The following is a 72089-nucleotide window of genomic DNA, read 5'->3' on the forward strand; positions in this document are numbered from 1 at the left end:
GCAGGAGAGGTTGGTCTTGAATTATTTTGTTGGTTTTGTGGGTTACTATTATTACTGTAATTTCCATAATTATTCCTATTATAGCTATTATAACCATTGTTACCGTATCTTTGATTATTATTGTCATAATTGTTACGATTATTGTAATTATTGGGATTATTGTTGCTATAATTGTTATTAGAGCTGTTCTGATTATTATCTTGAGGAGGATAACCTTGATAATATGGCGGATTATATGGTACTGGAGGTGGATATGCTCCAGGAGGTGGGTATTGATATGGCATAGGAGGTATATATGGAATTGGAGGGAAATAACCCGGTGGAGGATAATATGGATAGTAGTTTCCGGGTGATCGGCTTCGCGAACGATAGGGTGAATTGCCACGCTCAGGATAGTTGCGTTTATCGCGTGGTGGTGTCGTATCCCGCACCGGAGATCTACTGTATGAATTTGAAGGTCTGTTATTGTCTTCGCGAGTAAATCTGAACGGTATGGTATTTCGACGTTCTTCGTCTTGAAAGCTAACCGTTCGAGTTCTACGCGGTAAATCAAGATTTGCTGATTCTGACTGCGCGTAGGCTAAATAGTTGGAATTACGGTGAGAGCTACCTTTCAAGTCTTCTTCGAGCCGTAGTGCGATTTTATATGCCTCGTCGAGAGTATCAGGATTTTGTACACTTACTCCGTATATTAGATCGTCTGGTAGTCCGCGTTTGAATGACTCGAGTGCTAATCCGTCTAGCATTTTCTTCATCGCATTTACTTCGGCTACATTATTAAAGCTTTCGTTTAATGCCGTTATTGCATTAGCGCGAATTTTCTTTATTCGAGTATAGTAACTCAGGATTGATTCATTTTGTTTAAGCCGAATGGCTTGGATATCCGCGCAATATTGTGGGTAAGTCTTCTTAGTGGCGAAATATTCTTTAAGCGCGTCTCTAAGAGTATTCATTGTATTAATTGTCTTATCCGCAATCGCGTCTCTAGCCGTGTCCTTGAGCTTAGATTTTACTCCGTTAAAATAAGTGTTCCTGAGATTATCTGGTACGATTGTAAGACCGTTTTCTACATCTAGTAAAAATGCTTGTAAAGGCATGTTTTTACCGTCAAAACTCGGGACTTGCATTAACGCCTGGTGCAATGTCATACTTTCCCCAAGGGACGTGATCATTTGATCCGTAATATTCGCATGTCGGGTAATATTATGGAGTTGTTGATCTAAGTCATTATTATTAGCCGGTGGGTTCAACCCGCCATTGCCTCGTGGTCCCAAATTTTCGCCGTTCTCTTCGTGGTCCGACATTTTAATTGATTATAGGAGAAAGTTATAGAAGTAATATAGAGGTAGTAAGAGTGTGAATTTTGGGTAAATAGTATGAAGTTAGCAAGAAAACTATATTTGCGGTAGTCAGACGCAAGTAAAAATTGCGTTGGTTAGAACAAAATTTATTCACTGATTAATTGTTGTGAAACTTAAATAGCTTGTATTGAGTTTATAATTTTGTTTTGTAAAATGAGTAGTGTTTAAGATTTATTAATTACTCGAATGAGATGTTGTGTCTGTCTGTGTTTGTTGATCTTTAGTTTTAGGATTCTTATCGACACTACTGGTGGATGAATTATCTGTTTCCTGAATGTTTACAGTATTTGTTAAATTTTTCTTTTTTACAGGATACGGACCCAGTGATCCTTTATCCAGTATCGCTATTAACTTTCGTATCTGAAATTTTCTCCCGGCGCGTTTACCGCGTTTCATTGAGTGTTTAAAATGTGAGTAAGAATAAAAGTGAAATAGGTTTATTTTATGGAACTACAGTTATTTTTCTCCTCCGAATCTGGATGATTTATTTCCTGATTTTGTAAAGTGTTCGTTGGATTTTGTAAAGATAACGGTATTGTTACGGGAGTGTATGATAACTCTCCCCTATGGTATATTGCAACTAATTTTCGCAACTGATACTTTCTTCCAGCACGCTTTCTGCGTCTCATTAAATATTTCCAAGTTGTACGTGCAAGTCACCCTTCTCAATTGCTCCAATGATCAATTAAAGAGTAGGCGTACTACAATAACTGATCTTACGAAACACTACAAGCTCTTATGGTTTTTTGAAAATGAGTGAATGAGTGAATAATGAATGAATCGCCTGGAATCCGACAAAAAGTCTGCGGTCTCCCAATTGATTCGATGAAAGATTGAATAGAATCCGTCAAAAAGTCTGCGGTCTTCTAAACAACCGTGATTAAGGAGATGAATAATGAGTGAATAATAACTGATCCAAAGCACCAAAAATAACTTGCGATTTCGGGCGCAAGAAGGTGGCAAGTTGTTTGCACCTAAAACTCAGTAGTACTATAGAATGAAGAATCACTTTAGAAAATCACAATTTATTTTTACTGAAATTGATTCTAATTTTAATAATTCAATTTATCGATAATAAATTGATTTTTTTGTCTAATACTTGCGTTCGAGGATCTAGACTTGAAAATTTATAATTGAATTTTAAAAATCGATTGGGTGTATCCACTGGTGTAAGTGTATAATTGATAAAATCTTGCGATCTATTAGCGTGTAAATATTTTTGTATAAAAGGGCACGATGGCGCGTCTTCTATGATTGCAACCAATCTTTCAATGTGAAATTTAATTTTTGTTTGTTTAGTACGTTTTAGTGTGAATGAGTTAGGCATAAACGTGTAGTGTAAAAAAATTGTAGGCAACAATAAATTGTAGGAGCCTTTGAAATTGTGAAACTAAAAGTGTAAAACTTCCTCGGATAAGAATTTATTTTAGATTATGCTAAGAGTTAGAGAAGACTTTCGAAAATAAAAATTGCAAATAGTATTAAGAAAGGAAAGTTAAGATTTCAATTACAGGGAATTTAGAGAAAGCTTTGGAATTTTATTCCCGGATTTTATTTTAGTAAGAGAAAAATAAAGATAAGTATAGAAAAAGGTCTCAGAGGTTTAGGTCTTTAGTTGTTTTTAGAAGGTTTTGAATTGATTTTTGCGCGTTGAGTATTCCCAATTTTCTCAAAATGGAAAGAATTTAGCAAAATGATTTTTAGAATTTGAAACAATAGTTATGATTTCGAGAAAAATAGTTTAAATGGTCGAGTTAAGAAAATTAAATCAGTTCTATTTTAAGATGTAAAAAAAAGAATTTTCGCTTTATGAGTTTTTATAATTTGTAGAAGAATTTATTTTGAAGAATAGAAAGTATTTTTGATTTGATTTAAAATTTTCAGGATATAGAATTTCAAATTTAAGAATTTATCGAATGCATAAAATTTGTAAAATTTGTAATTAAGATTTTTTTGAAGATTGAATACTTAAAAGTTACAAGTTGAAATTAAACTCGAAAATTTCAACAAGGCAGGACGTTTATTTTTGTTAAAATTACAAGAATCGAATAATATTATAAATTTTAGTGAAAAGAACAATTCACCAGCGTATCCCACCGCTGTCACCAAATTTTTCGACTGTCACGATCGGAGAGAGTGAAGGCGACGGGCGAAGGGTTATTATTAATTAATTATTTAGTAAAATTACCCACAATATTTATTCTATTACTCAACCAAGGAGCCTAATAGGACCGTCACGTGGCTAGTGTGAGAATGTTTAATATTTGGCAAGTTTTGATTACTAAATAAGTCTATTTCGTACCGAGCGGAAGTACGATAGACAATCCCGATCGTTGACCTGCGTGGCTTTAGGGTAGGTCAGGGATTTTAAAGCGAGAGGGAAGCAGGTAGGTGAATATGGGCCCTCGAGAAGTCCCTGTTCCTTTACGTCTGTCTCTTTCTGTACCCGTTAACTTAGGAATGCTAGAGTAAGAGGTATAAATAAGAGAAAGATGATTTTTTTTTAAAAAAAGAAAAAAAATCTGTATATTCTTATTAAATTATAATGTTGTTTACATGTGTGTACTAAAATTAACAATTATGATTAACTTACCACTCAGCTTGAGGTGGTTTACAATCTCGCTGATCACACTCTCTCACAATTCACCACTTTGAATTTATGATCGCGGAATTGTTTTTGTTTAATTCGCTGCGACCCTGCCCGTGGCTTAGGGATTTTACTCAGCGGAATTCGATGCACTTTTCGGACTCGGAGCTACTGGGGTGCCAAGCGGATACACTCCCCTATCTGTCGAGTACGAGTATAAGTATTTAATTTTATTTAGGATTTCGATCTAGGAGTCTGGTTTCCTAGGCTATAGACCGTCACGAGACCGATGATCCTGATGAGTCGAATCGACCGCGGTTTTCGCAAGATTAAAATCTAGGTATTTGGCCAAGGAGCCCGATTGCCTAGGCAGTGGACCGTCACGTGGACAACGATTAAGATTTTATCTCTGATTCGCGGTAGTAATCGGACTTGGGCCGATAGAACTAATCGGAGATTTCAACTTATAGAATTTCGGAGCGAGTGACTCGAGATCCGACAGAGGTTCGTTCAGATTAGCGATTGACTGCCTTCGTTAGATTTTCGGCAGTTTATATACTCTAATTTTGATGGGAAAGTCATAGGGTTTCTTATGCAACCAACCGGTCCATCTCATCATTTCGGACAACAACATGATGAGTAAGTACATGGATCCGGTTTAGGTACCTTTCTAAAAATTAGAAAAGTCCATATATGGAAATTGAATCATATTATTTTTGAGTAAACAACAGCGGATGAGTAAATGCTCTATTGGAAGTACATAGATCCGGGTGACTTTCGAAATGTCATAGGTGACTCGGAATATGGAAATGAAATGGTCATAGAATCTTTGTATATATTGGAATTTTAATTAGAAGTCCGGTGCACACGTGCAGGTGTCCCGCTGAGTCACAGCTAACTTGTTTTTTTGGTACTACGCCCGTACACACACACATACACATTCTCTTATAACTGTATTGTAAATAGATATACGCAGGTAAGCGTGGATGCAAGATGAGTATACAGCTAAAATACGTAGTTGGGTTTGAGTATAGACTCTGTCCCTTTTGATGAAGAGAGAGAGAGAGGGAGACAGATATATTATCATATCTGTCGATCTTCGTCTATCTTTACTCATCGTGCACGCACTTACATAGGTTCCTGCGAAAAGTGAAAGGATCCCGATGAGAAGAGCTGGGGTGCAGTTTGGTAAACCCTTCTTGGAAGAAAATGAAAAATATATATATATATACATATGTATGGTTAAATCGCGATACGTATATATCGATTGTTACATGATCAACTAATTCTGACGTTTAATGTGGCAATTGACGCGTTTTATTAAGTTCTAGAGTTACCTAATTTTGGGAATTGATCAGATAAGTAACTTCAAATATAATTGAAAAAAATTTTCAAAGGACTACGTCCGTGCATGTGATCCTGCGACTCGTGCTGAAATTGTTGCCCTCACCACATAAAGACTAGATATCTTAGTAATCTAACTATGCAATTTACTATAGTTCACCATATGTCTGATTGACGCGATTAATGGCAACCTGTGAAGAGAAGTCTGTAGCTGTTTAGTGACACGGTGAATCCACGAAAGTACACCAAATAATCGACTTCAACAACATTACAATTTTTCGAAAAATTAATTTATTATTATTTTATTGTATTTTAAGCAATTTCTCATTATTTATTCATAATTTGACAATGCCAGTTTTAATTGGTTTCAACGTTATATGAAAATACAGTACATTGTATAAAAAAAATACAAAAACAAACACGAGGTGCAGCACTTTACACATGATGAATTGAAGTAACCATGTTTAGTGTATAGCTTGTAACAGGGTAAAATAGATTCCCATGATTATTCATTAATATCTAAATTTGAATTTGTCCACGGTCGATAACGGGTCCTAAATACTACCCGGTCTAGTAAATTAAGTGATTTGACATGTCACCGGATGTCGCTAATCAGTGAGACCTAAACATCTGTCCTTCTCCTTGGCTAATTAATTAGTGAAGATGAGTTTTCCGGGAGTGAATCGAAGAAACCCGAATCGTAGAAGATATAAGTGTGTGCGGAACCAAAAATCGAGAGAGTGAGTTGGATGGCTGAAGGTGATGGACGCATAAATTAAGATAAGGTAATTATTGTAGTCTACGTCCGCTTCAGGTGAAACGAGGCGATAAAATTTTAATACTAACTTTGTTTATCAGGCCGTCCTTGACTGATACCTCTAATCAATTATAATTACTAATTTGTACAGATCATTGACTGATTATAACACTGGGATAATTTAATTGAAACGAGACGAGACGAGACCAACAAAGTTAAGAAGAGCAGACCACCAGCTAAATCCAGCCGACCATCGGCTTATAGAGAAGAAAGGCAGAACATCAGCTAGCAGCTCATCGGTTGATTGCCAAATATGGTATCGAGGTAAATTACAATTAATTAAGGCCCCGGATAAAATAATTAATTAGCCGAACTAATTGTAAATTGTTGCTTATAAATTAAATTGGCCTCGCGTATCAATTGGAAGTCTCAGACTCGTCAGCCGTTACAACCACGTGTAGTTTCTCGTGTAATGTTCTAGCAAGTTTGATCGCGTCTCACTTTCAGACCCGCCTTTTTGTCTGTCACTCTAAATTTATTCTATTCGAGGTCTCGCAGCCGGAATAAAATAAATTTCCGCGTAAATAGTCCAGTAAATAATTTGCATTAAAATGAATATTAAATTATAAAATTATTTCCGGCCTGTCGGCCGCTTTAGACAAATTTTCCGTGTCATAAAATATTAAATTCAGGCCCGCGTGACGCCAACTCACTGGCCAAATATTCTAGTCAATTTCTAACGTAATTCTAGTCGCTCTGTGGTAATAAATTTATTTTGAAATAATTATATTTAAAATTTCTCAATAAATAAAGCAGAGTTTCGAAGACACTAGAAAAATTACGATAAAATTATTGTTAAGTGAATTAAGTAACGGATTATTTTGTCAGTAGTAAATTGAGTATAAAAAGATTTCGGAGAAAATGTTAATGAAAATTATCAGTAAAAGTTGAGTAAAATTGAATCTATGAATTTCGGATGCACATGTTTATGAGATTTATCAGTGAGGAAAATTAATTAATAAATAATTCAATAAATTAACAAAAATTGATTAATTAATGAAAAGAAGGAAATTAAATAAGATAAGTGAATTTTAATTACTGTGGAAAGTTTTACTATTATTGAAATTTGTATACTGCGAAAATCAACTTCTAGTATTAAGTAAAAGAAAGTGATGTCATTGTTAATACGGAATATAATAGAGTAAAGTAGAGTCATGTAATTTTAAGTGAAGTTAACTGTGTTTGTGATAAGTCCGGTGGACATATAAGTTTAAAATAAGTGTAGATCCAGGGAATGGTTTTACAATGAATTGTTGGTTAACGTCCAGGGGACAAAATAATAAGGTCTAACGTCCAGTTGACAATTTTTTAACGTCTGTGTGTGTAACGTCCGGAAAGACGCTTATTCTAGAAAGTGTGTGTGTGTGTGGTAACGTCCGGGAGACGATAGAAAACGTTCAGGGAACGTATTAGTTTGTCATAAGTAACGCCCAGAGGACGTATTCAGTTTGTCATTAGGAAATTAGTTTGTCATAAGAATATTATATTTGTTATAAGAGTATTAGTTTGTCATAAGTAATTAAGGTAAACAAAATAAAAGCAAGGTGCTTATTAAATAAAATTAAATCTAAATTATATCAACAATTATTTCAGCCTATTTTATTATCCCTCTCCTCTCTTACAAAATATTACAAGCGACCCTGAGTAATTAATTAAATTAATTTATCTAAAATAAAATTTCACAACATCCGGTTCTGAAAAGCCAAGTCCATCTTCCAGTGGCGCACTATTATTCGACTTGTAACGGGGTAAATTCGTATTTACCGCGTTCAAGTAAATTCAAATAAAATCTTTTATGCGCACTGTCGGTCATGTGACATTACCACTTCGGGTATTCCGGGTAGGTAGCGACTAGTCGTCCGGAAATGGAAATTTCACTTGCTCGACCGTCGACCCCACCTAGAGTTAAGTAGGAGAGAAAAGGACAACTATAGTCAAGAGTGAGCGAGCAATTAAAAACGGGAACCGGAACGAGAATCGGGCATTAACCATCGGGACGTCCGAATAGAGAGGTGGAGAGACAAAGTGACGAGACAACCGACGCCATAACAGACGCCGTTAATTTAATTAACAGGTAATTAATTAATTATTAGCTTGAGTTTATTGTAGAACTAAGCGATGAAAATCTCGATTATAGATAACAAATACCAGGCAGTTAGCCGGTATTTTTTATAAACATTACTGACTGCGTCTGATTGTAACAGGTTGAAGGAGAGTAAGGAGAGAGAGAGAGAGAGGAGAGTCAAAACAGAGAGAGAGAGACGGAACCAAAAATTTGACCAAACATTTACAAGGACAAAAATTAATCGGAAAAACCCGGACAGAGACGCGACGAAAAAGATCTGGAAAGTTTAACTGGAGAGGTATTTATAAAATTTACTCCAGGCGGGAAGCCGGAAAATTTTATTAAATACTAGTATACGTTTAATATCGTCGCGTCTAAAGTAATTTCTCGCGAATTAAATTAATTTCATAAAGAAAACTAATAAATTAAATTCGGGCATAATTATAAAATTTTAGTAATTAATTAACTCCAGGCAGGTAGCCGGAGCCATTGCGTTAATAAAATATTTCCAGGCAGGTAGCCGGAATTTTCTAGAAGTTTCCAGGTGGGTCGAGTGACGCGCGCACCGGAACTGTCGAATCTAGTCATAGACGCTAGTCAATCATTAATTACTTATAAGTAAAATTTAATAAAAATAATAAAATGAATGAAATCAATTAAAATTGTCTCGGGAAAATAAGAGAGGTCCGTGGTCGAAGTCGTCGTAAAATCAAATCGAAAAATTAATCAATTAAAGAAATTATAATTAATTAAAAAGAAGGCGTAAATAAAATAAGAATAATTATCGTGGTGATAGTAGTACCTGAAGAAACGTGTTATTAAATTACTTAGTGAAGGTTGTGATATTAAAATAAGTGATAAGAAATCGAAAAGAAATAATACTCAATAAAATAGGAAAGGAAAATCAATTAATAAATTAATTAAAAATTATATAATTCTCTAAATTAATTAAATTATCAATTGCGGAAAATTAATTTAAGAAGTGTATGTAAAATAAGTCCAGGGGACCGAGTGAGTGAAATAAATAAGAAGTTAAGGAAAAATATTAGTAATTAAGTATCGTGAAGGTTAAGCGATTTTTAATCATTGTGTGTGTGAGTATGTGGAAATGCCAAAGGTAGTTGGCTAATTAAGTAATTAAGTATCGCGAAGGTAAAGCGATTTTTAACCAGAGTGGGAGTGTGTGGAAACGCCAAAGGTAGTTGGCTGATTATTAGATAAAATTATTGCGGGTAAATAATTAAAATGTTATAAGGTCAATTAATGTTATAAAGGTTATAAGGTTTAATGTTATAAAGGTTATAAGGTTTAATGATGTTATAAAGGTTATAAGGTAAATTAATGTTATAAAGGTTATAAGGTTTAATGTCAGAAGGTTTATAAGGTTTAATGTAATAAGGTTTATATAAGAAGTTAAAAGAGCTATAAAAGGTATAAAATATAAGGTTTATAAAAGGTCATGAGTGAAGTTAAATTATAAAGGTAAAATAGGTCATTGGAAAATAAAGGTTTAACTTGTGAATTGAAATAGTAAATTATTTATAAGTTATCCTTCCTCATCCTCCTCTTACAATTAAATAAAATTACACCGACCCTGATGATCTAAGATCCGGTTCTGGGAGGCCGTTATCACTTCCAGTGGCGCCCTTAAAAAGGTAATTTAAGGATGACCAGAGTAACAGCATAGCCCTGTTATATTTGGCGCCCAACTTTTGAAAAACCCCGTAATTAATTGTAAGAGAGGTTGAGGAGTTAATTTATAAATTAAAGTCGTGAAAAAAATAAATTCAAAGGAACGTGGCGGGGAAAAAGAAAATTAAAAATAGTGTGGCGTGGCATCGATTAAAACTCTTGAAATTTTTTTTTGGAAAGTGGAAAATTGAGTTTAAAAATAAAATTTGAAGACTTTGAATTTTGTGATGAATAATCTGGTAGAAAAAGTAATTGATAAGATTCGGTAGAAAAATATTGAAATTAAAATTTACAAAATACTGAAAATATTGAGAATGAAATAACTGTGATAAATAATTTTAATAATCTAGAGTAATAATAATTAAAATATTACTTGAAATAATTAGTTAACCGATTTCGATAATTAATTTATAAATTAAATAAGTCATAAAATTTACTTATAATTTTCAGTATAAAATAATTAAAACAAAATCACAAGAAAAATTTATAAGTAAAATAATTATCGACTTAAAATATTACCGGGCGTGTCACGATTCTATATTTAGAATAATCCTCAAACTCGAAAATAGAAAGATTAAAATTACTTGGACATAAAACCGTAAATAAACGATTAAGTTTCTGTCTAAAATAAAACTTAAAATAAATCCGCCAGTAATTTGTTTTGTGATAAATTAATATTAAATAAATAATTATACAAGTGAAATTATAAATGGTGATTATGTTCAACCAAGAAGAAGATTCAGAAATGGCTGGAGGACACAGGTTGTCAGTAGGTAGGGGAGTCAACCGCTCGACAATCACGTCAAATCCTGGTGCATCAGTAAGATTAACAACAGTTACAACAGTCACTACATGTACCAGAACAACGCCAACAGTTACAACTACAACTAGTACAGTTACAAATTCACTGACATTGGATCCACCACCGCCATATCCAATACTTACAAACACTCTGCTAGGAAATCACGGGACGATCGGAGCCGCAGATGAATGGAATTTTCCACCCAGAACGCAGGTGGGTGATCTCCATAGGCAGGCGACAGTAGTTGATAATCAAATGGATTTTGCTGGAAGTCTCAATCATCTTCAGGACAATATCCCTTCAGATATGAAACGCATATTTAATCGTATGGACAACAGTACACAGCAAATACGTCGAATGTCAAATAATCAACGTAATATAAATGAAGAAAATGCTGTGACGATTAATCAACTGTCCCAAATGATGAGAGAGCTTATAGACCAACAACGGGAAATTAACAACAGACGGAATTCACGTGATAATTCATGGCGATCAAATTCACCAGTGGATTGGAGAGTAGCTGAATTCCAGCTTAGTGGTGCAAACATTTCCCCGATGGGTCAACGTTTAGCGAGGGGGGAGTGCCTAGCTGCTCATAGACCTCAGAGCTTGGGTCCCCAACAACACCAGCATCAGCCACAAGCTCAACAAAATAATCATCGTGATCCATCAGTGGCAGATCGTATCAATTATCTGCAAGATCAATTACGTCAACTACAAATGGAACAACAAGGCCAGATTCCAGTGCCAAATAACGACCAGGGAGGTCGAGCAGGGAGTCAACCCCAGGTAGATGGTCATCTCCACGACCTACCGGGAAGACCCGCTCAGAATCCAGTCTTCCAACAAAACCAAGGCAGGAATTTCGACGACAGAAGATAGAAGGATATTTTGCAGAGTCTGAAAATGGGAAATTTACATTTTCCTCAGGAGAACATGACCGTAAATGATTTTCTGTATGTTGCTGAAGCCAGAGCACACCGTGAAGGATGGTCCGAGTGGGATTTGCTCAAGGCGATGAGTTATATACTCCAAGGAGCTGCAGCACGGTGGTTTGACGCAAACTATCTTCGCTGGGAAAATTACATGCAATTTAAGACGGAATTTAGAAAAGCTTTCGGCAGCTCAGCCACAGACCATCAGATTATTATGGAAATCAGTAAGATGCGGATGAAACCTGGGGATAACGTCACTGAATTCGTATTAAAAATCCAGCAGAAGTATCAGTCAATGCAGATACCTCCACCAGTATCGGAACAAGTCGCCTCTATCCGTAATCATCTAACAGATGAGTTACGTACTCTGGTATTCGCCAGATCAGTCTATACGTATGAAGACCTATTAAATGCATTACATGAAGCTACTAGGTGCATAGAGGAGGCTCAACAACCGACTGCTGTCGTGAATAAAACTGTAAAATTCCAAGATAAAACCAGATTTAATTTGATACAATCTCCGTCCGATGAAGCAGTTTATGAAGAAGATGAATTGGAACCGTCCAGATGTAATCTGATGGTTGCACCACCACCAACAACCTACAATAACAGATATGGCGTGCAAATGAGGAATAATACTAATTATTATCGACCTCAAAATTACCAATGTAACAACAGACCAAAACAACAAGTTAGACCTCGTCTGATTCAGGAGCCAGGAAGGTTATCCGGCTTCAATCAGAATCCAGTAGTTGCTCCAAAATACAACAGAACGTGTTTCAACTGCGGAGTTCCAGGTCACGTTTTCGAGGTATGTCAAAACCCCAGACAGGAAGTCTGTAATATTTGTTTTGAAGTTGGTCATACCCGCAATAATTGTAACTTAGCTGTATATAATAATGACAATAGACCAACTGCTTCAACTTCACCTGACAATCCACCTCAAGTACGTCAGAAGAACAATAATGTACCTGAAGACAATCGAAAAAACGATTAATACCTGGACCGAACTCCCCGTCGGCTCAGGAAAATTCTGGAGTAACTAAGGGGTTAAATAAATCAAAACCAGACAATAAAAATAACCGGCAAGGGGTTGTGCAGGTAGTTTCACCGCACTATTCTCAACCAGGTAGTGTATCTCAACTCGATAGCCGGAATGAGATGTCGCAGGTAGGTTCGCCGTGATATTCCATTCCAGGTAGTGACTTACAATTGGCTACTATGTCCGTGAACACGATATACGTAGAAGATATAATCTCATTAACTCAAGCAGATCTGTCAAGTAATTCTACAGAAATTATTAATCAATTAATTCAATTTTTAGAAGATCCAAATTGTATCATTGAAGATAGCAAGCAAGCAGACGAAAATATTAATCTTAATTCAATTACATCTACAGAAGAACCAGATGATGATGAACCTGAAACCCTATGGGAAGATGAATTTCAAGCTGGATTGGAACCGGTTGATCTCGACATCAATGTATCGTCACCGCATCCTCTGGAACTAGGTAGTTTTTTTAACCAGTCTCCAGACTCGCAGGTAGCAGGTACATTCACAGCATCTACATCTCGAGAAGCTTTCATTCCCAGAATTCTTCAAAACAAATCATTGTCAGCTGCTCAAAAATATCGTCTAGCTGAAAGAAAAATTTTTATTCCTGGCTCAGGTCCGAAGCCACCAGAATATACAGCAAGAATACCAGTATCACTTTGGATTTTTGGTATAAAGCTCAATGGTATCCTGGACACTGGCAGTGAGAGATCCTACATCAATGCAAAGGTATACGAAGACATCAAGGAGTACGCGTCAGGTGAATTAAGACCTGATGATATACAAAAGCGAGGTGTTTTACTGGCTAATCATACTTTGTGTAAAAGCCTTGGCGGTGCTCCGTTCATTATACAGATAGGATCGATTGCTGCTAAACAATACTTAAGTGTACTTGAAGATCTTGGACATTCTGTGGTCCTAGGAATGGACTTTGCAATACAATTTGGAGTCATCATAAACAGCAAAGAGAAGACTTGGCAGTTCAGTGGTCATCATGAAATACATCAATTTGAACTTATATCGTGTAAAGAAAATTCGTCGAGGTGCTTATCAATGACAGCTGATGAAGAAACAGACTTCAAAAATTTCATTAAAACTGAAATGGAAAAATTTGAAGCGATGCCGAATCAAGGACTAACTAACATCATCGAACATGAAATTGTCTTGAAACCTGATGCGAGATCAGTCAGGATTAAACCATATAGACGCAGTCCTGTGATCAACGAGGAATTAAACCGGCAAATCGACGAGTTACTTGAGAAGAAATTTATAAGACCAAGTTACAGTGTTTGGTCGTGTTCACCGGTCATGGTAGCTAAACCCAACAACACCTGGAGATTTTGTGTAGACTATCGGCCTATTAATCGAGTGACAATACCACCAGCTCACCCGTTACCTAATATGTTACGCATATTGAGCGCATTACACGGTGCAGTTCATATAAGTACTATGGATTTAAAAGAAGCTTTCCATCAAATCCGCATGGCAATCGCGTCGATTCCTCTCACCGCTTTTTCTGTGGAAGGACGAGGGATATTCGAGTGGTTACGGATGCCGTATGGACTAGTAGGTGCTCCAAGTACTTTTCAAAAAGCTATGGATGAATTGAAAGAAAGATTTCATAAAATTCTAGTTGATCGAGGATTACCGACGAGATGGGCCGAGCAAGTCTTTGCATATTTAGATGACTGGATAGTCATCAGTGAAACATTAGAAGAACACAAAAGAATCTTAAGTTTGGTGTTTGAAGTTTTTAGGGATGCTGGGTTACTCATAAACCCCGAGAAAAGTAAATTTTGTCGACCTGAAGTCAAATTCCTTGGATTTGTGGTAAATAAAGATGGTCTGCATACTGATCCAGAGAAAATAGCCCCAATAATTAATTATCCACGGCCAACAACCAGAAAACAACTGCGCAGCTTCCTAGGACTAGTCAATTGGTATCATCGACATCTTCGAAATGTAGCAAAGGCTCAGGGTCCTTTAAATGAATTGACTGGAGTCAACACCGAGTGGAAGTGGGGAGATTTAGAAGAAGAATCGTTCCAAAGTTTAAAACGAGCCCTTATCGACGCTCATCCGTTATCAGTACCCAAGGCTGGACTCCCGTATTATTTATATACTGATGCCTGTGATACAGGACTGGGAGCAATTTTAGTTCAACGAGATCCAGAAACTCAAAAAAAATTTCTGATTATATGTCTCAGTCGTCAACTCAAGGGTGCCGAGACTCGGTATACTACTACCGAAAAAGAGTGTCTGGCTGTCGTATGGGCGGTTCGCAAGCTTCGCTGTTGTCTTGAAGGTACCCCGTTCACTGTTGTCACAGACCATGCTGCGTTAAAATGGTTGCATTCATTAAGAGATCCAAATGGCAGGTTAGCTCGTTGGGCCATGGAGCTATTGTCACATCAAATCACTATTGAACATCGTAAAGGAACAGAAAATGAAGGTCCCGATGCATTATCACGTATTTACGAAGATTTTGTTCCGGAAGATTGGCTGGGAATCAAAGAACAACTTGGTTCGGATAATTGCCTGCATTTACAAGTATCAAACTGGTATGCAGTAAAATTTAACAATGTGCGTCGCAATCCAGGAAGGTATCCGGATTGGCGCATTGTTGAAGATAGACTTGAATATTATCGTCCAGACCCGCTGAAATCTATTGTTGGAGATGATAACGCATGGAAGACAGTTTTACGAGATCCTGAAATTCAACAAGTACTCCAAAAACATCATGAAGACCCAGATGCTGCACATCTAGGGAAGGAAAAAATGTACGAGCGAATAAAAGTACAATTTTATTGACCTGGTATGTACCAAGACGTAGAAAGTTACGTGGAAGCTTGTGAAATCTGTAAGCAAGCCAAATACAAGCAGTCGTGATCAAAAGCTCCGTTTCAAACCAGACAACTCATAAGACCTTGGGCTATCGTGGCAGCAGACGTAACTGGACCTTTTACTCGATCCAGAAAAGGTCATCAATATATTCTAGTCATACAAGATTTATATACTAGGTTCATTGAACTCTATCCGTTACGTCGACACACTGGAGCTGCTGTCTTGGAAGCTTTCAAACGTACATTTTCTTTGAGATCTTACCCGCTGTTCCTGGTAACAGACAATGGCTGGGAGTTTGTTAACGAAACCATACAAGATTATCTGAAATCTGTGGGAGTAAAATTTACACCATTGGTTGTCGCACATCCACAAGCCAATCCAGTGGAAAAGATAAATCGTACATTAAAACCGATGATCAGAGCTTACATCAACAAAGACCAGACCAGATGGGATGACCATCTAGGTGAATTTCAACTAGCCTACAACAGCTCATACCATGCATCATTAAAACTGTCTCCATATTTTCTGGTACATGGACAGGAACCCAGGTTGTCCGATAAACTGACAGAACTAGAGATGGAGGATTTTCTTCCTGAGAACGAAGAATGGAAACAACGCGTCCAACGACTAGACGAACTTAGACATAAGGTCGAGAGTATCATGAGGGCTGAAAATGAGAGACAGTCTAGCTATAATAAAAATTCAGAACTTAAAATACCGGAAGTAAAATTAGGCGATAAAGTTTTCTATCCGAATCGTAAATTAAGTAGTAAAAATCAAAAATATAGCGCGAGCTTAGGCATGGAATATCTCGGGCCGGTTACAATTAGTAAAATTATAAGTCCGCTCGTAGTAGAACTTAAAAATGATTAAAAATTATAAAGGTAAAATAGGTCATTGGAAAATAAAGGTTTAACTTGTGAATTGAAATAGTAAATTATTTATAAGTTATCCTTCCTCATCCTCCTCTTAGAATTAAATAAAATTACACCGACCCTGATGATCTAAGATCCGGTTCTGGGAGGCCGTTATCACTTCCAGTGGCGCCCTTAAAAAGGTAATTTAAGGATAACCAGAGTAACAGCATAGCCCTGTTATAGACTATAATACTGGGTGCGACTAGATTTGGCGAGGTTAATCCCTCTGTCATAAGCTGTTCAAGATACATTTTGACAAAAAATTTTCAGTTGCTCAATGAGTTTTTACTATGTTTAATAGATGGAACTCAGTCGAAAATCTTAAGACACGTTGCAATATTTCATTATAACACGCACTTTTCGCAGCGCAAGTGGAAAACGAGGAAATCTACTTTGACTTTACTCAATTTCTCAGCACCTGTCGTTAAACTGCCGTTAAGGGTTCACAACGTAGAGTCGATAATACACGCAAGTTAGGCCTGCATTCAATAAAATTATTTTTAAGCTACATCGCTTATGGTTTCTTGCAACAAAGTTTAAATCACATTCAATACTCACTAACACCATTTTTTTTTTCCAACAAAGTTTCTATCATTCTCAAACCAAGATTATTAGTTTCAAGAGAGACAATTTCTGTGAGCAGAGAAATTTATTTATCGTTGTAATTACAAATTTCTTTATTTATGTAATTGATCAATAATTAAATATATTTTTATCATTTTTTACAAATGTTTTGACTACAAATACATTTTCACACATGTATACGAATGATCAGGTAACATCGATTAATGACTGCTTGTATGTGATGAGATAAGTTATCCATTTTTCGTACGAGGTATTGAGTGAGGTGTAAACGAACACTGAAAAAATTGAAAATGTTATTGCATATAGTCAATGTACTTATATATATCGATATATTTGGGTACTTCATTTGAAACGAACAATTTTTTTAACTGACACAGGAAAATTTTGTTATTCATCTTAAGACAAAAATTCCCTGCAAATTTCAGCTCTTAATTTTAATTTTAAGTACTTTCTCTCGATTATCAAAGTGCTCCCATTTAAAAAGCAGGTAAATCGGATAACTTTTCTTTTAAATTACTATAACAGCTTGGTTTTGAGCTATCGTTTTGAAATCAGTTCTTATGTGTAGAGTATTTGTTGATTTTTAAAGTTGTTTAAAACGATTTTGGTCTAACTCGATCCATGTTGATTGTATCAGTGATTTGTCTTGAAAATGTAAGCTTTTTTTTTAGTGTCGTAACGTTTACAAAAAAACAATTCTGTTTCATGATTTCGAAATAAAAAAAAAAATCTAAAAACGGTTGAGCCTGCGGGCCAGCTGCTGAGAGGTCAAAAACTTCACTACTTACCCACTGCGCACATTTACCCCACGTGACTTAATTTGAGCTCTTTAAACGTTTTCTACAAATATACTCAAGGGTAATGTTGAGCTTAAAAGTGTATTGCTAATATTATTTTTGAGGTAGAGTTTTTAGGGGAGACCTGCGTGGTCCATCGTTTTCCAGATTTTTTTTTTTTTATTCATTAAATTCATAGGAATTTTTTTGAGTATAAATAAAGTCATTGTCGCTTACGATTTTTAAAAGACAAATAGTGGGTGCAGCTTCAGTACTTTCTTGTAATAATATAGCAATCATTATTATAGCAAAAATTACAATTGATATCGAACGATTCATTTTTTTAAATGGCTTATTCTCGTCAGAAACCTGTAAAAGATCAATTTTTTTCTGTTATTCACTGTGATATTTCTTTGGATGAAATGTGATGATCGTCGAATTCAGTACTAAGATGATCATTTTCTAAAATTATATCGAACTCCGTCAAGCTTAAAATTTCATTCAATCATATAAAATTGCATAAAATTTTGTTTCACGAAATATAGAAGATTTTAGAAATGTTATCGACTTCCATAAAATTTAATGAAAGGTATACGAAATCTAGAAATTTTTTTAGGAATTCATTAATTTGAACCCAGTATTCAAATTAATGATGTTATAAAAAGTTATGTTGACTTGCAAAATTTCATGAAGTTTTGTAAAATTTCTTAAAATTTGAATTCAATGATAACGTTAATGTGTTTGTTTGTTTTTTAATTTTATGTTACCACAAATAAATTTAGATAGCATTGTTTTAAGTTATTCGATTTTATCTTGCTAACTCCAAACTTTTGGACAGTAGATTATAACTTTTCGTACTCGATATCTTACAATATTTATTATAAAAGTTTAAAACTTAATATCTCGATAAATACTAGTTATTGATACGCGATCACTACACGTATCGACGTCAGTACCGTAAATACTATGGGGGACTTAAAAATGAAAAAATCCAGGGTTGAACCTAGCAATCGCAAGAAATTACGTATTAATAAACAATATTCTTAATTCGTTTCAGTAATGCCGCCATTAGTTCGATTAATGGATAATATCTAGTCGAAAAATTCTTTGTTGGCGATATAATAATTTTTTTTTTGAATAATTTTTGCCTGCAAAATTTTATGGAGTTTAGAAGATTTTATAGAAAGATTTTTTCAGGAAAAGTTTATTCAATCAATAAAACGAATTTTTATAGTAAAAAATAAAATACAAATTTCACTCACCTGATTTCCTAATTAAAATGAATTTATTGTTTAATACAAAGAATAATTTTATTTTATGAGTCAATGTATGAAATTATTAGGACTCAGTGTTATTTTTAAACGTCAAATACTGATTTGGCTATGTTAATTTAGCAGAGTATGAAAGAATGATGTCGTCTGACAAGATCGTAAACGAATGATGTATCTACAAATGTCTACCTGCCTTTTTATACCATAGGCATCAATTTTTTTCATTTATGTTGTGTTAGTTTTTTTTTTGCTTCGTGATTAGAATAATATTTTGGTTCGTTATCTCTAATCGACTGTAAGTATAGGCGTCTGTCATCAAGTTTATCAATAATGTCCAGTGAAGTTGAAATTTAATTTTTTTTTATAATAGTGAATACTTAATATATTTGTATAGGTGCAAACATACATATTTTGAGCCATGTGATATGATTATTGTAATTATTTAACAGTTTAACTTCAAGGAACCAAATGTCTTTGAATAAACATGCGATTGAAATTCTTATTTTATGAATAAATTGATTCAACATGTGTACTTAAATATTTTAATGATCATTCATTTGGAATTTAAAATCCAAATAATCGAGTAAAATTTAGTAAAGTTTCGTCAGACAGTATAAGCTTATTTACTAATTCATTGACCCACACATTCACGCAGAAATCTATAGAAATTTGAAAAAAATCCTACCCTAAAGAAAATTAATCATTTATGCCCCTGTATTAGGCATGTATAGTTGTAAGTCTTCTTTTTCTACGTATACCACATTTGGACCATATAACCCTGGCGGACTCGAATCACAGTGAAAAGACCGTGGAACTATAAATACTTTATTATTTCAATTTATAATTAATATCACTTATACACTACAATGATAAAACAATTATATTAGAAATAACAACACCACAATTAACAGCAGTAAAGAAAGGCAAAGAGAGATATAGTTTATCGATGTACAGATGTATGCTGTTATGCTGTCAATATATGACTGACTGTCTTTGTCGCGCATCTATAAAAAACAAGAAAAGGCATTTGTTTTCTAGCCATTCAAATATTTTAAAACATCAGTTTCACAATCGTTACAATACCGTGGATCCACGGTGATGACGCGGGGTGTCTACCGTGATTCTACGGTGTTTTCACTGTGATTACGCGGTGTAACTGATTTTCTGGGTACGCCGTGGAACCACGGTGGCAATATCTTGTAAACTCGGTGGTAAAATGGCACAAACCCACCGTGTCTTCACCGTGATTCCAAACTGCCAATGAATTTATATGTGCTTTAGATATGAATCGTTCGTATTTTATAAATGGATCATTTATAAAGCATAGATAAAAAACGGCATTACATTCACAATACTTGGGTCAAATATATCTTAAAAATGGATCATATTTGAAGCACATATGTACGGACATACATGGAAATCGGCCATATATACGCCATATTTAGGTACTATAATTTATGTATGCTCCAAATACAAATCGTAAGTATTTCATATAAAGATCATATATATGGGCACATACGAAAGTTGGCCATATTTTCACCATAAATGGGTGAGATAATCGACTTACGCTCCTGATACATGAATTGTATATCAGGCATTTTATACCAAATGAGGCCTTTTAGAAAATTTCGATTTCCTTTATTTTTTAATATTTTGTAGTACCCATCAAAAAACTCTTCCTAGTAAAGCTAAAGATTTTTTCGATGACCTTTTTGAAAATCACATTTTTTATAGTTTTTTGTTCGTAACTTTCTTTTCTCTTAATCAGAATCAGTAAATATTCAGTAATGTAAATAGTCCCGAGTATATCATTGCAAATCAGGAAAATTTTACAGATTCAATTATTAGAAATCGATTTACTATTCTAATCAGTATCAAAAACTGTGGATTTAATTTTTTGGTTTTTCTTTATTGCTCCACACTAAGTTACAAAAATATTTCAAATGATAAGTTTGATAACCGACTCGATAGCTCGATAGTTGAACTTAGTATAGTAACGGTCGTTGGTCAGCGTCACCGATGTGCCACTTTTGCAGAACAGCAGGCAGGATAACTTTCTCGTTTGGGGATGTAGAGTTAGGCTGATTGGTGAAAATGTATGCTAATTAGATAGTATGTGTATTTAAGAGTGTAAGTTGAAGGGATGAGAGGGACAGTGAAAGTAGTAGATCCAGATGATAAGTTTCGTCCATGTTGTGACAAGATGTGAGGGCAATAAAATAGGATAGGTACTTAGAGGATTAGAAAAAATATAAACTTGAAAGAATAAAAGGATAAAGTAAAAAAAACATTGGTGAACTTCGGAATTTAAAATAGTAAAACAATTTGTCGACAGATGTTTAAATGAATAGACGGATTAAGTTAAAACGTTAAGTAAAATGAAATTAAAATTTACGGTCGGTCCCAAATAAAAAATTAAAAAATTATTTTTTATCACTCATGCGGGATAAGCAGCGTCTTAGCGCTCGTTGTAAAGGTTGAAAAGTAGGTGTTTGCCCATTTGACAATTACAACGGGAGTTTTGTGTAAATTAAACGTTTATTTGAGTGCGATAAGAATACTTGTGGCACGTACATTTTACTTGGCGCACGCAAATTAACGAAAAAAAAAAATGAATAACTAAAAAAATAATTGATAATAAAAAAAAATGATAATCTAAGTGTCAATACTAAAGACGTGAGATTGACATCGGTTATAAATTTTATATTTTCATTAATCAAAAGTTTAAAAAGTACTATAAAATGAGTGTTAATCCCGACCTGATCCCGGAAACTGACGAAAGTTCTGACGGGGAGTCTATACCACCTGAAGTTCGTACAAAAGCAAACGAAGTCATCAACAATTTAACTCCTGAAATATTACGGCGGAAATATGAAGCGGCATATCAAAGATTTATGGAGTCGCGTTCAGTGAAAAAAATTAAAAGCCTTTCGGAAACGGTTCTTGTAACTTATTTTAGTGAACTGGCTGAAACACAAAAGCCATCAAGTTTGTGGGAAATGTGCTCAATGTTATGGAGCATGATTGACATCAAGCATAAAATTAATATTTATAAACATTCGAGCTTGATTGCGTTAAAAAAAAAAAAAAACATAGGTTTTAAAAGCAAAAAAGCTCAAACCTTGAGTGCGGAGCAAATTCAACAATTTCTGCACGAAGCTCCGGACAATCAATTCTTCGCAACAGAGGTAAATTAATTAAATATTTAAATGCAATTTATGGATAAATAAATAAACTCATTTGAATTTTTGTAATTTCAGGTAGCTTTAATTTTTGGAGTGCAAGGTGCTCGTCGGCGGCATGAATTGTGTGACGACCGTGGACGACATAGAAGATAAAGGCAACATGCTATTGGTGAAAATTCCAAAAACAAAGACTAGCAGGCCTCGATCGTTTTTAGTTACAGATGAATTTTACCACATTTTCAAAAAATATGTTGATTCACGTCCTTCCGAATTACCCTTAAAAAGATTTTTTGTAAATTATTGAGGCGATAAATGTACATCACAAAACATATTTGAAGTTAGAAAATCCAGCATTGTATACAGGACATTCGTTCAGAAGAACTTCAGCTACGTTGTTGGCTGATTACTATCTACTTACTATCAAGAGACACAGGGGATGGAAATCCAGTTCAGTTGCAGAATGCTACGTCGAAGATTCTGTAGGTAACAAAAAGCGAATCAGTCAACAAATTACGAGTACTATATCAGCCGGGCCGTCTGCTTCACGTGATCAACAGCTTCAAATTGATCAAGCTATTGAAACAGCACCTGACGCATCGATCGACATGAATGTACAAGACAAAGAAAATATCGCTTTTGACATTCTAGATCAGGTTTTATCAAAAAATATTGATATTAAATTTTCTAACTGTACAAATATAACTATTTATTTACAAAAAAAAAAAATTATTTATTCTTTTTATACTCTGTTCTTTGTTTGAAATAAATCATATTTAATTTATTTTACTTTTTCAGTTTTTTTTTTGTCTGAGGGGGCTTCGCCCCCCCATCCCCCACCGGGGCTTTGCCCCTGGACCATGACTTTGCGTGACGATTTAGCGCCGCATTCGTAATCAAAAATAGTATCTGCAACTCGTGCGATGTTGTCAATTGCCCACTCGAGCAAATGAGCGCACTCACTTCGTTCGTGCGCTCAACTTTGCTCTCGTGAGCAATCGAGAACTTATCACACTAGTTGCACAATACACTATTAGTTTAAATGTATATCGAAATAAATGGTTTAATATTTCTTGCTCTACAACAACTGGCTAACCCAGGTGTTTTATTGATTATTCAAATAACTTATTATTATAGTTATTTGAATGAATAATTACACAAGTCCACAAAAAAAGTGGCCTGTGCTGGGTGTTCGACAAAGATTATCCGACATATTTTTTACCGCTGACTGCGTATCTGAAGTCAAAATTGGGGGTCAAACTGCAAAAAACGGAAAAAAAACCGATAAAATCTACGATCTAATAATTTTTTCTGCATGATAATTATAATCTTATAATTTCTGTCGTTTCCTGAATCTTTTCTCGTTAAATGACCTGTTCAACGGATTTCTGCTACGCTTCTTTCCTCTCTGTTGAGTTTATCTTGGTAGCATCCAGCAGTAATCTGCAAACATATTTACTCCCTACTGCCCCTAAAATCACCGTTCAAATTCGTTGAGATCTTGATAAAATCTCTTTCCGTGCTCTTCACTAAAGTCTCCGTTATTCTCTGGAAAATGGTTGAGATGCGAATCAAGAAAGTAAATTTTCGAATTTATTAGGCAACTTGAACGCTAAAAGTTTGCGATCCCATTAGCAAGAATATTTTTGCTATCAGCATCCTTGGTGTTACCTGAAAATTTGGTGAACACTTTCTTGAAACGTAGCCATGATGCCTGTTTTTGTTCATCCATAAGTAAAACAAATGATTCATTTTTGAATAACGTCCGGATTTCCGATCCACCAAAGATGCCTTCTTTTGATTTTACATCTGATTTGTGCTTAAATACGACGCAGGTATGAAAAGCACTCTCCTTCTTTATCAAGAGCTTTCACAAACTGTTTTATTAACTCAATTTTAATATGAAGCGAAGGAATGAGAATTTTGGCTGGACCAACAAGCAGTTTTCTCATTATATTATGTGATCCAACCCTACAGAACGATCTCGATGGCCGAACTTTTTCAACTTAGTGATTTTTGCGATATCTACTGTCGAACTTACACAAATAGCATGGATAATTCGTGAATCCAGATTGTTGTCCCAGGATCATGGACAAAACCTTTGAATCACCACATACTTGCCATTTATGTTCTTCATAGTTAATTTTTTTTCAGGACAGTTTCTGGATTTGTGCACTTTTCTTTAAGTACAGTTGAGTAAGCTAAAGGTAAAGGAGCAAACTTTTTGGTGTTGTGAAGAAGAACTGCTTTAAGACTGCGTTGAGACGAGTCAATGAATAACCGCTAATCTTCAGGTTTACATAAATTTGGCTTTAATTCATTCACAAGTTATTTCATCAGTGCAATAAAATAAATCTTCTTTTTCAAAATTTAAAATCAAATCAAATAAAGCTAAATCAAATTTTGATTTAAAAATGAATATGTTAACTGTTACGTTCTGGCTCTAATTAAATTTAAATAAAATTTTTTTTGGAAATTTTTTTTTTGAAGTCTCGAATTATTTATTCGCCACGGTGGGCGAATAAACGGTTCGACACTTCTTAGAATTATAATAAATAATAAATTAATAAATCGTTACTTTGTTGGCGATATTATTTTATTCATCACCAACAATGTAACGGAAATCTCTTGCGATAAGAAAGTCGCCGTGGCTCGCGGATAGTCTAAACATATGACGACGCATGAGACCCGGGCCACGACGATTCTCTCATAGGAAACCTGAGATGCAACGTTAGCACTTTTGATAATGTATAATACCAAGGAGAGACAGAATCAAGGCAGTCGATCACAAGATCTAGAAGAGCTAAGAACTCTACATAAAACTGCTGGCTTGATCCTGTCACTCGGACTTTAAGGCAAAAATATATATCCGTACTTTACCAAATACGCACTCCTTATTTTAAACTTTGGGCGCTGTCACCGGCAGCCTAATAATCTCATACCTCATATTGGGCGCTGCTACCGGCAGCCTAATACTCTCATCTGTTTTGGGCGCTGATACCGGCAGCCTAAGCACTTCCCTTCCGCATCCCAAAAATTCATGCCGAGAAGCCGAAGGTCAGGCAAAAGGGCCCAGTTCCGCCGGATCATTCGAACGATCCACGAGGATCTCGGTCGTTCAGTTCACCAACGTTCCCGCCTAGAGATCGTTGCCGAGGAAGTCCTCCTCGATCCGGTAACGTTGGTCATTCCAAACCCGGTTAATAAGTTACCAAGTTCTGGTATCGCGTCGAGTGAAGTTCGTGACCCGTCGGGTTCTGGTGGTATTATTCAGCAGCTGGAGTTACTCGCCCTTAAGGAGGAACCGGGCCCTCCAGGCTCGTCTTGTCCAGAGGAAGCATCAAGGGAGAACACAGTCTTCTGGACTGGTATCAGTGAGGGTTGGCAGTTGATTCCAGTGGACGTTCCATCCGTCCGTCCGCCTAGTGGGAGCATCCCTTTCGACGACCCTCGTTACGGGTATTATTCTGAGGCCTATTTCAAGGCCACCGGCAAGGATGAGTACGCACCGGCGGAGGAGAAGAAACGACGTAAGAAAGGGATTATTTGGGCCGACTTATGGGGCCCATAATCTCCACCATGGTAAGTCATCAAAACATTTTCGCATAAAATAAAGAAAGGTCAACAGCTGACGCACCTGGGGTCTATTGACACCCTAACGACGTCAACCTGGTCAATTTAAAATTATTCTGTCTAATTAATAGATAAGCCAGAATGTAACATAACTTTTAAAGAAAAAGAATTAGTTTGGCTCTATTTTCCCCATAGAGTATTTTTATTTTAACTACTGATTAATGATTTTATAATGGATAATAATAACCAAGTTTGTGATTTTGCTGCAGAATCACGAAGATTAAAACGGAAACTAGATAAATAAGATGACGAAATTAATTTTCTGCGAAGAAAGAAATCTAAGTTCAATAAAATGACATGCTGGTTATGTTTTATGTCATTTCAGCTTAGCTAATAAATTTTGCTTCTATTACTATCCTTCAAGTCAGGTCTTTTTCGTTCAAATAACGCATATTCATATATTTGATTGCTTCTAATAAACAAGTTTTCATTAAAATACTGTAATGAAATGTCGTGCAAGCCACTAAATATTTTCATTTACAAGAGTTAATTGGTGTCAAGTACACTCAATTAATTTCAACCTAAAAATTTGGGTTTAGTTGGAATAAAATTCCTCTAGTATTTATTTGGTATTGCAGATAAATGTAAAACTCGATCTCGATAAAAATCAAGATCAAGATCTAAAAGAAACAGATCAAACTCAACTGCCCGTTCTCACTACCGCTCTCATCATAGTTCACACCGCCGCTTGCATCACCGTTCCCACCATCATTCTAAGCGTAATCGTGATGATTCTTCACATCAAAATCAACGCCGTTCCAGGTCTTCATCAAGGAATAGGCATCAAAGGATTCCAATTTTTGATTGTCATTCAACTTTGTCGTCTCAACTATCGAAATTCCAGTTCAATTCAACTTCAACCATTACTCCACAGCCAACTGATCCTCAGTCTACCTCATCTAGTGGTCTAGTAGCTGGTGATGCTGTCATTCCACCAATTGTCTCGGCTGATGTTCTGCCATCTTCTATTCCTCAGCCAACCAATCAACCTACCGATAATTTAACAACCGAAAAATCTGTTGTGAATCCAAGAGAGTCAAGTGAGTCAATTCTTGCTCCAGAAATTTTGGAGGCTATGGGAAAACGTCTTGATCCAGATAACCAACGTGCTTCTGCCATTCATAAAGACATTATTGTTTGTTGGGAAGATATTATCAAGAAAGGTTTACCAGAAGATGAGAGAAAAAACCTCTTTAAAAAACATCTTACTCCGGAAAATTGCGTTATATTTGAGCCTCCAAAATTAAATGCTGAGATTAAAGCTTCAGTTTTAGAACCAATTATTTCAAGAGATAACAAAATAGTTGATACACAACGCAAAGTTTCCTACTGTTTATCCACATTAGGTTCTATGCTGTCTAGTCTTCTCAAAGGCGCTACTTTAGATTCACTCACTTTAATCTTTAATTTGAGTGATATGGGACGTATTCTTGTAGACCTTCAACGGGATGAAACTGTAACAAGACGCTTAACTATTTCTTTCAATCTCAATACATCTTTGAAAGCACATTAAATGCTACTACTGCTGAAAAGTGGTTATTTGGAAAAGATTTTGCTGAGACTTTAAAGACCTCTAAGTTTCTTGAACGTTTTTCAAAAGATCTTAAACCTCCAACTAAGTCATCTTCGAGTTTTTTTTTCAAGAACTTCAAAAAACTTGAAGGGTCCCCGTCGTCAACCTTACAGCCAACAGCTTCCGACGTCGTGGCAACGCACACCGTACAGCCAGCTTCCGAAAAGCTCAAATTACCCTCAACCGATGAAAAAACAAGGGAGGGGGACAATATCCTCCAAGAAGCGCCGATAGCCGAACCGGTAAGTGCGGTCGCAGGAAGATTAAAATATTTCTTACCTGTTTGGAAAAAATTGTTTCCAAGTAACAGCATGTTAACCTGGATAAGTGGTTACGAAATCCCATTTAGTAAGACACCTAAACAATCATCAATACCAAAGGAACCATGCTGGTCCAAAACTGAATTTTCTCATTTTACTAATCACATTAATGAACTTTTAGAAAAAGGAGCAATTCAACGTTGTCTGAAATGTGATGGCCAATTTATTTCGAGTATTTTTCTTACTCCTAAATTTGATGGTTCTCGTCGTTTTATCTTAAATCTTAACAAATTAAATGAATTCATTGAAATTGAACATTTTAAGTTAGAAGATATGAGAACTACCAGGGATTTATTATATCTTTGTTTTATATCTACTCTCGATTTAAAAGAAGCTTGCTACTTAGTCACTGTAAAAAATTCTTCCAAAAAGTATTTGAGATTTATATTTAACGGGATTTTATATGAATTTAATTGTTTACCATTTGGTTTAAATACCGCACCATACGTTTTTACTAAATTAATGAAACCTGTTATTTCTTTTTTAAGAGAAAGAGGTTACCCTTCTGTTGTTTACATTGATGATTTTTTATTAATTGGTTATAGTTTGCAAGAATGTTTACTTAATGTTCAACAAAGGATTTTATTATTAGAAAGTAATGGATTTATTATTAATAAACGAAAAAGTAAGCTTGAACCGGTAAAACTGAATTACAAGAATCAAAAGTTATTAATACAATTAACCTTCTTAATAAATTCAAAGTTAATTCCTGTCATAAAATTAAAGATTTTGTATCTTCTATTGGTGTTTTGGGATTTTTCGTCCTGCGGCTAAATATGGTTAGGTTTATATGAAAAGCTTAGAGCGAGAAAAATTTGTTGCTTTAGAAAACAGTAATGGTAATTATGGGGCATCAATCGTTTTATCTTCCTTAATAACTGATGATCTTGGTTGGTAGAAGCAAAACATTAACAAGATTTTTATGCCAATCAAAAGTCTCAGATTTGTATTAGAGATTTTTCAGACGCATCGCTGACTAGTTGGGGCGCATGCTGTGGTACGAATAAAGCTCATGGTTTTTGGGATAAAAACGAACGTCATAATCCAATCAACCTACTGGAATTACAGGCTGCATTTTTTGGTTTAAACTGTTTTGCCAGTAACTTAAACAATTGTGATATTCTTTTGCGTATTGAAAATACTACAGCTATAGCTTATATCAATCGGATGGGTGGAATTCAATTAATAAATCTTAGCTATGTTTCGAAATTGATATGACAGTGGTTTGAGAAAAGAAACAATTTCATTTATGCTTCTTACACCAGTTCAAAAAAAATGAAATCGCTGATTATGAATCGCGTCGGTTAGAATCAGAAATTGATTTTTTGAAAAATTAATTTCTTATCATGTCATTTTGTTTTAAGCAAATTCTCATTACTCATTAATATTCTGACAATGCCAGTTTTAATTGGTTTTAACGTTATATGAGAATCCAGTACATTGTATAAAAAAAATACAGAAGCAACCACGTGGTGCAGTATTCTACACATGATGAATTGAAGTAACCATATTTAGTGTATAGCCGTTCAAGATAAACTTTGACAAAAAATTTTCAGTTGCTCAATGAGTTCTTTCTATGTTTAATAGGTGGAGTTTAGTCGAAAATCTTAAGGTGCGTTGCAATATTTCATTATAACACTCCCTTTTCGCAACGCAAGTGGAAAACGAGGAAATCTACTTTGACTTTACTCAATTTCTCAGCACCTGTCGTTAAACTGCCGTTAAGGGTTCACAACGTAGAGTCCATAATACACGCAAGTTAGGCCTGCATTTAATAAAATTATTTTTAAGCTACATCGCATATGATTTCTTGCAACAAAGTTTAAATCACATTCAATACTCACTAACACCATTTTTTTTTTCAAAAAAGTTTCTATCATTCTCAAACCAAGATTATTAGTTTCAAGAGAGATAATTTCCGTGAGCAGAGAAATTTATTTATGGTTGTAATTACAAATTTCTTTATTTATGTAATTGATTAATAATTAAATATATTTTTATCATTTTTTACAAATGTTTTTACTACAAATACATTTTCACACATGTACACGAATGATCAGGTAACATCGACTTATGACTCTGCTGGAATGTGATGAGATAAGTTAGTCATTATTCGTACGAGGTATTGAGTGAGGTGTATACGAACACTGAAAAAAATTGAAAATATTATTGCATATAGCTAATGTACTTACATATATATATATATATTAGGGTGCATCATTTAAAATGAAATTTTTTTTTAGCGGACGCACGAAAATTTTGTTATTTATGTTGAGACAAAAATTCTCTGAAAATTTCAGCTCTTAATTTAAATTTTAAGTACTGTAACGGGGTAAATTCGAATTAACCGCGTTCAAATAAGTCCAAAATAAAACCCATCATGTGTACTATCCGTCATGCGACATTACCACCCAGGGTATTCCGGGTGGGTAGCGACTAGTCGTCCGGAAGTGGAAATTTCAATTGCTCGACCGTCAACTCCACTTAGACTTAAGTAGAAGAGAAAAGACAACCAAAGTCAAGAAGGGAGCGAGCAAGTATAAACTGGGACCGAAACGAGAATCGGGCATTAGTGACCGGAACGACCAGACCGAACGGACCTAGTCGAGTGGAGAAAGTTCAACAGCTGAGGAGACGCTACGATAAGACTCCATTATAACCGCCGATATTTAGACGCTGCGAGTTAATATTAGGTAAAATTATTTAATTGAGAGCTTGTGTTTTACTGTGGAACCGAGCGATAAATTATTCAAATCTTTTATCAGTTACCAGGCGGTTAGCCGGTATCTCTTCCAGTGTTGCCAATGTCCGGGTAATTACCCATTTTTTGGGTAATTCAAGGTTGAATGGGTAAATGAGCAAGCAATTGAACTTAGGCGGGTAATAATGGGTAATGATTTTTTAATTCAATTACACTTTATGTATAAATATTGAATAAATAATTTTCTTGCATCATTCAAACTCATATTTTCCCGCTTGCCCTGGTAACTTGAACTTGCGCATTACCGGAACATAATGAGTGATTCACAAAATCAATTGACCAATCAATTTTCATTTTATAAACAACGATATTTTAAAGTTACATTAGAAAATCCCTTAACACGCTACTATAGTACGTGTTGGATGGTGCCGGTCGGAATAAATATTTGAAATTTAATTGGAAAGTTATTTTTCTTCCCTTCTAATTCTTTTCTAATCTATATTAAAATTTGAAAAAAAATTATTTGTGTCCAATTATCGAAAATCCAAGTTAATTTAAGTTCCGATCATTTTTTTACTGCTGGCTGAAAAATTTTAATAATTAACACTGTTACATTAAATGGAGGAGAATAAAACAATTGAACATCTAGTTAAAGATGGTAAATTATTGAAAATTAACAATTATTATTTTTTTATAATAAAACCAGGTAAGCTATTTTAATTTGATATATTGTATACTTTAAATTATATTTTGAGGGTTTGTTTCTTTTGTTTTAAGGAAATATAATTTTTAAAGTTCACCAAAGTAATTTGTTATTCGAAGATCAAAGCCCAAATGAATCTTTAAACTCATCTAATTCATCATAAATATCTGACGAAGAAACTCATTGTAAGTATTACTTGATTTATATATAAAAAAACATCAATTAATTTTCGTTTTATTTACAGTACATGATGAGAGATTAGATAGCACGGATAAACGAAAAGAATAATTTGATAATATATATTTCAAAATGGATAAATGGTTATTCAAAGTAAATATATAAATTTACTTTAAATTAATTTTGATTTAAACATAATTTTAAGTCAAAGATACATTTTTTAATGTGTTTATTTTTAATTTTTTGCTGATGACAGAAATTTCGTAATAAAAAATAAATTTTTTACTTTTCTAGGAAAGTAGTTCAGATTCAGAGAATGATTTTGGAGATAATCAAGATGATCAAGATCAAAATTTCAACAAACCTAGAGTACTGAAAAGATTAAGTGATAAAAAAAAAGTTGTGGCTCCTAAATTTTGTGATGCCTGGCTTAATAACTCAGAATTTAAAAATTGGTTGAAAAAATCAGTTCACAATAATCTTACTAAAGCTTTTTGTAAGATTTGTTTAACTGAAATAACTTGCTACAACAAAAATAGTCTCCAAAGACATGAAAAATCAGCTAGACATTTATCAAATGTCTCAAAACCTATTAATAATAATGTTATTGATAATTTAATTCGAGAGACACCATTGAACCGACAGGTAAAAAAAGATGAGTTGATACTTAGTGCAGTGATAGCAACAAAATGTTTATCTTTTTCGATAATGGATGTTCTCGGAGCTATTATCACAAAAATATTTCCAGATTCTAAGATAGCAAAAAATCTATCTATGAAAAGAACAAAAACAACCGCAACAGTTAAATTTTGTCAAAAATACTAATAAAAAATTTATGTGATTATTTACAAATTCCGGGAACTTTCTTTTCATTGATAATGGATGAAACGACAGATACTAAAAATATAAAACAATGTGCATTCACTGTTATTTATTATGACGAATCGACTCAAAAAATTACAACTAAGTTTTTCGACTTAGCGGAGACGGATGGAGGTGATGCTGAAGGACTTTATTCATTATTGGAAAACGCTGTGACCCATAAAAAAATACCATTAGATAATTTCATTGGATTTTCATCTGACACAACTAATGTAATGGTTGTTGATAAAAAATCAATTTTTGCTTTGCTAAAACAAAATATTGATGGGATTGTTACGGTTAAATGTTCGTGCCATATGATTCACCTCGTTGCTTCAAAAGCATGTGCCAAAGTATCAAAATCAGCCGAAGATTTACTACGAAATTTAGGATCTTATTTTCATCGCAGTTGGAAAAGGATCAAAGAATTGCAAGAATTTCAAGAATATTTTGGAGTCAAAATCCACCGAGTTTTATCTCCTAGCAACACCCGTTGGTTGTCATTAAAAAGCTGCGTTGACCGTGTTCTTGAACAATACACGCTACTTCAATATTATCTTCAAGGCCAATTATTGAAGGACCCATCACCAACATTAAAAACTATGCTAAAAACGATGGATAATCGTTTTACATTTATTACTCTACAATTTTTGAGTTATACTTTAGGTTTTCTTACTGATTTTAATCTAATGTTCCAGACTGAAAAACCAGTATTGCATAAAGTTAAGCCGGAAATTGAAAATCTTATAAAAGATATATGTTCAAATTACATGGATATTGCATACATTAGAAAAAATGATATATTTAATGTAGATCACAAAAATCCTCGCTTATTTGTGCCATTAAATAAAATTTATATTGGTTTGGATGCAAATGAAAGTCTACTTGAATTGATCGAAAATAATGAAGTTCAAAGTTTGGATGTTATAGAATTTAGAAAGAAAATTCTTAATTTCTATATTGAAGTTATAAGTGAAATCAAAAAGCGATTTGATTTTAGCGACTCATTATATACATTTTTACAAATCTTAGAACCAAAACAAGCTAGATCTTACACCATTAAATCTTTAGGTGTTATTTTAAAAAGGTTTCCGGTATTACATAAAAATGTTGTGCTTCAAGAATTAGACAACGAGTGGAAAAAGCATGCTTTATTGAATTTAAGTGACTATGGTATTAATATTAATTCAGAATCTGAGGATTATTGGAAGCAAATTTTTAATCTCAAAAACGCTGATGGTCAAGTTATATCTGAAAATCTAAAAAAAGTTATAAACTTTCTACTTATTCTACCGTTTTCTAATGCTTCTGTAGAAAGAATTTTCAGCGATGTAAAGAACATAAAAACAGATCATAGAAATAATTTGTCGACGGAAACCTTAAAATCTATTTTAATAACTAAAAATTTTATATCTAAGGATAGCGAAATTATTAATTTTGAGCCAACAAACGAAATGATTGACGCAAGTATTTGGGAAAATTAGCGATAAGTATTAAAAAAATCTTAATTAATATCATTATAATAATGATTATTATTCTAATGTTTATTTTTTAACTTGTGTAGTTTATTTATTTCATAAATATTTAACAATGTTATGTTTTAAAAAATAAATTATTGAATAAATTTTAGCACGAAATAACTATTGTGTATTTCTTTATTTCAATACTTTACGATTTAATATTTAATTTTAAATTTGCCGCACTTTTAGTAGATGGCGACACTAACTTTCAGTGTCGGGTAAAAACGAGTAATTGGATTTTGTGGAGTGGGTTATTCTAACTTAAGCCATCGGCAACACTGATCTCTTCTGAATATTACTGATTGCGTTTGATTAAGCAGGTTGAAAGAGAAAACGGGTAGAGGAGAGTTTAGAGATAAAAGAGAGAGACAAGGAACAAATACTGGAACGAGACGGAAAATTTACAATTACCAGACCAGACTAGGACGAGACTAAGACAAACACAACGACGAGAAAGGAACCAGAGAGTTAATTTGTTGTAAAGGTATTTATTTAAAATTTTTTCAGGCAAGTAGCCGGAAAATTTTAATTAATACATCGTCGTATGTCTGGTAGCGTGACGTCTTAACATTCGGAACCAATTACTCGCAAATTAAATAAATAATTTCGTAAATAAAATTTCATAATTCAAACTCGGACGTAATTATCAAAATTAAGTAATTAATTAACTCCAGGCAGGTAGCCGGAGCGATTACGTAGTCAAACATTTCCAGGCAGGTAGCCAGAAATATTCTAGAAGCTTCCAGGTAGGTCGAGTAACTCACGCACCGAAAACTGTTGAATCTAGTCATAGTCGCTAGTCGGAAATTAATTAATTATAAGTAAATAAAATTAAAAAAATAAATAAAAATAATTCAAATTAATAAGAAATTGTCTCAGGAAAAATTATAGAAAGGTCCGCGGTCAAAGTCACCAAAAAAATTTTGAATAGGAAAAATTAAGTTAATTAATGAAATTATAATTAATTAAATAAAGGAAATAATTAAAGAAAAGGTATCAATAAAAATAAGAATTATTATTGTAAGGAACAAGTACCTGAAAAGAAGCACGGGATAAAAGCTGATAAAAAAAATGGCGGAACCTGAGTTCAAATGAAGTGAGAACGTCGCGATGAATTGACTGAGGAAAAGTCGTGTTGTAGTAAAGTTAAAAGTTATTGGTGATAGAATTAATAAAAAGGAATAACAATAAATAAAAGTAGAGAAAAAAATCAATTAATAAATTAATTAATAATTATATAATTTTCTAAATTAATTAATTTATTTCTAGCAGGAAAATTAATTTAAACTCAGTGGGTGGAAAGAATAAAGTCCAGGGGACTGAGTGAGTGTGTGAATGAATTAAATCAGAATTTTAACGGAAAATTGTAGTAATGAAGTATCGCGAAGGTTAAGCGATTTTTAACAATTGTGTGTGTGATCGTGTGGAAATGCCAAAGGTAGTTGGCCAATTTTAGTGGAAAGTTTAGTAATAAAGTATCGCGAAGGTTAAGTGATTTTTAAAATTATTGTGCGTGTGAGTGTGTGGAAATGCCAAAGGTAGTTGGCCAATTTTAATAAAGAAATTATTGCTGGTCAATTAGTTAAATTAGATTAAGTGAAATATTGCGGGTTAATAAAACTACGGTTTTAATAAAGGTATGAGGTTATAAGGTTTATATAAGGTATAATGTTATAAGGTTTATATAAGGTATAATGTTATAAGGATTATAAAAGATATAAGGGTATAAGGTTTATAAAAGGTTATAAGTGAAAAAGATTTATAAAGGTCAAAAAGGTTAAATAGGTTATTGAATAAATAAAAAGGTTTAAATTGCTAATCAGAGAAATAAATCATTTATAAGTTATCCGTCCTCATCCTTCTTTTACAATTAAATAAATTACACCGACTCTGACGATCTAAGATCCGGTTTTGGGAGGCCGTCATCACTTTCAGTGGCGCCCTTAAAAAGGTAATTTAAGGACGACCAGAGTAACAGCAATAGCCCTGTTATATTTGGCGCCCAACTTTTTGAAAAACCCCGTAATTAATTGTAAGAGAGGTTGAGGAGTTAATTTATAAATTAAAATCGTGGAAAAATAAATTCAAAGTAGTGTGTCGTGAAAAAAGAAAATTAAAAATAGTGTGGCATGGCATTTGGACAAAATTCAAAAAATTTTTTGGGAAGTGAAAAAATTGAGTTAAAAGTTAAAACTTGAAAACTTTGAATTTTGTGATAAATAATTTGGGTAGAAAAAAGTATTTGATAAAATTCGGTAGATAAAATATTGAGATTAAAATTTACAAAATACTGAAAATATTAAGAATTAAATAACTCCAATACAAATAATTTTAATAATTAAGAGTAATAATAATTAAAATATTACTTGAAATAATTAGTAAACCGATTACAATAACTATTCCATAAAATAATCAAGTTATAAAATTTACTTATAGTTTTAGTATAAAATAATTAAAACAAATTTACACGTAAAATTTATAAGTAAAATAATTATCGACTTAAAAAATTACTGGATGTGTCACGATTCTATATTTAGAATAATCCTCAAACTCGAAAACAGAAAGATTAAAATTACTTGGACATAAAACCGTAAATAAACGATTAAGTTTCTGTCAAGAATAAAACTTAAAATAAATCCGTCAATAATTTGTTTTGTGATAAATTAATATTATATGAAATATTCAAACAAGTAAAATTATAAATGGTGATTATGTTCAACCAAGAAGAAGATTCAGAAATGGCTGGAGGACGCAGGTTGTCAGCAGGTAGGGGAATTAACCGCTCGACAATCACGTCAAATCCTGTTGCACCATTAAGATTAACAACAGTCACAACAGTTACTACATGTACCAGAACAACGCCAACAATTACAACTACAACTAGTACGGTTACGAATTCATTGCCATCAAATTCACTGACATTGGATCCACCATCGCCATATCCAATACTTTCAAACACATTACTAGGAAACCACGGGACGATCAGAGCCGCAGATGGATGGAATTTTCCACCCAGAACGCAGGCGGGTGATCCCCGTAGGCAGGTACTCGAACAAGAGTGAGTAATTGATAATCAAATGGATTTTGCTGGAAGTCTGAATCATCTTCAGGACAATACTCCATCAGATATGAGACGCATATTTAATCGCATGGACAACAGCACACAACAAATACATCGAATGTCAAATAATCAACGTAATATAAATGAAGAAAATGCTGTGACGATTAATCAACTGTCCCAAATGATGAGAGAGCTTATAGATCAACAACGGGAAATTAAAAACAGACGGAATTCCCGCGAAAATTCATGGCGATCAAATTCATCAGTGGATTGGAGAGTAGCTGAATTCCAGCTTAGTGGTGCAAACATTTCCCCGATGGGTCAACGTTTAGCGAGGGGGGAGTGCCTAGCTGCTCATAGACCTCAGAGCTTGGGTCCCCAACAACACCAGCACCAGCCACAAGTTCAGCAGAATAATCATCGTGATCCATCAGTGGCAGATCATATCAATTATCTGCAAGATCAATTACGTCAACTTCAAATGGGACAACAAGGCCAGATTCCAGTGCCTAATAACGACCACCAGGGAGGTCGAGCAGGGAGTCAACCCCAGGTAGACGGTCATTTCCACGACCTACCGGGAATACCCGCTCAGAACCCAGTCTTTCAACAAAATCAAGGCAGGAATTTCGATGACAAACGGTGGAAGGATATTTTGCAGAGTCTGAAAATGGGAAATTTACATTTTCCTCAGGAGAATATAACCGTAAATGATTTTCTGTATGCTGCTGAAGCTAGAGCACACCGAGAAGGATGGTCCGAGTGGGATTTGTTCAAGGTGATGAGTTATATACTCCAAGGAGCTGCAGCACGGTGGTTTAACGCTAATTATCTGCGCTGGGAAAATTACATCCAATTTAAAACAGAATTCAGAAAAGCTTTCGGCAGCTCAGCTACAGACTACCAGATTATTATGGAAATCAGCAAGATGCGGATGAAACCTGGGGATAACGTCACGGAATTTGTACTAAAGATTCAGCAGAAGTATCAGTCAATGCAGATATCTCCACCAGTATCGGAACAAGTCGCCTCTATTCGTAATCATATGACAGATGAGTTACGTACTCTGGTATTCGCTAGATCAGTCTATATGTATGAAGACTTATTAAATCCGTTACATGAAGCTAGTAGGTGTATAGAGGAGGCTCAACAACCTACTTCTGTAGTGAATAAAACTGTAGAATTCCAAGACAAAACAAGATTTAATTTGATACAATCTCCGTCTGATGAAGCGGTTCATGAAGAAGATGAATTGGAACCGTCCAGATGTAATCTGATGGTTGCACCACCACCAGCAACTTATAACAACAGATATGGCGTACAAATGAAGAACAATACTAATTATTATAGACCACAAAATTACCAATGTAACAACAGACCAAAACAACAAGTTAGACCTCGTCTGATTCAGGAGCCAGGAAGGTTATCCGGCTTCAATCAGAATCCAGTAGTTGCTCCAAAATACAACAGAACGTGTTTCAACTGCGGAGTTCCAGGTCACGTTTTCGAGGTATGTCAAAACCCCAGACAGGAAGTCTGTAATATTTGTTTTGAAGTTGGTCATACTCGCAATAATTGTAACTTAGCGGTTTATAGTAATGACAATAGACCAAATGCTTCAACTTCACCTGACAATTCACCTCCAGTACGGCAGGAGAACAATAATGTACCTGAAGACAATCGAAAAAACGATTAATACCTGGACCGAATTCCCCGTCGGCTCAGGATAATTTTGGAGTAACTGAGGGGTTAAATAAACCAAAACAAGATAATAAAAATAGCCGGTTAGAGATCGTGCAGGTAGTTTTACTGCACTATTCTCAACCAGGCAGTGTATCTCAACTTGATAGCCGGAATGATAGGTCGCAAGTAGGTTCGCCGTGATACTACATTCCAGGCAGTGACATACAATTGGCTACCATGTCCGTGAATACGATACACGTAGAGGATATAATTTTATTAACTCAAGCAAACCGGTCAAGTAATTCTACAGAAATTATTAATCAATTAATCCAATTTTTAGAAGATCCAAATTGTATCGTTGAAGATCTCAATCAAGCAGACGAGAATATTAATCTTAATTCAATTACATCTACTGAAGAACCAGAAAATGATGAACCTGAAACACAATGGGAGGATGAATTTCAACCTGGATTGGAACCGGTTGATCTCGACTTCAATGTATCGTCACCGCGTCCTCTGGAACTAGGCAGTTTCCTTAGCCAGTCTCCAGACTTGCAGGTAGCAGATACCTTCCCAACATCTACATCTCGAGAAGCTTTCATTCCTGGAATTCTTCAAAATAAATCTTTGTCAGCTGCTCAAAAATATCGTCTAGCTGAAAGAAAAATTTTTATTCCTGGTTCAGGTCCGAAGCCACCAGAATATACAGCGAGAATACCAGTATCACTTTGGATTTTTGGTATAAAACTCAATGGTATCCTGGACACTGGCAGTGAGAGATCTTACATCAATGCAATAGTGTACGAAGACATCAAGGAGTACGCGTCAGGTGAATTAAGACCTGATGATACACAAAAGCAAGGTGTTTTACTGGCCAATCATACTTTGTGTAAAAGCCTTGGCGGTGCTCCGTTCATTATACAGATAGGATCGATTGCTAGTAAACAATACTTAAGTGTACTTGAAGATCTTGGACATTCTGTGGTCCTAGGAATGGACTTTGCAATACAATTTGGAGTCATTATAAACAGCAAAGAGAAAACTTGGCAGTTCAGTGGTCATCCTGAAATACATCAATTTGAACTTATATCGTGTAAAGAGAATTCGTCGAAGTGCTTATCAATGACAGCTGATGAAGAAACAGACTTCAAAAATTTCATTAAAACTGAAATGGAAAAATTTGAAGCGATGCCGAATCAAGGACTAACTAACATCATCGAACACGAAATTGTCTTGAAACCTGACGCGAGACCAGTCAGGATTAAACCATATAGACGCAGTCCTGTGATCAACGAGGAATTAAACCGGCAAATCGACGAGTTACTTGAGAAGAAATTTATAAGACCAAGTTACAGTGTTTGGTCGTGTTCACCGGTCATGGTAGCTAAACCCAACAACACCTGGAGATTTTGTGTAGACTATCGGCCTATTAATCGAGTGACAATACCACCAGCTCACCCGTTACCTAATATGTTACGCATATTGAGCGCATTACACGGTGCAGTTCATATAAGTACTATGGATTTGAAAGAAGCTTTCCATCAAATCCGCATGGCAATTGCGTCGATTCCTTTCACCGTTTTTTCTGTGGAAGGACGAGGGCAATTCGAGTGGTTACGGATGCCGTATGGAGTAGTAGGTGCTCCAAGTACTTTTCAAAAAGCTATGGACGAATTGAAAGAGAGATTCCATAAAATTCTAGTTGATCGAGAATTACCGACTAAATGGGCTGAACAAATCCTTGCATATTTAGATGACTGGATAGTCACACACTATATACCTGACTTAAAAATAACGCATCGCAGTAGTCGTTTAGCCAATAAGGATTCTAATCAAGAATAAAATTGATCTCGACCCAGACGAGGACATGGACCTAAAGATTTTTAACAATTGTGTGTGTCAAAGGTAGTTGGCCAATTTTAGTGGAAAATTTAGTATTTATCGTGAAGGTTAAGCGATTTTTAAAATTATCGTGCGTGTGAGTGTGTGGAAATGCCAAAGGTAGTTGGCCAATTTTAATAAAGAAATTATTGCGGGTCAATTAGTTTAATTAGATTAAATGAAATATTGCGGGTTAATAAAAATAAGGGTTTAATAAAGGTATAAAGTTATATGGTTTATATAAGGTATAAGGTTATAAGGTTTATATAAGGTGTAAGGTTATAAGGTTTATATAAGGTATAATGTTATAAGGTTTATATAAGGTATAATGTTATAAGGTTTATAAAAGGTTATAAGTGAATAAGATTTATAAAGGTCAAAAAGGTTAAATAGGTTATTGAATAAATAAAAAGGTTTAACTTGTTAATCGGAGAAATAAATCTTTTATAAGTTATCCTTCCTCATCTTTCTTTTACAATTAAATAAATTACACCGACCCTGACGATCTAAGATCCGGTTCTGGGAGGCCGTTATCACTTCCAGTGGCGCCCTTAAAAAGGTAATTTAAGGACGACCAGAGTAACAGCAATAGCCCTGTTATAGTACATTCTCTCGATTATCAAAGTTTTCTCATTTAAAAAGCATGTAAATCGAATAACTATTCTTTTAAATTACTACAACACCCCGGTTTTGAGCAATCGTTTTGAAATCAGTTCTTATTTGTAGAGTATTTGCTGATTTTTAAAGTTGTTTGAAACGATTTTGGTCTAACTCGATCCATGTTGATTGTATCAGTAATTTTTCTTGAAAATGTAAGCTTTTGTTTTAGTGTTGTAACGTTTACAAAAAAAAAAATTCTGTTTCATGATTTCGAAATAAAAAAAAATATCTAAAAACGGTTGAGCCTGCGGGCCAGCTGCTGAGAGGTCGAAAACGTCACTACTTATTCACTGCGCACACTTGCCCCACGTAACTCTATTTGAACTCTTTGAGCGTTTTCTACAAATATATTCGAGGGTAATGTTGAGGTTTTGTGTATTGCTAATAATGTTTTTAAAGTTGAGTTTTTAGGGGAGACGTGCATGGTCTATCGTTTTCAGGATTTTTTTTTTCATTAAATTCATTGAAATTTTTTTGAGTATAAATAAATTCATTGTTGCTTACTATTTTCAGCATACAAAAAGAAGGTGCTGCTTTGGTGCATTTGTGTAATAATATAACAATCATTATTATTGCAGAAATTACAATTGATATCGAACGATTCATTTTCTTAAATGGATTATTCTTTTTGGAAACCTGTAAAAGATTAATTTTTCCCTTGTTATTTACTGATATATTTTTTTAGATGAAATGTCATGAAAGTCAAATTCAGTACTAAGATGATTATTTTCTAAAATTTTCTAAAACTCCGTCAAGTTTTATGAAATTTCATGAAGTTGTACAAAATTTCACTCAATCATATAAAATTGCATAAAATTTTGCTTCACGAAATATAGAAGATTTTAGAAATGTTATCGACTTCCATAAAATTTAATGAAATGTATACGAAACGTAGAAATTTTTAAGGATTCATTAATTTGAACCCAGTATTTTAATTAATGATGTTATAAAACGTTATGTAGACTTGCAAAATTTTATGAAGTTTTGTAAAATTTCATAGAATTTGAATTCAATGATAACGTTAATGTGTTTGTTAGTTTTTTAATTTTATGTTACCACAAATAAATTTAGATGGCATTGTTTTAAAATATTCGATTTTATCTTGCTAACTCCAAACTTTTGGACAGTAGATTATAACTTTTCGTACTCGATATCTTACAATATTTATTATAAAAGTTTAAAACTTAATATCTCGATAAATACTAGTTATTGATACGCGATGACTACACGTATTGACGTCAGTACCGTAAATACTATTGGGGACTTAAAAATGAAAAAATCCAGGGTTAAACCTAGCAATCGCAAGAAATTACGCATTAATAAACAATATTCTTAATTTGTTTCAGTAATGCCGCCATTAGTTCGATTAATGGATAATATCTAGTCGAAAAAATCTTTGTTGGCGATATAATAATTTTTTTTTTGAATAATTTTTGCCTGCAAAATTTTATAGAGTTTAGAAGATTTTATAGAAAGATTTTTTCAGGAAAAGTTTATTCAATCAATAAAACGAATGTTTATAGTAAAAAATAAAATACAAATTTCACTCACCTGATTTCCTAATTAAAATGAATTTATTGTTTAATACAAAGAATAATTTTATTTTATGAGTCAATGTATGAAATTATTAGGACTCAGTGTTATTTTTAAACGTCAAATACTGATTTGGCTATGTTAATTTAGCAGAGTATGAAAGAATGATGTCGTCTGATGAGATTGTAAACGAATGATGTATCTACAAATGTCTACCTGCCTTTTTATACCATAGGCATCAATTTTTTTCATTTATGTTGTGTTAGTTTTTTTTTTGCTTCGTGATTATAATAATATTTTGGTTCGTTATCTCTAATCGACTGTAAGTATAGGCGTCTGTCATCAAGTTTATCAATAATGTCCGGTGAAGTTGAAATTTAATTTTTTTTTATAATAGTGAATACTTAATATATTTGTATAGGTGCAAATATACATATTTTGAGCCATGCAATATGATTATTGTAATTATTTAACAGTTTAACTTCAAGGAACCAAATGTCTTTGAATAAACATGCGATTGAAATTCTTATTTTATGAATAAATTGATTCAACATGTGTACTTAAATATTTTAATGATCATTCATTTGGAATTTAAAATCCAAATAATCGAGTAAAATTTAGTAAAGTTTCGTCAGACAGTATAAGCTTATTTACTAATTCATTGACCCACACATTCACGCAGAAATCTATAGAAATTTGAAAAAAATCCTAACCTAAAGAAAATTAATCATTTATGCCCCTGTATGATGCATGTATAGTTGTAAGTCTTTTTTTTCTACGTATACCATACTTGGATCATATAGTTTATATGTGCTCTAGATATGAATCGTATTTATTTCAGAAATGGATCATTTATGAAGCATATATGAGAAACGGCGATGTATGTACAATATATCTCAAAGATGGATGATATTCGAACATATATACAGACATTCATGAGAATTAGCCATATATGCGCCATCATTCAGTACTATAATTTATGTATGCTCCAAACACGAATTGTAAATATTTCATGTAATAATCATTTGTATGGACATATTATTATTATTATTATTTATTCATTTTATTGACCATATATATGGGCATATACGAGAGTTGGTCATATGTTCACCATAAAGGGGTGAGATAATCCACTTATGCTCCTAATACATGAATTGGATACTCCTACACTTAAACATGAATTGTATAAGGGGCATTCTATACCAAGTGAGGCAATTTGGAAAATTTTAATTTCCTTCACTTTTTGATATTTTGTAAAACCTATTAAAAAAGTCCTCCTGGTAAAGTTTATGATTTTTTCAACAATCCGTTTGAAAATCGCTTTTTTAAATATTTTTTTGTTCGTAACTATTCCTTTCTCAATCTGAATAAGCGAATATTCAGTGATAGAAGTAGTCCCAAGTATATCATTGCAAATCAGTAAAATTTTACAGATTCAATTATTAGAAATCGATTTACTATTCTACTAAATATAATTGCTACTTAATAAATTTGTGATTGTAACAAATGTGATTAGTCATAACTACTGATTTAGTTTTTGGTGCGGAGAAATCAATATTTATTGCTTAATGCATTTAAAAATACGAGAATTCATATTATGATCATATATTAAGTTTTTTTTGTAAATTTGTAAAATTTGTTCTCTATTTATCGTTACGGATGCCAATTTTTGTCACTTTTGTTATTTTTCTAATTCGTTTACGTAGTTTGTACAAGTTTCCATTTAAATCAGGTGTTAAAAATTAATAATTAGACTTAACAACTAATTTTCAAAAACTGAAAAATACTAATAGCCATGAAGGTCCTTCGATCTGACCGGACTGAAAAGTTGTGGTGGACGACACCCAGGTAGAAATCCCCAGCGTTGGACAGAGGGGCCATGTCTGGCCCGACTATAGATAACTCAGCTTGGGCTTACCTACATTAGCCTATGCTAAAGCCAAAACTAGGCACTCAACCTTGGCCATTTCTATGATTAACCGTGGGTCAGAACTGGCTAACCGAAATTTAGCTATACCTATGGCTACCCATCCTTGGGCCAAAACTGGCAGATCCAGCTCTGCTCATTTAACGGCATGCCGAAATTGGTCGAAGGCTGGGTAACCTAGGCTTGGCCATTCTTGCGGATACTTATGCCTGAACCAGACCTGGCTAACCCAACTTCGGCCGTGCCTATGGGTACCTATTCTTGGGCCAAGACTGGTTAACCTGAGTTCAGCTTTACCTGTGGTTACCCACTCTTAGGCCAGAACTGGCTAACCCAGATTTTTTATTGATTATTCAAATAACTTACTATAGTTATTCTAATGAATAATTACACAGGTCCATAAAAAAAATGGCCTGTGCTGGATATTCGACACAGATTATCAGACGTATTTTTTACCACTGACCACGAATCTGAAGTCAAAATTGGGGGTCAAACTTCAAAAGAAGGAGAAAAATAAAAAAAAACCGGTTAAATCTGCGATCTAATAATTTTTTCAGCATGATAATTTAATCTTATAATTTTTGTCGTTTCCTGGCTCTTTTCTCGTTAAATGTCCTGTCCGACGGATTTCTGCTACGCTTCTTTCCTCTCTGTTAAGTTTCTCTTTGTAGCATCCAGCAGTAATCTGCAGACATACTAACTCCCCACTGCACCTGAAATCACCGCTTAAATTCTTTCAGATCTTGATAAAATCGCTCTCCTTGCTTTTCACTAACGTTTTCGTTGTTCTCCGGATAGTGATTGAGATGCGAATCAAGAAAGTAAGTTTTCTAATTCATTAGGCAACCTGAACGCTGAAAGTTTGCGATCCCATTAGCCAGAATATTATCGCTATCAGCATCCTTGGTGTTACCTGAAAATTTGGTGAACACTTCCTTGAAACGTAGCCATGATGCCTGTTTTTGTTCATCCATAAGTAAAACAAATTATTCATTTTTGAATAACGTCCGGATTTCCGATCCATCAAAGATGGCTTCTTTTGATTTTACATCTGATTTATGCTTAAACACGACGCAGGTATGTAAAGCACTCTCCTTTATCAAGAGCTTTTACAAACTGTTTTATTAACCCAATTTTAATATGAAGCGAAGGAATGAGAATTTTAGCTGGACCAACAAGCAGTTTTCTTATTATATAATGTGATTCAACCCTACAGAACGATCTCTATGGCCAAACTTTTTCGACGTAGTGATTTTTGCGATATCTACTGTCAAACTTACACAAATAGCATGGATACTTCGTGAATCCAGATTGTTGTCCCAGGATCATGGACAAAACCTTCGAATCACCACATACTTGCCATTTATGTTCTTCATAATTAATTTTTTTTCAGGACAGTTTCTGGATTTGTACACTCTTCTTTAAGTACAGTTGAGTGAGCTAAAGGTAAAGGAGCAAACTTGTTGGTGTTGTGAAGAAGAACTGCTTTAAGACTGCGTTGAGACGAGTCAATGAATAATCACCTATCTTCAGGTTTATATTAATTCGGCTTTAATTTATCCACAAGTCCTTTAACATCAGTGCAGTAGAGCAAATCTTTTTTAAAGTATTTACGGGAAGCCTCCTCTCAATTCCGATCAAATGAAACTTTAGTACTTTTTGTCGAAAGATTTCTCCTTTTCATACTTGTAGCCTACACTTCCGACCCCCCCCCCCTCTACGATCCACCTATAATTACTCAAAAAAGTGTGTTTTTATATGTACAAAAGTTATTGATGAATGATTTTTGGCGACGGAGCTGGCAAGTTAACTTACTGTTATAGACACTTGAACAAAGATACAACAGTCTATTAATTAATTGATTGACTCATTAATGAATGGCGTATGTTTTTTTCAAGTTTAGAACTATCAACAGATCACCTACCAATCTTTACCAAACTTTTAAAGTTTAAAAGACACCGAACCAATGTTAGGTTTCATCCCAGAGGTGATGGTGGAATCGTCAGTGAGGCACCTCCATCACATCCTGTCTCATACCTAACACTGAAGTAGCCATAAAATTACAAATGGGATAGACCTATATACTCTATCGTCCATCTTACGGTTTTTAATAAAATTAATTTTTGTTTTGATTTAATTTCATTGATTTATTGATAGATGATAAGCTAAACGACCTAAATTAACGCCATCCATGTGCCCAATTCTCAATCAAACATCAACAACGTGGCGTCGTCGCCAACTTTATCGTACTTTTTTTATTTTAGGTTATTAAAAAACAACTTTTTCCGCTTTTACAGAGCAATCGATGGGGGGTGGTTTTCGGTTGTATAGCCGAAGTCAATATTTTAGCCGCTTCTTTTGAGAGTTTAGCTTTTCAAAATAAATCATTTAAATGTTTTTAGTCGTATTTTTCTGGCTTTTTCTCTACACCCATTAGCCTGTACTCTTCTCCATTAGTCGAAGGAACTTTTTCATCAGGTTTACTAGAATCGGATTCATTTCCAGTAGCAGACTCTTCGTCATTAAGAGCTACATTCTCAGGATCGACGTTGACTGTCATTGTATCGAATCCACTGGTCAGGCTGTCTTGTGGCGTATTCTCTTCCAAACTTTCTATAAAGTTTGCAAGTGGTTGTTGCACACCTGATACAGAAGAATACGAAATTTTGTCCTTATGACTTTGAATGACTTTTTTTAGCACGCATAGAATCGTAAGGGTCTTTTGGCACATTATTTCTACTTGTTACCCAAGGTCTCTACTAAAATTCAGCTCTGTCAGAGTTTTTGTTATTTGATTATTATGTTTATGTCTATTTTGATCGAACTACAACTACTATCGATGTTTATTAGAACACTTATATGAAACTGATAAAAATTAATGACAATTACTTATGAATCAAAAGGACCATAAGAATCTACGGAAAAAAATAATAAAAAAATCAACAAAAAAGATATAATACAAGTTATGAACAAACGTCAATTATTTGTAATGATTTACGTATATACTTACAGGAAGTAGATGCATAATGATTTGAGGTACCGTTTTCTTAAAAAATTTAGCACCTCTACTCTACGGTTGCTGTGAATAAGAGTACTTGATAGTGTGTGGTTGTCTGTGTGTATATGTGAGTGTGTGATAATTTCAACGCCAATGACAGTTGAGTGATCTTAAATTAATGGACTTTACGTAACCCTGATAAAAATCTCCGAGTAATTCTAACCGAAATTCAATCAGATTCAATCCGTCAATCAGTATGCTCTTGGTAGCATTCTGGTCTACTAAAAGTATGTCTATCAGAAAAAATAAAATATTGATTTCCGATTGAAATTTCCAACTGGATGATCACAAAGTTCACTTTTAGAGTGGAATTCACTCCCAGCAAATTAAATAAATAAAAAATTATCTTAAAAATTAATACTTCGTGTTCACATCAAAAAATTTTTCAGTGTACATTAATAAAGCATACTCAATATGAGATATGTAAATAACAGATGCATGGAAGATATATTTTGTCGTTTTTATAACATCATTTTCTGGCACTTTATTTATTGACAGGTAAATAGAATAATTCAAGAAATTACTTACAAAGAAGGTAATATAATTTTTTAGTAAAGTATATTGTCAGAACTTGTAAGAACCGACTATGGTATACGTTGAACATCAAGTTTATGAGTTTAAAAGAAGTTGCACAATAAATGATGCCTTAACTTAGCAATAGAATTTCTATAACTAAATTATTTGGTATAACTGATAATACATCATTCGTATTTATTGTTCGCATAAAATAATTAATTAATCATATACTAATAAGTCAAAGGCTCTAATTATTCAATTTGAATTTCAAATGACAGAGCTATTCTATTCGAATGCCTACTTATATAACTTTAGCTAGTATTAATTATATTTTAAATTTTATTATTTTTTAACTCACAACAAACCATTTATTACTAGGAAATTATTTTTGGAATTTTTAAATTTCAAATTTTTTTCAATCATAGTGGCCATTTCTCATTAGTGGCTCCTTTTTTCCTTCTGTTTCTTTACCAATTGTACGCGATCCGATGAGAGTCTTTCTCGATAAATAAATTTAGGCTCTGGAAATGAAATTATTAAGACTCAGCAGTATTGTTAAATGTCAAATACTGATTTGTTTATGACAATTTGACAGAGTATGAAAATATGATGTCGTCTGATGACAAATATAAACAAATGATTTATCTATAAATGTCCACCTGCCTTTTTATACCATAGACACAAATTTTTTTTTATTTTGTTATGTTAATTTTATTTTTTCGTGATTATAATAATATGTTCGTTCCCTATCTCTAATCGATTGTAAGTATTGGCGTCTGTCATTAAGTTTATCAATAATGTCAGGTGTGGTTAAAATTTAATTACTTTTTTATGTCAGTGGATATTCAATATATTTGTTTAGGTGCAAATGAACATATTTTGAGTCATGTGATATGATTATTGTAAGTATTTAATAATTTAACTCGGAGGAAAAAAATATCTTTAAATAAACAGACGTGCAATTAAACTTTTTATTCTATGAATAAATTAATCCAACATGTGTACTCAATGATTTTAATGAGCAGTCATTTGGAATTTGAAATTCAAATATTCGTGCAATATTTTAGTAAAGTTTCATCAGACCGTAGGAACTCATTTACTTATTTATTGACCCATGAATTCATGCAGATATCTATATCAATTTTGGTAAAAAATCTTACCTTGAGAAACATGGATATTATATGCTCTTATATGGCCGAAAATAGGCCGAAACAGCTTAATGTGGCTGACATCACCCCGAAACTGTAGAATTCTTTTAAACAGTCCGAAAATCGGCCAACAACCAGCCGAAGCATTTTAATTCTTCTTAAAGATGCCGAAAATCAGCCGACAAACGAATCTGCCTCTTTTCAGCAGTACACGGAAAGAAAATCATAGAAAGTGCTCCTATGCATTATAGAAATAGTTCCCATAATGGTATGGCTACAATTTCCACACCACTATGAGAACCATTCCTATAATGGTATGGGAATAGTTACTATACCAATATAGGAACCAGCCCCATAATATTATGGGAAATATTCCCATATCATTATGGGAACCATTCCCATAATGGTATAGAAACTATTCCCATATCATTATGCGAACTATTCCCATAATGATATGGGAAGCATTCCTATAATATCATAAAAATTCTTTTTAGCAAAATAGAGTAGAAATTTTTTCAAAATTTGAGATTTTATTAAAATTAAAATTTTTATTTCGAAAATTTGAATTTTCTTGAATGTTCTGCGCTGACAAAAAATTTTTATTATTATGTTTTTGCCAAATACGAATTTTTTTTTCAATGTTTGAACTTTCGTTTTTATGTTTAATAATATTTCTATGCATTGTAGAAGTAATTTCCACACTTTTCTTTAAAATAATATTTTCATGATAGTATAGGAACCATTCCCATAGTATTTTAGGAATGATTCCCATACTGATATAGGACGGATGCCCATAATGATGTAGGAAATATTCCAACTGCATTATGGGAACCATTCCTCTAACGTTATAGGAATGGTTCCTATAATTTATGGGAATGGATCCTATAATTTATGAGAATGGATCCTATAATTTATAAAAATAGTTCCTATATATTATGGGAATCATTCCCATAATATTATAGGAAGTCTTCTTATAAGTTATTGGAAAGATTTCTATAATTATAGGAACTGCTCCCATATTTATGGTCGGAATCCCTATACTGGCATAGGAAAGAATTTTACAAAATTATGGGAACCACCCCCATAATTTTCTTTCAGTGTAGTACTGTTTTTTTTAAATAAAATTAAGTACTTGAAAAAAAAAACTTCATGCAACTCAAAATAAAACAAAAAATTTTTAAATTGTGGAACTTGAAAATACATTTCAAAATTTAGAGAAACTGTAACAGTGCGTTTCGATTTGAAAATTGAGCGCTAAAGTCTAGTTGACCTACGGCCATCTATTTGTATAATTGTATGTTAATTGTCACGTTTTAGTCACCTGGGGCCAGGTCAGAAGCCCCCTAAATCGAATTCTATTGAGAAAATAGTATGGTAGTTTTTCACCCTCAGAAGTTTCCTTTAAAAAGGCCAGCAAACGGTTACTCGGGGAGTTAGGCCCTTGCTACTACCCAGAGTGGACCAGTAGGGTAGTGGACTGATGACGCTTAGCGAGGTTCCTAATCTATAATCAGAGCTCATTATAATTTATTTAAGCCAGCCTAGCGATAAGTCTAGTCGTATCTAGTCATTAAGCCCAGTGTTCGGTTTTGTTTAATTTATTTCATATCTTTGAGTTTGTTTGTCCGTTATTAATAGCTGCAGTGATTATTACATAAATTATTTATTCGAAGAACGTTTAAATTGATCGCATTATTAGTCAAATTTCAACACGCGGTCGTTTAGTGAAGTCAAAGTTAAATTTGATTTGTGCCGATAAAATTCGTGAGTGTTATCACACCATTGCTGTTCATTTCCTGCGATTTTCTACCACAGAAGATTGGGCCTACGACGTTGCTACCACGTTTGCTGCCTACGGATATTGAGGGTCATTTTCACCTACACTTACAAGGATAGAGAATGCAGTAAGGTATAGCGTAAGGGGGATTTCGTCTTCCCTGTCACGGCTGCTACATTCAAAAATTATATTATTTTTCTTCCGAAATAAGTACACATTAAGACCTTCTATACGTTGACCTTTTTTTATATATTACGCCGACTTATTGACGCCAGCAGTCGTACCACACAAACATGCTCACCTGAGCATTGTCAACGCTTTACAATTAAGTCGAATTGTACTAATGGACCTCGTGTATTATAGATTTCTCTTTTCTTGAAATTTGATCATTTTTACTTAACGTATTTTAAAATATATGTATCCGTTCCCATTTAAGAATCTAAGCATAAGCACTGTAATCTTTTCTTTGATTCTTCGTCTTAAGACTATAGACCACCCAACTCATGCGCACCTGCATGTGATTCTTGGAAATTACAAAAAGCTAATGGGAACTTTCAAATTTATAGCTCCCTGCACGAGCATGTTCGGCAACAGAGTAGCGCCAGGCCATCAGCCTACTTAATAGTCAAAATCTATTTCCCGGAGATCACACGTGTGCATGGGCCTAGAACTTTCGGGCGAGTCCGAGTCTTTTCGTATGGGAAACTGGTTACCACCACTTTTCATATGTGAAGATCAAATAAAAAGACCATGGACTTTAGCTCATCAGTTCTTTTGGGAATCAAACTCGAAACCTTACTGAACTCCGGACACTTGACGGTGTTCGTGGCTAGAGGATTGATATCTCGATTGAGCATTCGATCACGTGAGCCCAAATCATTGCATCGGTCCTTGATCGTCGTAAGCACTCGTATAATCGGTATATTATTTTCTACTAGCTTCAGAAGCATAATCAACGCGGTATTAGCGTATAGCATCCGATCACGTGAGCCCTGATCGTACGGTTGGTCCTTGATCGTTGTAAGTCGTGAACTAATATCAACCATTTAGCACCGGTACAACATTAATTATCTTCACCTTATTTAATCAATTTAATTTCATTTTTACTATATATTGAATTATACCACGAGAAACGTGAAGAATCAAAGAATATTTTACCGCGATCAAGCGAAGTATTTGAATAATATTTTGAAACTATTTTTACCGTGAAAAAACGCGAAGATTTTATAACTAAATTTATATTTTATTATATTACCACGAAGACGCGAAGAATTTGAAATACGTTAGAATTATTTTTCTGCGAGAAGCGCGAAGGCTTCATATTATTGTCGATCTACAAATATTTTGAAACGAATAAACATTTAAACCGATGCAACAAAGCATACTAAATAAATAAATAAATAAATTAATAAATTAGAATTATATTAATTGACCGCGAGAACGCGTTGTGAATTAAGTGTTCTGTGTTACTGCTGACAGTCCTGACACCTCACCTAAACCTGTTTAGGGTAAGTTTTAAACATTGTAACCATTGTTTGGTATTTTTATTTTCATATATTTTGAAATATTTGTAAACCATATGCATAAAACATTTACTTTTATATTTACTAATCTAAATATTGCTATTTGTAACCCTTTTGTATTTTGAGAATATTTAGTCCTTATTAAATAAATACTCATTAACATAAAACATTTGAAAAACATTATTTCTCAGACAATTTTATTTAGCAATAAGATACTAGCTTCACGAGGCTTTTCGGCAGCCCACCTTCCTTTATCCCTTATTTTTCTACCTGTCTAGCCTCTCAGACAGATAGTTCACAGTAGGAGGTCACAATCTTACGTTTACCGCTCGACGTTTGATTGTGAAATTAGATCAGTCACATAATAAATTGGAAACCGTTTTGGGTTATTATCAATATTGTCTTCAATAATATTGTGTAGGCGCGATTCAAATATAAAAAAGAATAAACTGAGCATTTGGTCACGTGAGCCCGGGTCATAGGATCGGTCCTTGATCAATGTAAGTACCCTTTTATTCACTACATTTTATAAGAATTTCGTACCTACGTCCATCACGATCTCCAATCGTGACATCTCCAAATTAAATTTATACTTGGTCTCCTCCCGCGTAAATTAAAATATCAAAACTTATATACTATATTATTCTAATTTTAATTCTGATAAATTCTCATGGGGAAATTTTCATATTGTAAATGGGTATTTGGTTAAATAAATATAATATCTTTGATAATGCAAAACCAAATCTCTCACTGAATAAACCATCAGGCATTCCTTTCCTTTAATAACTAATAAGAGCAAATTTTTAGGAAACAAGGCGAGCCCCCCCCCCTCAGCTCATAAGATTAAATTAATTAAGTTAATATTAAGTAACCGTGGCCTGGACAAGAGCTAGCCCAGTCGGCCCATCGGTTATGAAACATTATGTTTTCAATTAATAAAATGTTTAAGTAACTAACTAAGTTATAATTTTTTATAAGACATGTTAAAAACATTCAATTACTTGATAGTTATAGTAAAATAATTTTTATGGGAATAGTTTATATTTTGGAACAATATAAAATTTTCTTTCGTGGTATCATTGATGTAAGTTGTATGACAGTTCGTGGCTGAGTGAAAATATATTAATGAGCGGAAATGAAAAGTCGATTTCTTTAACTTCATACGAGCAAAATTTTTCATTATGCACAGATGATAATTTTTAACAGTTATTTCTTATAAATATATCTAAAGAAAATTCGTAATTATTCCGTAGTCAGTATGAATGTTTAACTATAAAAAACCTAACTTCACTATGTATTAGTATTTTTTTTTTAATTAATATGCTCTAAAACTTCCCTTCGGAATGAAATTCACTCCGGAAATTAAAGAAATAGCAAATCATTCACTCCACGTTCACTCCATATTCATTACGCGTTCACTCCTCAAATTTTTCACAGCGTAGGCATAGTATTTAATCATCTAGGAGAATCGAGTTACGTATGAACATAAATGGTCTTTTATAGAGCCTATATACTTTTTAAACGATTGCGCACATAACCATATAACTTAAATTACACACATCACAATTACTTACATAAGAATTTTATAGCGCACGAAAGAAAAATAAGAAATTTTTTTGTTATTACAAATAACAGATTTTAAATTATATTTTGCTGTTTTAAAAGTGATGTATTCTTTCAATCTCATGTAGCACAAGCAAACTTAGTAGTCACTGTCAGTAGCGTAGCCTCGTCATTTGAAAAAACCACGAAAGTCAAGAAAACATTGGCTTTAAGATTTTTTACCGGTGAGGCTGGTTACGAAACGTAAATTAGCTATAAGCACTTTTAAGGAGGATGGATTCCTCTTTTATTTCCGCACTATAGTGATTGAATATCTGGCAATGCCACGAAGCTATAGATAACTGAAAAAAAAAATTAAAATTGACATGTTAATTAAATGGGAAAATTTCAAATTCATCTAGCAAGTACTTAAAATTAAGATTAAAAGCTCATCTTTGGTGAGAATTTTTTTTTTTTTTGCATGTTTAGAACATTATGGTCATTGTATCAGAAAAAAAAAAAGTCATTTGGAACGAAGCACCCTAATGTACATATATATATATACATAAAATGTATATATCTATATATATATATGTATATATTTATATATATATATATATGTATATATATATATATATATATATATATATATATATATATATATATGTATATATATATATATATATATATATATATATAAATATATATATGGATATGGGGCATTCCATGCCAAATCACCGAGGTTTCGACCCGATCCCCTTCGATTTCGCTGAAACGTTTTTATGATTTTCTATCCTATCAAAGACATTTTCCTGAATTTTTTCAGATTTTATTACCCAACCCAAAAAAAGTTACGAATTTTTGAAAAAAACCGCTCTTTTTTTTTTTTAATGGTATAACTTTCTCACAAATTAACCTTTCGGCACTTTTTTTTTTTCAAAATTTGTGTTTTAAATGTAGTTTTCAGGAAAAAATACAAAAAATTTTTCGGAAGTCACGATATATGAAATATTTTAGTTTTTTCAAAAAAAAACGTCATTTTTTCGAAGTCTAAAACCTTCGATACTCAATTTTTTTGTCTCAAAAAAAAAAACTTCATCTAAGACAGTATTTAACCCCGCTATTCCCATTTTGTGCCGACTTTCCTTTATATTTTTTTTTTTTCGATTGAAAACAAAAGAATTTCTAAATTTGAGTTATTTCTTATGACTTTGCGCTGAAGTTTTTTTGAATTGGTTTTAAAAGCTCAGAAGTTGAATAAAATTGTACAAAAACAATCGAAGGTGTATTAGGGGCAAGGATTAATTTTTTCAGACGAAAATTCTCAAATTTCAAATATAGTAAAACCTAAAGTTACAATCAACCTTCTCAATAAGACAATTTATAGATAAACTAAGAAAAATTAAGATAGCCCGAACTGAGAATCGAACCTAGACCATGTCGATATCGTGTCGAGTGCTCTACCAGTTGATATATCCGGAACTATACTATATTCCGTTCAATTTGATCAAAAACTCTCTATACGGCTATCTATATTTGTCTCAGTTTATCTATAAATGGTCTTATTGTGAAGGTTATTTGTAAGTTTAGGTTTTACTATATTAAAAAATTGGGAATTTTCCTCCGAAAAAATCAATCCTTGCCCCTAATACACTTTACGATTGTTTTTGTACAATTTTATTCAACTTCTGAGCTTTTAAATACAATCTAAAAAAACTTCAGCCCAAAGTCATAAAAAATAAGCTAAATTTAGAAATTTTTTTTTATTTTAAATTGAAAAAAAAAAAAATATATAGGAAAGTCGGCACAAAATGGGAATAGCGGGGTTAAATACATTCTTAGATGAAGTTTTTTTTTGAGACAAAAAAATTGAGCATCAAAGGTTTCGGACTTCGAAAAAATGACGTTTTTTTTTGAAAAAACTAAAATATTTCATATATCGTGACTTCCGAAAAATTTTTTGTATTTTTTCCTGAAAACTACATTTAAAACACAAATTTTGAAAAAAAAAAAAAGAGCAGTTTTTTTCAAAAATTCGTAAATTTTTCTGGGTTGGGTAAAAAAAACTGAAAAAATTCAGAAAAAAGTCTTTGGTAGAATAGAAAATCATAAAAAAGTTTCAGCGAAATCGAAGGGGGTCGGATCAAAACCTCGGTGATTTAGCATGGAAGGCCCCATATATATATATATATATATATATATATATATATATATGGGGCATTCCACGCCAAATCAACCACTTTTGACCCCGACCCCTTTCGATTAGGCTGAAAATTTCTTTTCCTTTTGTACTTATTAAAGTCATTTTTCAGGAAATTTTCAAATTTTTTTACCCAACCCAAGAAAAGTTATGAGTTTTTCAAAAATAAGGCTTTCATTTTTTTAAATAGCTATAACTTCTTCAAAAATTGACTAATTGGGACAGTTTTTTTTTTTTTTCAAAATTTTTGTCTTTGAATGTCCTTTTCAGAAAAAAATACAAAAAAATTTTAAGATGATAAACTCTATGAAATTTTTGGCGTTTTTGAGAAAAACCATTATTTTCTTAAAGTTCGACATTTCTGATTTTTTTTTTTAATTTCTCAAAAAAATCTTCAATCAATTCTGCAATTTTTCCCGCCAATTCTAGAGTGGGCGGACTTTTCCTTCTAATTTTTTTTTATTAATTAAAAAAGAAATTTTTGCCTAGCGGGGCTTATTTTAGACGACAACGTTCTTGAAGTTTTCGAGAATTCATCGACGACTTCAGAGTTTAAAGAATTGAGACAAAAAAATTAATTGAAACTAATAATCCTCGAAAAAATTTTGATTGTTTTTAAAAAAAGTGAGAAAAAAATATAAGATACCTATACATAATTTTATTGTAATTTTTTTTTGGAAAACTACACCTGAAAACAAAGAAAATGAAAAAAAAAAAAAAAAAATTGCCCTTTGGTTTATTTTGACCAAGTCACAGACTTTCAAAAAATAAATCGAATGCATATCGCTGTTTCAAAAGCCTGTGACTTAGTCAAAAATAAACCAAAGGGTAATTTTTTTTTCTCACTTTTTTTGTTTTCAGGTGTAGTTTTCAAAAAAAATTACAATAAAATTATTTATAGGTATCTTATATTTTTTTTCTCACTTTTTAAAAAAAAAATCAAAATTTTTTCGAGGATTACCAGTTTCAATTAAATTTTTTGTCTCAATTTTTTAAACTCTGAAGTCATCGAGAAATTCTCAAAAATTTCCAGAGCGTTGTCTTGTGAAGTAAGCCCCACTGGGCAAAAATATTTTTTTTTCTCAATTGATAAAAAAAAGAAAAACGGAAAGTCCGCCCACTCTGGGATTGGCTGGAAAAATTGCAGAATTAATTAAAATTTTTTTTGAGAAACTAAAAAAAAAAATCGAAAATGTCGAACTTTAAGAAACTGGCGGTTTTTCCTCAAAAAACCAAAATTTCATAGTCTATCATCTTAAAATTTTCTCCGATTTTTTCTGAAAAATACATTCAAAGACAAAAATTTTGAAAGAAAAAAAAACTGTCCCAATTAGTCAATTTTTGAAGAAGTTATAGCTATTTAAAAAAATGAAAGCCTTATTTTTGAAAAACTCACAACTTTTTTTGGGTTGGGTAAATAAATTTGAAAATTTCCTGAAAAATAATTTTAATGGGTACAAAAGGAAAAGAAATTTTCAGCCTAATCAAAAGGTGTCGAGGTCAAAAGTGGTTGATTTGGCGTGGAATGCCCCATATATATACCCCATATACATATATAAAGAGAAAGAGGGAGAGTGAAAGAGAATTACTGTAAGACTTTTACGAGATTTCTGTATAGATCCTGAAAGAATCCTACATAAAATCCGTCTTATTTACTTACAGGTTTTCTTGCATGACATATCTGGAAATTTTCCTATTGCAATGTCTAAAAGACCCAAATAAAATTTAAGTAGATTCAATTCACACTTTCAGAACCTTTGTTATCTCTAAAGTTATAGCTTCTATCGCACAATTTGATTAAATAACTACACTTGGAATTTCATCAGTAATCGATAAAGTAAATATTTGATCTTTACATAGTGAAAAAATCATTCGATAGACTATCTTAATATCTTAATTATTCATGTTCTTTTATTGCAGCAATTAAATAGCGTCCTCAGGGAATATTCTTATATCACAAGTATAAATATTGAAATGATTTGTTAATTTTTTTCAAAGTTAGAAAATCTTATATTTGCTGTATATTAAAACAAGATTAAATATCAAATTATAAGTTGTAAAATATATGACTTTTCTGATATGATCACTTTAAGTGGATCCCTAGTAAAAATAATCGCCGACCGCTGCGACTGCGAACTAGACCCTCACTAGCGTTTGTCAGAATAGCTTTCTAGAACCTCAAAATGTCAAGATCTCTTAAAAATTTGATTTTCAAAAATCGGACCCAAACCAACAACTTCCGGAATTTTTGAATATTTGCAATTTTCTTAGCGGGAAGTTAAAAATTAGAATTATTTACCACGAAGTTTGTATAAAAAACTGAAATAAATTACACATTTCGAGGACTAGTTTTACTGAAAGGGATCGGAGAAACAGCCCATGCAGGAGCTGCCAGAGTTGAACGACGGGACCCTACTTGGCCAGCACTGGAGAACCTAGCTTTGGCACACCTATATCGGCCCATGCTTTGTTCAAGATTGGGTACTCCGTCCTGGCCGTTACAATGAATACCCGGGTTTGGGCTAAGACTGGGTAACCTAGCCTTGGCCGTTACAATGGCAGACTTATGCCAAGGTAGGATTACTCAAGTTTGGCTATACCTATGGTTTAATAATAAGATCATATAAGTGTATCAGTTCGACATTAGTAGGTTTGTTCAGTAGCTACGGTTCACGCCCGGAGCCTAGCAGAAGTTTCATCGAGTTTTTTCCACATCATTTACCTCCCTTAAATAATTTAAACGTTAATAATCATGAACTCTGCGAGATTAATAATAATAAAATTTTTTTTTAATTAAATTTATTCATTTCTTCGATGCATGGGCAAGCTCTGGCAACCAAGCCTGGGTCAGGTCTGGCAACGAAGCATGGCCCGAGTTTGATAACCAAGCATGGGCCAGGTCTGGCAACCAGGCTCGGCCCGAGATTATTATCCCAGACTTTTACCAGAACTGGGCTAAGACTGGCTTAGAAGTCTGGCCCAAGGACTTAAAAAGTTGGGCCAAGTCTGAACCGTTGTACTTTCTTCTCTGGAAGTCACGAGTAAATGAAGCGACAACGTTGCAAGGGGTAGAAAGCGCGAAAATACAAAACGGTTAAATTTATACAATAAAATATCGGGAATAATATTAGTGGGTAAATAATTATACATGTTTCATAGATAGGTATCAACAAAATGCAACAATTTATTTACAAAAAAAAAAAAAAAAAGAATAAATAAATTGATGACTAAATTAATTAATTTAGGGTACATTTTGAAATGCACACAATTAGCTGCAGCTACTTACTTTTGAAAATGTAAGGATTTCAAATAAGAATTTAGGAAATCTTTCATTTGATTCTCTTCTGATATTCTTAATGTGTCAAACGGAAAATATTATCATTACAGAAAAACAATTCTTTGACTCGTGACGTACGATTAGAAATTTTTAATCTCAGCAATATAATTTAATTTTTGTTACGTTATATATTTTATATTGATGACTCCCCTTAACGTAACAATGCATAACAAATTGAAACCTCCTCCATTGATAAAATGCGTTACATAATTTATGGATGTTCCCTAATTAATAAATAAAAAATTGATCGACATTTAATTGAAAAATCAAGGACATTTTCATCAGGCCTTTTGTACATTTTAGAAGAAAAAATGAGATTATAATTAATATGTACATAAACTACAGACATTTTCTAGTTCATTTTAATTTTGATAAAATTATAATTATCAACTATTTTATTTTTAATTCAGCTTATTCTCTCAAAAATTAATCGTGATCGTACCGATCAAATATATAGGGTCACAACGGTTAATTCTTTCACTTGTTTTTTAACTGACAATTCGTGTGTTTGTTTAATTAAAATATTAACCAATACCTTAATTAATGTATGATTACTTAATAAGGTAAGCTTTTTTATAATTTTTTGTATATCATGGTCATTTTCTTCTATAATATCGTAATAATTTTGCTATGATATTAATGAGCAAATAAATAAATTATAGATGCCTAGTTGAGTGTTGTTAATAATTAATTTTGCATTTTTTTCCTTACTTTTCGAGTTCTAGTTGAAAAAGTAAAATTTTAATTTCATGAAATTTCAGCAACATGACTATGAATTCTTAATTCTTAATTTAAAATGAATATTGACCCACCAAATGAACGAGGTGATCCAAAATGTCAGGACGCTCCGCCCTTAAAGGAATAAATAATAAGCGCAAGCTTGGCCGAGGCTTGGCGCAAGACATTAACCCTCAACGGCCACATTGGGTAACTAGTCACCCTAGGCTTAAAAAAGTGAAATTAGAGGTCTTATACCTTTCAAATAAATCGGTCTAAAAACTTTCAAAAAAAGGGAGTTACCCCGTGTGGCCGTTATGTGGCCTGGGTGAGGTGTGACTGTTAAGAATTAACTCTGGGAAAAGCATGAAATCCAAGCTTGGCCCTAGCCTGTCTAAGCGTCGAAATGATAACACTGAGCCAAGCTTGAGTGACAGCGCTGTGCCAAGACTGCATCTAAGTATTGGCCCAATATCGAGAGCCAGTACTGTGCCACGACTGTTGCTAAATAAGCACCTATGCTGGTTAAAAATAAATTAAAAAAAAATATTAGTAGACATTTGCGTAATGGTAACATATGGAAATTAATTTGTACACAGAGAAATCAGGTGGATCGATGAAACTAATTTTTTTTTTGCATTTGCAGGGTCTCGAACCTGATCCTTCAAGGCTGGTAAGCAAGCGTCTTATCGACTAGGCTTCTACGCTATTCACAGAAGTCAGATGTTTTTAGGTTCCATTTGTTATTTTGACTGGTAAAACGAGGCTTGTCACTTGAGTAATGGCTGAACCGTACCCCAAAACTAGCAAACCAAAGCTTGTCAATTAAATGTCTGTTGAATCTTGGCCCAAGACTTGCAAACCAAGGCTTGTCAATTAAATGTCTGTTGAATCTTGGCCCAAGACTGACAAACCAAGGCTTGTCACTTAAGTATTGGCTGAATCAACTTTTCTGTGAATTCTCAGAAACCACTCCATCGATCAACTCCAGAATCTTATCATCTTCAAAACTTGATGAAACGCGTCGAATGCTGCAAGAGCCGTCTCAATCGAATAATTCGTTCGGGAAATAGCGTGAAAGATAGAAATGGTAAAAATCAGTTTTTTGCGAATATCTTTAAAACAACTCAACCAATTCTAAAATCTGATCAGCTTTAGAGCTTAATAAAATATGTCGATTGCTGCCTCAACCATCAAAATCGGTTAGTTCGTTTGCGAGATATTGTGAGAGAAAGAAATGCGAAAAATTGGTTTTTTTCGAAAACAATGGCATAGAAAAGTATTTTTGAGCTCGAAGTACTCGAAAATGTATTCATAACAATGTTTTCGAGCTCAAGGAGCGCGAAAACAGCGGGAAGTTTTGGGCTGGCCCGCAGGCTCAACCGATAGACAGATTTTTCTGAAATACTCCGGAGCTCCGAGTGATGGAATGAATTTGAATTGAAATGAAATTCGTATTCACTTCCGATTTTTGATAGTGTAACCGTGAAAAATACATCCCATGTCGATGTACCCAGAAATGGGCCATGTATTCTCTATATATGATTAATATATGTGTGACAGATGGACGGTGTGGCTCAATAAATTATAGATCAAATTGAACGAAATATAGTATAGTGCCGGATAGCTGAACTGGTAGAGCACTCGACGCGATACCGACATGGTCTCGGTTCGATTCCTTGTTCGGGCTATCTACATTTTTCTCAATTTATCTATAAATTGTCTTATTGAGAAGGTTTGCATGTTTAGGTTTTCACTATATTAAATATCTGCATATTAGGGTGTCCGTTATTTATCAAATTAAATTTTTTTACTTGGCCATGATAAAAATCATTTATTGATGATCCAAAAATAATAAAAATAAAACAATAAAAAAGTTTATTCTAACACCGTTTAACCCTGCCTAAGTAATGATACATTCTCATTTTAGTACAATAAGAAAAATTTTATGACTTGCTTAAAAATAAGTACGTAGTAATGACTAATATGAATTTTTGTAGGAAATTTCCTGCTCTTCAAAACAGGTATCTTATGTTTTTTTCGTAAATCCAACTGTTTAAGAGATATTGGAAGTCAAAGTTTGATTTGTTTAAGAAAATTGGCATTTTTATTTGAAATTTGATAATTCTCCAACATCCGGTCATATAATTAAGTGCTATTAATTTTCTTGTAGGAAATTTATCGCTCTTTAAAAAAGGTTCCTTACACTTTTTTTGTAAATCCAACCATTTAAGTGATATCGAAGCTTAAAGTTGATGAATTTGATAAATACTGTTTTTCGATTAAAATTCTATAACTCTTCAGCAAACGGATATTTACTCAAGGTTTCCAAAATTTTTTGTAGAAAATTTACTGCTCTACAAACAAGGTTTCTTTGATTTTTTTGAAAAATTGAGCTGTTCATGAAATATTCAAACTCAAAATAAAAGAAATTTTTTTTATCGTCAGAGCAAAATTTTGAGTTGCTTTGCAAAACTTTTCTTTCAACTAAAAGTTTAAATATCTCTTGAATGATTGAGTTTATCGAAAAAATCAAATCTATCTTTTTTGTAGAGCGGTAAATTTCCGACAAAAAATCGTTAAAACCTTGAATAAATATCCGTTTACTGAAGAGTTATAGAATTTTAATCGAAAAACATTATTTTTCAAATCCATCAACTTTGAGCTTCGATATCGCTTAAATGGTTGAATTTACAAAAAAAGTGTAAGAAACCTTTTTTGAAGAGCGATAAATTTCCTACACGAAAATTTAGAGTACTCAATTATATGTCTGGGTGTTGTAGAATTATCAAATTTCAAATGAAAATGCCAATTTTCTTAAAGAAATCAAACTTCAACCTTTAATATCTCTTAAACAGTTGGATTCACGAAAAAAACATAAGATACTTTTTTTGAAGAGCGGGAAATTTCCTACAAAGTATATTTTAGTCATTAGTGTGCACTTATTTTTAAGCAAGTAATAAAATTTTTCTTATTGTACTAAAATGAGAATGTATCATGACTTAGGCAGGGTTAAACGAAGTTAGAATAAACTTTTTAATTTTTTAACTTCCCGCTAAAAAAATTGCAAATTTTCGAAAATTCGGGAAGTTATTGGTTGTAGTCCAATTTTCGAAAATCGAATTTCTAAGAGATCTTGACGTTTTGAGGTTCTAGGAAGCTATCCTGACTAATTTCACGATTATGTCCGAGTGTATGTACGTATGTATGTACGCATGTACGTATGTATGTACGTATGTATGTATGTAAATATCTATAACTTTTGAACCGATGAACCGATTTTGATCATCAAGGTGTCATTCGACGCGGCTTGCGAATATCTTGAAGCTGAATAAAAATTAAACTTGATCGGTACGGCATGTTCAGAGATATTCTAAACAACCATTTTTCGAACTCCAGGAGCTCGGAATAGGCGGGAAATTTTGATCGAATAGCCACTGTTTCTCAAAATACTCGCATAAAGTCATTTCAATAACTCAAAGGATTAGTTGGTTGTGTACTTTCCGGTTGAAAATATTTCGAACTGAAAACATAATAATTTCTTTTCTCCGCCGAAAAAAGGACCAGGTAGTGAACACGAGGCCGAAACTCGCTGGGCCAAAATTCGACCGAAACCCATTAGGTTTGAAAATGGCCGAAATTTAACTGACAATGAAGCTTAAAAATGGCTGACGTCAAAGACGAGGATTTAAACTATTATTATTCGATTTGATTGAATAGACTAGAAATAATTGTATTTATCAAAAACAATTATTTAATTATCTGTGAAAAATGAATTATATATGGCCATATATTGAAATTTCCAATATATACATAGCTTTGTATAGAAATTTCAACTAAATTAACAGAAAAAGACTTACTCAATTTCTGTACTTCATTGTTTTTTGTTTTTGTTCAATCATTTGGTCATGCGGGCATTATCAGATATGTGATTAATCTAATATCTAATCGCGTAGAAATTTTTAATTTAGAGAAAAAACGGTAGAATCATCAACTGATCGCATAGCTTCAGTGGGATTCGAACCCGGGACCTTACGAACGATAGACTGACGCTTTAACGGCAAGGCTACGCTACCGAAAGTGATTACTAAGTTTACTTGTGCTATATGATATTGAAAGAATACATTACACCTTGAACGTAAGAGCTTTTTTTATTATTCCATAAAAATAAGACATATATAACTCCTAAATTTGAGACAAAATAGAACTTCAAGTTTAATTTTTGCACACCTCAAGCGCGAAAGCGCTGAGGGTGTTTTATGATCGCTGTATTTTTTTTTAGATCTTAGGACTTCAATAGTAAAAAATATAGCTACTTCAGAATTTCACATGAATCAATTTTGAGTCGGAAAAAAATGTTTTCAAACCATAATTATAAAAATATATTAACAATGTATACTCCTTTTCAATGTAGAAATTTCAATTAAAGACTTTTCAGTTTTTTTTTGAATGAGGGAAAAATGTCATAAAAATACATTTTGAATATTATGTTTTAAAAATATTCTCATCTGACTAACAAAAATTCGTCCACGTAAAGCTTCGACTTTTTCAAATTTTTTTTAGGAATGCATTTTTTAACTTCCCGCTAAGAAAATTGACGATTTTCGAAAAATCCGGGAAGTTATTATTTTTACTCCGATTTGCAAAAATCGAAATTTCATCACATGTGGACGTTTTGAGGTCATAGAAAGCTATTCTGACTATTTTCAGAATGATGTCCGAGAGTGTGTGTGTGTGTGTGTGTGTGTGTGTGTGTGTGTGTGTGTGTGTGTGTGTGTGTGTGTGTGTGTGTGTGTGTGTGTGTGTGTGTGTGTGTGTGTGTGTGTGTGTGTGTGTGTGTGTGTGTGTGTGTGTGTGTGTGTGTGTGTGTGTGTGTGTGTGTGTGTGTGTGTGTGTGTGTGTGTGTGTGTGTGTGTGTGTGTGTGTGTGTGTGTGTGTGTGTGTGTGTGTGTGTGTGTGTGTGTGTGTGTGTGTGTGTGTGTGTGTGTGTGTGTGTGTGTGTGTGTGTGTGTGTGTGTGTGTGTGTGTGTGTGTGTGTGTGTGTGTGTGTGTGTGTGTGTGTGTGTGTGTGTGTGTGTGTGTGTGTGTGTGTGTGTGTGTGTGTGTGTGTGTGTGTGTGTGTGTGCAAACTCTTTATATCTTTTTAACTAATAAACCGATTTGGATGGCTAAGGCGGCAATCGACGCGTCTATTGAGTTTTAGAGCTGATTAGATTTTGAAGTCAATCGCCTTAGCCTTCTCAATCGGATAATTCGTTCGAGAGTTATCGCGGGAGAGGAAATAGTAAAAAACAGTTTTTCCGAATATCTTTGAACATCTCAACCAAACAATTCCAAAATCTAGTCACCTTCAGAATTTATGAAAATGCGTCGATTGCCACGTCATACATCAAAATCGGATAATTAGTTCGAGAGATATCGTGGGAGAAAAGCTAAAATCATTTTTTTTTTTTTCAAAATAATGGTATATAATAGTTATTTTCGATACGTATGCGGAACGGTAGGGATTCTGACGGCTTGAAGTGACGTCACGAGTTTGAGGCTATGGGCGCATTCTTAGCAAGACCGGATATCGTACGAGGTCTTGATAAGAATGTATCCATAGCCTTAAACGCGTGCCTGCATTTCAAGTCTGTCAGGGTTCCTACCTTTGAGCATAAAGTATCGAACAAAATTTGTTGTCATATCGACGGCGGAAGTTGAATTTGCGAGAGAAACAGTCAAAAATATTTAATTACTGTTTATTTAATTTGAAAGTTCTACCTAGCGGGCGTTTGTCGAATTAAAAGATGATTCGACTCTTCTATAGCGTATTGTAGTAGTCGTGTAGGAATGTAGCGTATTGTAGTAGTCGTGTAGGAATGTAGAGACAGATAGGGAGAGAGAAGTTACTTTTCGATACTAGTTCGAGGAAAGTTAACTAAACTATAGATTGCCAGAAATCGTATAGTTTGCGCCCTGCACGTTACTCGAAAATTTAACTTCCGCGGTTGATATGACAAAAAAGTATTTTCCAGCTCGAAAATATATTTACAACGATGTTTTCGAGCTCAAGGAGCTCGAAAACAGCGGGAAGTTTTGGGGCTGGCCCGCAGGGTCAACCAATAGACCAATTTTTTTATTATTTTTGGATCACAAATAAATGATCTTTATCATGGCCAAGTAAAAAAATCTAATTTGGTAAATAACGGATACCCTACTGCATATGTGATCCGTATAGTATAAATATGATTCTTAAATGAATTATTAACGAATCTTATATGATTCATAAATGAAGCATAGATAGTTCATATTGTATTACATATGGATTATATATGGAGCAAACATGATCAATGGATGCTTTATATATTGCTCATTTTTATATATGGGTGATTCCGTTCTAACTGTGATATTCAATATCCTTTATTGTGTATTCTCATAGGTCATTAATTAATAATCAATTAATAAAATTTTTGTGTTAATTGGATAGTGATAGTTCAATGTATTAAGTTAACATTGAATTCCGGTTCAATAACTTTTGTCTTTAAATTTTAAAGAATTTTTGAATTTGAATTTGTGTGACTCGAACGCCATGTTCCTTTAGATTTATGAAACGTCTAGTGAACTATCTTGAAAGTACGTCACCTGAGTAATATTTACAAACACTGAGTTGATGAAAAAGGGCCAAGAGTTCGTGTCATGTTAGAACTTAATTTTTAAAAAGGTATGTCATACTTTGTCTTGTTAATACCGTGATATTGATGAACTTCATTAACTATTAACTTTTTTTTTTAATAAAATATTAAATTCTTGTACTTAATACCAGTCTAAACTTTACAGTCAATGGATATTATCAAATACATAACCGAATAATTACAGTTGTTATTTAAAATGAAACTGTCAGTACCATGTCTGCCAGTACCATGTAAAATAATAATAAAAGTAGTATATAGTTATAATAATAAGTTGTAAAATCATTATTTAAAATTTTTTTTTTAATACAGATGGCACCAATACTTTATTCAAGAAAGCTAACTGATACAAGTGACAATTAATTGATTCAATGTTTATTAATTTAATTAATTAATTTATTTTTTAGTAAATTCTATAAATTGAATAATGGTTGCTATAAATTATAAAGTTAATCGTTATTAATCATCATTAATGTGTTAAATAATTATTAAGAAAAGAATTTAAAAGTGTTACAACGGGATTTATAAATGAATTCAATAATTTTCTCAAATAATTTCTGCCGAATTTATTTTATATCAGTACCATGTAACGCAAAATTTGACATTTGTTTCTCGTCCTTGACACTTTCAAGTTGTAGTAAAATTCTCTCGGATTTTTATTTTTACAGTAAAATAGATGAATAATGTGCATAAAAAAATTAAAAAAGTTTAACTCCAAAATCTTAAAAGTTTTAATAAAAAAAATCTGAGCGTCGGTTGGCTCTGCGGGCCAGCCCCAAAACTTCCCGCTGTTTTCGACCTCAAAGAGCGATTTTTTTGTTGATAATATGATTTAAACTATAAACCAAGTTCGATGACATTATATGATCAAAAGAAACCATAAAAAAGATGAGTTGGTATGATATCAGGCACATTTTAGTACGTTATATTATGATTTATCCGGAAAAAATAACACAAAATGTTATTTTTTTAACTTTTCAACGCCGGTATCTTTTGAACTAATCAATCGATTTTGATAGTTGACGTGGCAATCGGCGCGTTTCAATGAATTCTAGAGCTGATTGAAATTTGAAATCGATCGCGTCAGTCGTTTCGAAAATATTTAGAAAAAACCGTTTTTCACCATTTCTTTCTCCCGCGATAACTCTCGAACGAATTATCTGATTTTGATGTTTGAGATGGCAATCGACGCGTTTTGAAAATCGTCGATTTTCTTAGCGGGAAGTTAAAAATTTAAGATTACATTTAAAAATAAAAAAATTATTAAATAATTTGTCAAGAGTTGAAAAACAAAGTTAAGATGCCTAAAAACATAAAACCATGAATTGCACGACTCATGATGCGAAGCATCAGAGAGTGCTTTACGATCGAAAAATTTTTTTCGCCTCATTTTGGCAGCTATTTTATTATTATAGCCTTGTTAGTTCTCGGAATCAAGATATTTTGCATACTATTGTCGAGATAATTTAATGGAGATTAATTCCATACTTTTTAAAAATTGATTTACTGCAGTAGAATCGGAAAAAAACACCAAAATAGGTCAAAAAATTTTCCTGTCCGTCATGTATGAAAGCCCGGAAACACTGTAACTTGTGAAAAAATCCATTATTTGAGCTAAATTTTTTTTTTTAAATTCTAATCGACGATTGTGAGTCACTGAATGCGAATGATTAATTAATTCAATATCGTTTAATTACAATTAATAAAAAACGAAAACTACAAGACTGTATATCTATATATATCCATATAAAATTAACATGGATGGTGATATATCTATGTCTATAGATATTATGTACATTTTATTCCACCAAGGGTGCCTGTGCATCACTTTCCCAGTACAGTTGTTTTTTTTTTTTAATAAATTTTTTTTTTCTTTTTTTTTTTTGCACGACTCATTTGTTTTTTTTTTTATTTCGTTTTTTTTTTCAATTCAATTCTCTTTTTGCACAACTCATGATGCAAAGCATCAGAGAGTGCTTTACGATCGAAAATTTTTTATTTGTTTTTATTTATATATATATATATTTTTTTTTATTATTAATCGAGATATTTTAAATAATTTTTTAATAATTATAAAAATTACTAATATAATTAAAAAAAAAAACAAAACAACAACAAATTTTAAATATTTTAAATTTATTCGTGCTTCCTGCCATTTTTTTGTTATTATTTTATTATTTCATAATAAATGAGCATTATGAGTCGTGCACTTTTGGATTTTCCAAATTTTTTTTTAAAATTAACTCATCATATTGGTTCCAAATTTTGGTCAGACTAAGGTTTAGTGTATTAAAATATAATTCCATGAGGACGACTCATTTGTCTATTTTTTTCGATTTTTTAAGCTTACTGGTTCAATGGCCCCGTGGTTCAATTGACCCCACTCTCCCCTACGTATATGCTTCATATATCCTCATATATGAGTTATGAATGACATATATATCGATTACATATGATTGATATATGAAGAATATTGATATCATTTACGATCAATGTGTGTTTTAAATACATCCGAATTTTCAAATAATTTCCATGTTTGGGCATGTATGATTATTTTCCACGTAAAGTTATTCATTATAGACTATTATTGTAAAAAATGCCCCACAACAATTTTTTTCCTAGTAGTTTGTCATTTAATAAATTGTCTATACGCGAATCTGTTTTTCTAACGCACAGAGAGATTAAAATTTCACTATTTAAAAAAAAAATTACTGGACTTAAGACTTATTTAAAAATACTTCTACGATTTTGTAATTCTTCTTCTCGTCTTATGACAAATATTTTTATCACATTTCTGAAAGCGCTTTTTATTTATTACTTGCTGTTTATCGGCACGCGTCTGACTCGGTAGTCAATCGCTGCAACTTTTACCTTACAGACAAACCTACTTGATTTATGAACTACTATTTTTACACAGCCCATGAGTATGAACTGACGGATTCCTACATAAATCTCCGAATCTCAGATCAATTGCATGTCTAATATGATTTTGATAATATTTCTATAAATATTTTAAGAACGACTATTGTAAGGATTATATGATTCCTGTAAAGCTTTAAAAGTACTCCTGAGATTCTAGTAACAATCTGATAATATTCCTCCAAGAATCCTAAAAAACTCTACATTAAATCCGTATCATTCTCTTATTGAGTTCCTTACATAATTTATCTATGATTTTTTCTTGCAAGAATTAGCAGCTGGATTTTCTTTATACAATTATTAACACTTGTAAAGTGATTAAATTTAAAAATGTATCTACCCATGTAAATTGCACGAATCATGAAAAAGTAACGTAGTCCGATATATATTTTAACCAATCATTAATTTCCAAATGTTCTCCTACCTCTTCGAACCTCTAATATCAATTTTTTAAATAATTACATCAGTATTTTGATTTTATAGCTCTTATCGTTTGTAAATATTGCCATGTGATATTTAGCAAGATAATTGATGGTGTCTGTCGGAGTTGAAATTTAGTTTTATTTTCATAACAGTACATATTAAATATGTTTGAACAAGTGTAAGTACATGCATTTTGTGTCGTATAAATATTATCGCTGGTATTTAATTCAACCATTATAAAGTTTTTGATTAAACACTGAGTGACTCAAATCTGAATAATGCGAAAGAATTTAATCTCCATATGGGGCATTCCACGCCAAATCGCGCGGTTTTAAGAACTTAAATTTTTATTTCCGTCATTTTTTTATATTTGTTAGTACTCATCAAAAAACTCATCCTCCTAAATTTTGCGATTTTTTTTTTATCATTGATTAAAAAGATATGATATTTTCAAAAAAACCGCTCTTTTCATGGTTTTTTGCTCATAACTTTTTAAAAAATATTTTAAATAAAAAAACTCAAAGCATAAAAAAGTTTTGCCGAATAATTATATGATATTTTTTAACTCCTGTAATGGTTCTAGCTGAATTGTATAGCAAATCTAATGTTTCTTTGGCTTGGAAATAGTTGCTTCTTAATAAATCAAAACATTTATTTTACTGCTCATAAAAGCATTAACTTTCACTTACTGCTTTTAAATCCCTACTAAGAATAGAAAAATATCGGAATCAATTTTTAATATGTAAGAAAAACAAGTTTACAGTGCCAAAAAACGGTACAGACAATAATTTATAGCGAAAAAAAATTTTTTTTAATTTTCAATAATCGAAAAAAAAATAGTAGCCGAAAGGTCCCACGACCGGAACCACCTGAAAAGTTGTGGAATAGATAGTAGTTTGTTGACACAAATTTTCAGGAAAATTAAAATATGCATGGTTTTCAGAAAACGACTTTGAAATTTTAAAACTTAAAATAACGCGGAAAAATTTTTCTAAATGATTATTTCTATTTTTTTCTCGAAAGTACATGGAATAATGAAACTTTTTTAATTTTTTGAGTTTTTTTATTTAAAATATTTTTCAAAAAGTTATGAGCAAAAAACCATGAGAAGAGCGGATTTTCTGAAAATTATATATCTTTTGAACCAATGATAAAAAAAATCTCAACATTTAGGCAAATGAGTTTTTTGATGAGTACTAAAAAATATTAAAAAATAACGGAAATTAAAAATTAAAATTCTTCAGACCGTTAGATTTGGCATGGGATGCCCCATATGTTCGTTATTATTTTTATGAATTTTCAATTTGCATTGCTATAAATTATAGGAATCATTCCCATAAATTGTAGGAACCATTCTTATAACACTATAAGAATGGTTCAGATAATAGAATGGAAATGATTCCCATAAAATTATAGGAATGGTTCCCATAATGCAATCGGAATAGTTCCTATATCATTATGGGAATCATTCCGATAATTTTATAGGAATAGTTCCTATACCATTTTGGGAATCATTTCTACAATATTATGGAAATGGTTCCTATACCATTTTGGGAATCATTCCTACAATATTATGGGAATGGTTCCCATAATATCATGAAAATATTAATTTGAGGAAAAGTGTGCAAATCACTTTTACAATACACAGAAATATTATTAGACATAAAAACAAGAATTCAAACATTGAAAAAAAAATTCGTATTTGGCAAAAACATTTAAATTTTCAACAAAAATTTTTTGTCAGCGCAGAACATTCAAGAAAATTCAAATTTTGGAAATATTTTTACACTATTT

At 33.0% G+C, this 72089-nt stretch overlaps 1 protein-coding gene and 2 long non-coding RNA genes across 3 annotated transcripts; 1 reads left to right on the plus strand and 2 right to left on the minus strand.

The window, feature by feature from the left end:
- Positions 1-12824: 12824 nt before the first annotated feature.
- LOC128668869 (uncharacterized) lies at positions 12825-16373 on the plus strand. The gene is made up of 3 exons (XM_053742677.1): positions 12825-12885; positions 12928-15436; positions 15677-16373. The coding sequence occupies exons 1-3, from the start codon at positions 12825-12827 to the stop codon at positions 16371-16373; spliced, it is 3267 nt and encodes a 1088-aa protein (XP_053598652.1).
- A 712-nt stretch (positions 16374-17085) lies between these two features.
- LOC103574212 (uncharacterized) lies at positions 17086-19283 on the minus strand. The gene is made up of 3 exons (XR_549216.2): positions 19041-19283; positions 18016-18147; positions 17086-17277 (listed from the first exon to the last, which is right to left on the minus strand). It is a non-coding gene; the product is annotated as an uncharacterized LOC103574212 (long non-coding RNA).
- Positions 19284-29745: 10462 nt separating this feature from the next.
- LOC128668757 (uncharacterized) lies at positions 29746-42707 on the minus strand. The gene is made up of 3 exons (XR_008404404.1): positions 42556-42707; positions 41509-41640; positions 29746-29904 (listed from the first exon to the last, which is right to left on the minus strand). It is a non-coding gene; the product is annotated as an uncharacterized LOC128668757 (long non-coding RNA).
- Between the last annotated feature and the right edge of the window lie 29382 nt (positions 42708-72089).

Source organism: Microplitis demolitor, chromosome 10 (assembly GCF_026212275.2).
Source record: "Microplitis demolitor isolate Queensland-Clemson2020A chromosome 10, iyMicDemo2.1a, whole genome shotgun sequence".
Lineage (NCBI taxonomy): Eukaryota > Metazoa > Arthropoda > Insecta > Hymenoptera > Braconidae > Microplitis > Microplitis demolitor.

What these genes read in the sequence shown, in the direction of transcription:
- LOC128668869 (XM_053742677.1), top strand. Translation starts at nt 12,825, where the DNA reads ATGTCCGTGAACACGATATACGTAGAAGATATAATCTCATTAACTCAA. An exon ending in AACTCAAGCAGATCTGTCAA is followed by an intron (nt 12,886 to 12,927) that starts GTAATTCTACAG and finishes TTCAATTTTTAG; the next exon opens with AAGATCCAAATTGTATCATT. An exon ending in CATCTAGGGAAGGAAAAAAT is followed by an intron (nt 15,437 to 15,676) that starts GTACGAGCGAAT and finishes TTTATATACTAG; the next exon opens with GTTCATTGAACTCTATCCGT.